Raw genomic sequence first — 72,089 nt, forward strand, 5'->3', positions numbered from 1 at the left:
TCATTTTTTTGTCTTTTCATGTGAAAGGACATATTTAAAAAAATGCTGTTGGTGTGGTTGTGTGGTTGTGCTGATGGGGTAAAACTAAAATGTCCATATACATGTAGATGGAGCCTGATATGGAAACACGCTGTTGTAGGCTTACATAGAACTTTTAAAGGGTCTAAATATATCCTGGGATACTGCAGGACAAAAAGTGACAGACGGTCAGATATCAAGCTTGTAGGACAAAACAAGACTATGTTCATTGTCTTGGAAGTTTACTGTGTGCTCGTGTTGCTGCGTGACACATTTACAGCATTCATCATTAGTAACTGCTTCATCCTGGTCAGGATCACAGAGGTTTAAATTTACAGAAATATGCACAGAACTTTTTTTTTTTCTAAAAGTATAATATTCTAACAAAACGTCAGGGCAAAAATGGGACTTCTTCATGTTGTTTCTTTGTAAAATTTTTGTTTTGTGTTTTTAAATTGTGTTTTAAATTGTTATCTAGCTTCAGGAAGTGCTCATATTCCATCCTTAAATTCATAACCTCTCTTAATCCTTTCTATGTGAAACCTGTGAAATCAGAAAACGTTTTAGGACCCTAAGAACTATTAACCATCCATAAAACCCTTTAAGAGTATAATATTCTAAGTACGAGTCATGGTGAAGTTGTGTTTGGTTACTTTTTTTTTTCCATCTTAAAATGTTTTCCTGTTGATTTTGTCTCATGTTTTAAATGTTTTCTCTTATTTACCGTATTTACCTTCATGGTATACATTTAATTGGTAGATTGTAAAACAGATTGTCTTTTTTTTACTTTCAAAAACTATGGGGGATGCAAACTTTTGCACCCAACACTCTATGCGTATGTGATGTGAGTAAAAAAAAAAAAAAAAGTCCTTTCATTACAACACTTCCTTTTGCGTGTGCTTTCATTCACCTTTCATACTCAAAAGATTTGCTTTATTTAAAAAAGAAGAAGAAGAAGAAGAAAAGGTTGGTTTATTCAGGCGCTGAATATAACCATGCACAGCCTTTCTGGGCCGAAATTCACGCTTCAGCTCCCTCTGATAAAGGGCCGAGCTGGACGAGTCGGCTCTCCGTGAGGGGCCCTATTGAGAACGCGCTCCGTTTCATACACTGCCACTTACAAGTGAATGTTTTCATTAATAGCGCTGAACGCATTAACCCCAGGCACCACCCAATTACTCTGAATCAGAGAGCAATCCGGGCCGGGACGCAATCTCGAAATGTTGTCATGCAATACCCAGGGAGAGATAGAAGGACAGCGAGAGAGAGAGAGAATGAAGGAATGAATGAATTAGAAAAGAGAAAGAGGAGAGGGATTATTTCATTAAATTAACACTCATTACTGTTAGTGAGTGAATTTTATTTATACTTTTGTTCTGAATGCTGGCATTTTCACAGGATACAGAGATTTTCTCATTCAGATATACTTTGGTGGAAACTAAAACCAGACTTGTAAAGTGATTTTGTCTCAGGATGTCGTTCGTTTTCATTCGCTGGGAAAATGTCCTGAATCTCCATTCATATTTAATTACAACCTCCTGACATCGTTACAGAGTAAAGTTACAGAAATGTAGAACTCTGGCTAGAATTACATTAATATATTGTCTAAAACCGAATGATTATCAGGTCTTTTTTTCATAAACGGCCATAAAGCTCCTGTATCATGTGTATCGTGTGTATCATGCCTGTCAGTTTTAACTGTCTGAGGTGTTTTATGGTGTCACAGGATGCTGTGTTGCGTTAAGATGGCTGCTCGGGGAGTTGATAGCGTGGAGGAATTTGAGTTATGTGGACAGGAGGATAGATTATCATGACAGATAACCTTACCTGGGTCAGCTACGGCTGTCTCTATGACCAGGTAAGATGACACCTGGCTCTCATGTCCCAATCGATGTATAACACTGGTTAAAATGTAGCGTGAACGCCAGTGAGGTAAATTCATCAGTTGTAAGGTTACGAAATGAGTCTGGGAAATGAAGGAAAATTATTATTATTTTTTTTTATTATTCGATAGACTGACTCTCACGATGATGTCAGCGTCAACTCAGAAACTATGTTCTCATAAGAAAATAAAATGCTCTGGATAGAAATACAAAACAAACCATGTTTAATATCTTGCTGCATTAAAATCTGTCCATTTTGGTAAATGATTACTTTTTGGGTTATTAAAATGTGTAGACTATTTACTTTAAGCTCCAGTGCATAGTTTTTAAGTCATCTTTTTTGAGTCAGAGAAGAACAAAACATAAAACATGATGTGATGTCCCTGGGTTCAGAAATCCACAGATGTAATAGTAATTCACAGCCAGAGCTGTTTCGATGTGGTGGTGCATCTATGTCATTATGTCCAAAAGACATGTGGACACAATAAAGCACAAACAGGTGAATGTACTGAGATATAATGTTAGCATGCTAGCAAAAGGTACAGAGTGTTTAACAATTTTTTTCCAACTTTATTTGGCTTTAGACCGTCTACAAACTATTTATAATGCATTATACTCATTCTCACCATCATGCCCAGTCCACAAGGACTAAATTCGTAGTTATGATAGGAATAAGGATAGTCTATAGAGAATGTACTGGACAGGAGTTCTCACATTTCTACTTTACTAGACTTTTAACTGTTGAAAAAAAATGTAAAAAATGATAATAGTCACAGAACACCTCAGAATAGAATTATTTGAAAAACAACATTAAATATAGGCACATTGTTTAAAAGTGTACACATTTATATATATATATCTGTGAGTGTGTGTGTGTGTGTGTGTGTGTTTGTGTGTGTGTGCGTGTGTTTTTTTATATTTATTATTTCTGAAATTTTCATCATAGAACCCTTCTTGACATTATTTAAAGGCACAGTGACTTTGATTATTGTGAACTGTGATGTCCACTACACTAATAAAAAAACAAGATCATAGACTTCCTGGTTATGCGTCACACACTCCACTCGGAGAACCGTGGAACATCAACAGCCATAAAATGCTGACATATTGTTTAAATTTAGCTCATAGGCTAGGTGGTGATGGTCACCTGACAGCTTAAACAGTGCTTAGATGGTTTCTTGGCAGTTTGTAGAGTGTCTAGTCTGCAGAGTATCTAAATAAAGTGTTATAGAATTCTTTTCTTTATTATAAAAAGTTCTTATATCTGTACTTGGTTTTGATCAATCATTTAAAATGAAATATTTTATATTCCTGTCAGTCTTTAAAATTGATAGAAGTGCACCTCTGTTCTTTTGATTATGTGAGCATCTGGGGACCAACACAGACGCACACACACACGCACACACACACATACACACGCGTCTCTCACACTGTGTCCATCTGGCCATAAAGCCAAACTGCCCAGTAGCAGCAATGATGTCATCTCTCTCTCTCTCTCTCTCTCTCTCTCAGTCTGTCTGTCTGTCTGTCTGTCTCTCTCTGTTTGTTTATATGAATGTCTGTCTGTCTGTCTGTCTGTCTCTCTCTCGCTCTCACTCTCACCCCAAATCTCTATGTCTGTTTTCTATTTGTCTGTCTCACTGGTAATTTATCTCAGTGTCTGTTTCTCTGTCTGTCTCTCTGTCTGTCTCTCTGTCTGTCTCTCTCTTTCTCCAAGTCTCTATGTCTGTTTCTATCTGTCTATCTATCTATCTATCTATCTATCTGTCCATGTCACTCTCTCCATCTCTCTTTGTTCTCTCTCTCTCTCTCTCACACACACACACACACACACACACACACACATGAACACACAAAAACAACAACAACAACAACAACAACAATAACAAAAACAGGAAAAAAGCACCAGTCATAGTCAAGTAAACAAGTTTACATTTTTATCGCAATATTTTTCTCTTTTTTCCAGTTTTCTCCATTCCACACTTCACCAGCACACTCCATCACTCCCTCAATCCGTCTCTCAGATAAACGAGTGCCTGATCAGATCTATGTGACAGAAATTCAACAACACAATCAAATTGTTTATGCAATGTCTTAGCAGCCTCACACCTCAAACACACCCACACACACACACACACGCACACAGCGGTGGTTGTGAATTCCTGCTGTAACTAACCCTGGTTAGGACTTCATCAATGACCGGTGACATTGAGTATGCTCAAGTCAGCGCAGCTATAAAGCATATGCAGCTCAGTCAATCCCATCTGCTGTTTTTACTACACACAGATTGATTATGTGATAAAGGAGCCGAGCTTTTAATGAGGGTTAATGCCAAAAGGCAGATCCGGTCTGTACGGCGCATGCTATATGCTTCATAAACACAGATAAAACTCCAGAACGCTAGACATTACTCTTGCTCAGAAACTAACAGACAAATGGATTTTTAACTCAGCAGTATATTTTATAGGCTTAAAGGAACTCTACACCCTGAAACACATGAGATATGGTTATATTGAAACATTTGTGATGTGTTTCACTAGCGATTCTGGTGCTAGTTCATTGGTTGGTTGGCGTCTGTCACTGTGACATCACAGGGGGACATTGTTATTGCTAGAGCAGTTACAGTGGTGTCTAATAAGAAGAAAAAATAAATGTTTCTTTTCTCACTCACCATTTTCTAGCGTTCATCATCATATTATTGAGAAATCCAGTGTAGAAGTAGTGGAGATGTTGGTGCAAACACTGGACTCAAAGTTCCACAGTGCAAAGCAGATATATGACACGATTGCATTGAGTTATAGCAAAGACGCAGCTAGTTATAGCAAAGACTCAGCTAGTTATAGCAAAGACGCAGCTAGTTAGCAGTCTACGAGACGTGCCGAGCGTGATGGTGTTGCTGATGGTATTAGCATAAAAGCTGAAGCTTTGGAAGCTGATCAGTTTGAACAGATTGTACAGATGAGGAAGTGAGAGAGCTGGACATACTAAAGAACTAAAGCGACTTCAGTTTGGCTTCAGTACAAATTTAATAGCTGTTGTTAGCTATTTTAACACTATTAACATATTTTTTGGGCTTGTCAATTTTTGTTGCTGTTGTAAAGACAGCTGGACTAAATGCTTAGAAAAATAAGAACCTAGAACGCCTTTTTCCTGGTTGTCTATTTGGGAAAACCCTTAAACCCTTATTATGCGTAGAACCCTACAACTGTGGCCCTGATTTATGAAAAGTTTATTGCAGCTGAAAGAGGGGGTAGACAATACTTGAGGAGTTGTTACTACTGTATACGTAAGTATTATTTTGCATATTTATACTGTACTTGAGTGGTATGAAAAATTGACTATTTGTACTCTTACTTACAAGAAATGAAAAACTTACATTTTTGTTTAGACCTTTAGACCAAAATGCGTATTACAAATCTCAAGTCCTTTCTTCTCTCATCTAGTCAATGACTGTACACTATACATCAATCGAATGGGCTCAGTTTAGCATCCAATCATTTCAGTTTAGCATCCAGTCATTTCAGCTTAGCATCCAATCATTTCAATTTAGCATCCACTTATTTCAGTTTAGCATCCAATCATTTCAGCTTAGCATCAGTCAACTTTATCAAAAACCTCACGATTCTTGTCAATTCATCATTGGCCATGATCTTCACATGCTATATAATGTAGTTAGTGATATAGCTATCAGTGTGTGTGTGAATATGGATAAGCCACCAGACAACAGTGTGGAACTTGAGGATAAGCGTTCCTGCCCCTACCTCAGTAAAATGTTACGATATAATACTGTAAGCAAAGACTTGTCTTAAACAAGGAGTCTCCTTTGCCTCTCTAGAAGGCATGAACTCCATCTAATTTGAAAAAGCATGTTGAAGTAAGTTTGGCAAAATTTGCTAAAATTAACTGGCTGTATTAGCTTACAGTATTTTAGCCTGTTTTCTTTGCTAATGCCAGCTTAGACTAGTATTGATTCCAGTAGCTAACATAAATTAGCTAGGCAGCAAGTCAAATTCTAGCTAATGGTAAATATTACAGAAACCGAATGATGTTTTCAGGCAAAATGGTGTAGTTGCTACAGAGCAAAAATGATCTTATAACAGTTTTAGATAAGTAATAAAATATACTTTTCACATGAAAACATGACATTAACTTAATTTCATCAGTTAAAAACATTTACTTTTAAATTAATAATACTTGAGTAGCCAGTAGATTTGAAAGTAGCAACTTTTTATTAACGTTTTTGGCTGCGTACTTTCACTTTTAATTGAGTAAGATTTTGACACATTATCTATACTTTCACTTAACTATCATTTTTCTGTACTTTTTCCACCCCTGTCTGTCACTTTGGGAACTGTGATGCAGTAAAACATCTGCAGGACAGGTATTAAATTTGTGGAAGCCTATTTCCGGTAAGTGAAAACAAATGATGATTTTTATTATTATTATTATTATTATTATTATTATTATTATTATTATTATTATTAATAATTAGATGCTTTAACTAGAGTATTCTGTCATAAAATAATCAGAACATTTCTCAGAATGAAGCTTTATATTATGGTGGTTTTAATATTAGATACTTACACACATTTGTGCATCTTCCTATATACGTTATTAACAAAATACTCACACTGTTGTCTACCCTTTTATTCATTTCTTCACATGAACGTGAGGTTTTTCAGTATGCCTCACTGCCTTTAGTCAGTGTTATATTTGAGTTTCAAATTCACTTTACTCTTCCTGGAGTCTTGTTAATATCTGAATTTGTTGTGTCTACTGGCAACATAAAAAAAAAAAAAAAATTCATATTATTTCTTCCCCCAACTTCCCGGTTACACAATTCTTCTTTGTAAATCATCTACAACATGCAAAATTGGATCTTAGTATATCGGGGTTGATTAGAAAGAGATCCAAGCAGAGCCTGTTTTTTTTTTTTTTCTCAAGATAACAACCCTGGACTAAGTAAGAACCCTTGAGAAAAAAAAGGTAATTTTTTTTTTTTTAAGTAACTAAGTATATGAGTAACTTACTGTTACTGATGAATTGATATGAGCACCATAAGGAGCAATAACTATGCATTTAAACGTCTAATGAATGCTGAATCCTGACTGTTAAAATGAAACTTTCCCATCACTGATGGATTGAACATTAACCTGGTGGATGTGGGATATTTTGCATTATTGCCAGGCGTCATGATCACTACCATATCTAAAATCTAAGCAAGATTCTCATCCAGAATCAAGCCGTATTCATTTCATTTTGTCATGAAGCCCAGCAAAACCATCGAATGAGGATGTGCCGTCGTTGTTCAGGTGCGTTAGACCTACGGGACCTCTCTGAACCCATTACGACATACTGGAAAAGACATCTAATGCCTGTATCATGATCTATGCTCTCTTTTTTTCCAAGCCCATTTGGTAATGCTGGAAAAAACAGCAGCTATCGTCGTGAGAGCGCCCTAAACAGTGCTATCGGGACCTACATCTCGCTTCCCACGATTCCGGGGTGACTAAAAGGGGCCAATGCCTATTTACACCACACGCATACATATTCATGTGGACAGGACCTGTCGCCCTCCGTGTTGCTGTTCATCACACTCAGGTTAATTATAAATGTGCAACGCCCCTGAGACCAGTGAAAAGTCTGTCTCTAGAGAGAGAATAGTGAAGTTAAGGTACTGTAAGTGGAACTGCTTTTGAATGATTTCATGATTGGGGTACCATTTAACCTTTGTAACTATTAAAAAAAAACTTTATTATAATTTTTAAAATCATTATTCAACATTGCATCTTAAAAAACATGCATTTACCTGTTCAAAAATCTTTCAAATATTTCTCTGCTGAAAATAGCTGAATTTTGCTCTGAAATGAGTTGGAGATGGAGATTTTTAGCAAAGAATTAGCAAAAGCAAAAAATATTGGTTAACTAGCATCCAAACTAATGGCATGCGGACATCAAGGACGTTCTAATGATTTACTACAAATTTATTTTTCTTTTAATTAATAATTTACTTTCGATCTATAATTCGGGTAACAGGGTTATACTTTCAAAGTGACCTTGTCAATCACACTATCACTGAAAATAAAGATAAAAGAATGCGAGAGCTTTTCTTTACTTTCCGTCTTCCTGTGATATTCAGGAAATTCAACTTCAGGGTGAGGCAACTTCCTGTTGAACATGCGACTTGTAGAATATCCTAAACATTTCATAGAGGTGAATATGTTCATGTTTAAAGTAACACCTAAATTCACACATTAATGCAAATATAATTTGATTTTTAAAGTATTTTACTGATTATTTTTCAAAGTGAAGTGTAGTTGTAGTGGGTTAGGGTTGTAGATTTTGTAGATTTGTGAAGGTTTTAAATTATTTTATCTGAAATATGCAAATAGGTTGTTGTGAAGGACACTTTAGCTGTGTTTAAACTGTATTTTACTTTTACCCTACATACAGATTTGTAAATGTAATATCAATGGGCAAAAAAATGGCACCCCAATCGTGGAATAATTGCAATGATTATTATCCATAAAATAAGTTTTGGATACATACACTTCCGTCCAAATTTGCTGACTAAAACACACAGATTTGACTCTGTTCTATATCAAATTCATATTAGCACAATGCGTAAAAAAAAAAAAGAACTTACAGTAAAGTTGAAACTCATATTTTCTTATGCTGTTTTCTCTCTCTATCTCTCTCTCTCTCTCCGTAAAGGTGATTTTGTGTCCACAAACTCATAGGCCAGGCTATGCACATTACCTGTCAATCATCCGAATGGCAGGTTAAGGGTCCTTCTCTTCACCCAGGTGCCCTCTGTGGTGCCTGTGCAGAAAAGACAAATTCAATAACACTCAGGACACTGGCACAGGCAGCTGGCAGACAATCAAATATGTCGATCCGATCAGCAAACATTCACAAGAGCAACATGGAAGTAAGGCATGAGCAACAGCAGCACGAATGCATTTAAGATGTTTTCAAGTCAAATCGAAACATTGCAGTGTTACAGTAAAGATGATGACACATTTTTGAACATCATATTAACACAGAAGTGTTTCTTTTATTTAATCTAATCTCTATTCGACCAATTTTGGCATCTTTTGAATGGGAAATTACTTTTGTGGAGAAAGTATATGACTATAAAGTTGAGTGCAAAAGTTTGCACCCCTTCTTTGTTTCTGAGTTTTAAAAAACTGACATGTATTGCTATTTTACAATTTATCTGCAGTAAATAGAAATCTAAATTGAAAGATTTGAACATATCCTGCAACAAGAAAGAATTTTCTGACACAAAGAGGATCCTATATACAATATTAAAACAGATACAGTATGTTAAGAAGAAAGTTCGTAATCTGCCACATACTGTACGTAGAAGAAAATTGTCACGAAAGCTGCTCATATACATATATATTATATTAATATCACATTCACAAATTTTGTGCTGATATAATTTAGGTTCGGTAATATTTTCTATGAAGGCCATGTATATAATGAACTATGCACTTCATAACCTTCATAATGTTATAATGCATTCATAAGGTGCATTGTTTTATGTATGGAAATTCATTACACTTTATAGCAGTGTTTATTACTTACTGAGTTACTAATTGTTACTGTAAAAATAATGCATTATAAATAGTTAAATAACATGAATCATTTCAGTTTGACTAGTCTGTTTTTCATTGTTTATATCTCTGTGTCTATTAATAACTGTAGTCTAGTCAGCTGTTGTATAGTTGATTATTTCAGGATTTTATAAAAAGTGAAATTTTGGGCTTGATTCAGTTGCAGAAAATGTAATAGTGTAAATGTTGTAGGTTTAATAATCATTTAAAAAAATGTCTCACTTTACTTAGAGTTCACAAATACAGCTTATAACTCAGTAATTTACATTAATAGCACTGTTATGTGATATTTACAAATGCATGCTACAACAGGTAGACCCACAATAGGTCTCAGTGTGTCTTTAACTAAAAATAATACAGTACGCAAACTGGATTTAACAAGCTTTAACACTGACGATGTGTTATTACACTACTATATGTTAGTACACTACTTACATTAACAATTCATAATGCATGATAAACACTGCAATAAAATGCAATGCACATTTAGAAATAATTCTAAAAAGATGCATAATTCTTTTTAAATATAACATGCATTTATTTATAGATCATCACTGAAAGTGTTACCCTTGTATCTTTTTCAATATTTAAGAATTTCATTATTTAAGAGAAAAAGCCATGTTTTGGCATTTACTCTTATTACACACTCTGTAGTGTACACTAGAGCTGCACATTTCTTTGGTCCGATCTGCTCATGTATTGGCGTCTTTGGTCTTCCAGTTCGAGTTAAGTCAGAATAGCAATAAGGAAATGCAATCTGGCAGATGACATTAAGAGAGTGCCCATGTATCTCCGCATCCCTGAACCCAGCGGTAGACAGTGCAGGCTAAGGTTACTAGCCGTAATTCTGATGGTGAAAGGGACACAATCAACCTACTTAATCTCCCAGGCTTCCTTTAAAGACGAAGAAAACCGATCTGGCCTCCATTCTGCCTCACCAAACCACACAACGGTACACGGTGGATTCATCTTAAAATGAAAGTACACATTAAATTACACTCCGGACGCAAAGCACAGATGGCCTGAATGCAACCTTGTCCTCTTTTGTTCAGGCTAATAAAAAGAAGGAAAAGGAGCACTGGATCTGTTTTTTTTTTGTTTTGTTTTCATAACAGCCCAGCCTCCCCTGACCCAACTACTCCTAGACTCTGAGAGTAAAACTCCCGAGCCCCTAAAAATTTAAGTCATTAGCATCTTAAAGGGCCTAAATACCCATCCCACAATAAAGGCCCAGTGAAAAAGACACCCTGCAATTTCACTAGTGATGAACCTGATCCCGAAGCGGCCAGACTCCTGTGAGAAAGGGACGAGACCTTACTGTACGGCCGCGCCGATTGCACGCAGGCATTGTGGAGGCATTGCAAGCATGAGTGCTTTATTAAAGTGTGGGCCGAAAAGTCTGCCTTCTGCCGCCAGCGCTCGCAGGACCCCACATTAAGACACCCACCTGTTCTGAGAAGGACAATGGAGCCCGAAACGCAATATCAGGCCGCGGCTCGGTCTGCGCCAGGGACAAAAGCCGAAGGAGTGGATGGAGAAGAAAGATAAATGACCCATGCGCTTGGATGGAAGCCAGGTCTCTGGGCCACTTAAATAAGGCATGTAAAGGGTATCTGTGGAGCCGGAGCAGGCTGGGACAGAGGAGAGGCGAGAAGTCAAACTCCGAGAGTCAGAGAGAGAGAGAGAGAGAGAGAGAGAGAGAGACAGAGAGGCAGGTTTTAATGAATTAGTTTTGGGTGGGTGACTTTTTCCATGTTGACTTATTACTCTGCCATGTACGCACACACACATACACACACACTGTTTGCTCTTGCAATCTGGAGGCCTTCTTGCAACCAGCTGTGCACATGTCGTTATGACTGGGACTCTTCCTCAGGAAAACAAAAGAATATGAACAGACAGTTAAGAGACAGAACCCATGGGAGAATGACATTTCTGCATCATAGAAGTATTATAAGAATGAAAAAGAGTTATAAGCATTAACATTCATTCAATTCAACTGACCAGGAAGAAGTATAAGCATAAGTAATTGTTAGCAAAATGCTTTTTGACAACGTAATGGATTTTGACTGCCATGGCTAGTTAGTACAGCTGAGCATCCAAACTCCGCCCCCATGATCTGCTCCACACTTAGTAGATGACGATGGGAAACTAAGCAACAGTGACAGACAAACTGGACAGAAAATAGGCGCAGAACTAAAAAAGGAGACGCAGCACTTCTAGGCTTATGGCAGGCATGAACACACACACGCACACGTATACGTCACCTGACCGTGATTGACATGTGGGCAGGTGTGCTGTTGTGCAGCGGATCAGTGGAGCAGCGCTCCCATTGTTCCCTGTATTGCTTTGATCGCACCGACACGGAGCAAAAACACAGCTGGGAGCCACAGCCAGCCTCCAGGCTACAACCACTATCGACTGTGTGTGTGTGTGTGTGTGTGTGTGTGTGTGTGTGTGTGGGAGGGATAGATCAGAGGTGGGTCTGTTAACCTGACGGGTTGCACACCGCTGCTTTACCCCTGAGACAGAGCCCCTGGATCTTGTCAGATCTCATAACAATCTGCCATGATAAACTGCAGCCTGGTGTTGCTTTCCGACGTCACGCTCCTCCGCTGCGTCGCTTATTTTACCTCCTCTACGGAGTGTAGCATGTGAGATGAGATGAAAGGAAGGGAGTGGTTAAAGATAGATCAGTTGGCTGATGATATGAACACTGATTTACAGGAGACAATAAAAAATGTTTGATGTTGATCAGGACTAGATCAGATCTCACAGTGGCAGTCTCACCCCCTAAAAAAAAATAAAAATAACACGTGATGCATCACTGCAAGAATGATTGCCTATTTTTATGCAGAAACCATAAATAATTACAATTTATTTTTAAAACTGTTTATCATTTTCTTACATTCTTGGCTACTTTTATCATTTTTGACAGAAAAGAATATGAAGAAAAAAAAATCTCTCTTCAACAAATTCCTTAAACACTTTTTTACACTATACAGTAAAGTTCATTTAATATCCTGTTTAATTTATTTGCTTATTTTTTTAAATATATGCGCATAATATTATGTCACTTTATTCAATGATGCAGTAAATTTTCACTCTGTCAGGCTTCCAGAAATATTGTAAAATAGCCAAGAATGTAAGAAAAAACATTGAAAGATAATTGGTTTTTATTTATTGTTTTAATAAACTACTAAAAAATGTAAAACATATTTATTTTCTATGATGAATAATGACCTATGGATACTATCAATGTTATAATGCATTCATAAGGCATTACAATTTATAGCAATGCTTATAATGCATTTATAAAGTGTTTATAAATAGTGCATTATGTTAAAAATTCATAATGATACATTTTTTTTCACTTTATTAGAATTATGCTACTTGGATGCCTTTATAAAGAATCAGAAATAACACAAAAAAGGCATTTCAGAATGTAAACGGTTTTTAGAGCTTTCTGATAATAGAAAAATAAGAAGCATGAGTACGAACAGAATGATGAGCCAACTATATTAAATCACGCAGGCTACAAAAGAACATGTTTGATAAAGAGTTGGCTTTTATACATACTTTAAATGACCAGACAACCAATCCAATTTGAGCAAAATGATACATTCTACCAAGAAAGCTAGCTAAATAATTAGCATTACGTGATAAGCAAACCGAGCGCCAACTCCTAGCTAGCTGCTTGCTTGCTAAAATGATGTTGGGCTAGCGTTACATTACTTTATGACTTAGCCTATAATTGTCATCCTTAATTATATAATTATTAGATTATCTCCACTGTAAAACACAGTTCTGCTTTTCCTTCTTGTTCTTCTTGTTTTCTACTTCTTTTTAAGCTTCCAGACAGTTCGAGTTTTCCAAAGGCATCGCAGCAGAAAGATCATCGTTAAATGGTAGAGTGAGCATCACACTGAGCACTCTCTCTCCAAGTTAAGATGATCATAACTTTGCAAAGCTTTTGGGAAACTCAGCCCAGGTAAGTTCTGTTCATTTTAAAAAGTGCAAAATCGATTTACACAATCTAGCCCCACATGCTAGCGAGAAGGGAATTCCTGGTGTAGCATTGTACATTACAAATCAGAGGTTTTGGGGGAATTTTGCACTTGTCATGGACTTAGTGTCAGCCTTCAAGAGACCATCTCAAAACTTGGGCCACAAGCAATTTCCTGCTATGCCTGTGCATGCAACAGTAAAGCTTACCTTAACTCCAACCCTAATATAGAGTATTACAGGTACAGTAGACTTAATTGCACTTGCCTGTGCTTAAAAATGAAAAAGTACAGTATATACAATGAAATGTACAGTATATACTCCGGGGATATAGGAGGATGTACAATATATACTCTGAGGATATAAGAGGATATACAGTATATTCTCCGCGGATATAAGAGGATGTACAGTATATACTCGGAAGATATGAGGATATACAGTATATACTCAGAGGATATAAGAGGATATACAGTATATACTCAGAGGATATAAGAGGATATACAGTATATACTCGGAAGATATGAGGATATACAGTATATACTCAGAGGATATAAGAGGATATACAATATATACTCAGAGGATATAAGAGGATATACAGTATATACTCAGAGGATATAAGAGGATGTACAGTATATACTCGGAAGATATGAGGATATACAGTATATACTCAGAGGATATAAGAGGATATGCCGTATATACTCGGTGGATATAAGAGAATATACAGTATATACTCAGAAGATATGAGGATATACAGTATATACTCTGAGTATATAAGAGGATATACAGTATATACTCAGAGGATATAAGAGGATATGCCGTATATACTCGGTGGATATAAGAGGATATACAGTATATACTCGGAAGATATGAGGATATACAGTATATACTCTGAGTATATAAGAGGATATACAGTATATACTCAGAGGATATAAGAGGATATGCCATATATACTCGGTGGATATAAGAGGATATACAATATATTCTCCGCAGATATAAGAGGATATACAGTATATACTCAGAGGATATAAGATGATATACAGTATATACTCGGATGATATGAGGATATACAGTATATACTCAGAGGATATAAGAGGATATACAGTATATACTCGGTGGATATATGAGGATATACAGTATATTCTCCGCAGATATAAGAGGATATACAGTATATACTCAGAGGATATAAGAGGATATACAGTATATACTCAGAGGATATATGAGGATATACCGTATATACTCAGAGAAAAGACATTAGAGTTTGTTATACAAGTATATGTTGAGAATACGAGTTATTAGAGGATATTTATATCACATTCAAAAAGGAATGGAAATTTTTGTACTGATATCTTTTCTTTTTTTTTGAACCATTAATACACTAGGCCATCTTCACCCTTATACTCTGTCATTTTTATTACCCGTGGTAATAAAAGAACATCTGTGAAACCTAACACACTGAATATCATGTTGCTGTTAATTATGTTTTTTCCTTGGTGAATAGTTTAGTTATAATGTACAGTCCTTTGCATAATGCAGCCAGACAGACTAGATGATAATGATGCTATCTTGGGCTCTGTGAAGCTCTAGGCAGTGAAGCTTCTCTTCCACCTCAGTAGAAAGCCATCTCTTAAGGTGACATCATTCAGGGCCATTAAGCTCCAACACAAACAGTGTGTCCGAGAAGCCCACAAAACCCCTCCTGATCGATAACAGACAACGCTCGCACTCTCAAATGACAAATAAGAGCAATGAGTTTGCTAAATAAGAGCAGCAGGTTAAGGTGTCTGAAAGAGAAAGTCATAAAGTGAAGAAAGAGGAGGATGAGTTGCAGCAATTTGTAATTGTGTTCTTTTTAATACAATGTGTCTGTGTGTGTGTGTGTGTGTGTGTGTGTGTGTGTGTGTGTGTGTGTGTGTGAGGAGAGTAAGTGAAGTGATTGGCATTTGATCCAGCTCTACTCTCCTGGTATGATCTTGCTGTGGGGTAAAAAGCCACCCTTGTGTATACACGCACACACACACACACACACACAGGGCCCTACCACCTGAGATTCCTCTGTTTCTGTGATTCTCCACAACTCAATCAATACACGAACCACAATCCTACTGGGAAAACACACGCACACACGCACACACAGGCACACACACATACACATACACACACACACACACCTGGGATCACTGTCACTGATTACACTGCATCTGGAGCTTGAACAAACGCTCAAGCTATTTTCTGTTTCTGTTGCCTTCTCTCTCTCCCTCTCTCTCTCTCTCTCTCTCTATGAATGACAGAACTAAATGGTATTACGTATTCGGAAAAAGAGAAGTCACATTCCGCTGATGATCCTAAGAAAAATAAGCTCAAAATATAGGCTCCGTAACCCATTCACTGTAGTGACAATTGTATAAATAATCTTTATCTCTATCATGCATATGTTTTTTTGCCAAAAGGGAATTAGATAGTGTTGGTACAGTGCAGCCACTTTATCCTTCCAAAAGGGACAATAACAACTCAAACATTAAACATTAACTTCTTTTTCCCCTCACGGTGCATGATTAGGAGACATATCATGTGTTCACAATTTGCATTGCACTGGCGGCTTGACTGTTTTGAGTAACTGTTCTGTGACATTAAAAGGACATACATCATCCCCTTCAAAAAAGAAGGGAAAAAAAGAAAGAAAAAAAGGCATGAACATACTATACACTTAAGCTATACCAATGAAAGAGAGTGGCATCAGTTATGAAGTAAAGTTCCCTTTAAAATAAATACCATAACCTCTGTATGTACACTGTAACCTTGGAAAAATAGTACATTGACTTTTTATAAAATAATTCAATTAATTATGTGATATTTCATTGTTATTCCAGACCAGAATGTTTTAGGACATTCTTCTTCCTCTTCTTCTTTTTCTTCTTCCTATTATTATTATTATTATTGTTATTATTATTATTATTACATATTTTGAAAAACATTATTTCTGTACCTTTATTATATTTTACTGATGAAAGTGCATGTATTCTAATTAATTAGATTTTAATTAGATTTTTGACTAGAGTAGTGGTCTTTAAGGTCCAATTATGTATCTTAAATTATTTTTTAAAGGTTTACACGTACACAACATGTTGGTATCTTTATTTCTGAGAGTGTATATAACTACTATTAAACATTTATATGGAAGATATATTCTCATGAAATGCTACTTTCCTCATATAGACTTATATTAGACTGATTATTTTGTGTATATACTTGTAAATTCTCCTACAGTACTCATTTGAGGACAGTTGGGTATCACTTTATTCCCTGAATACAACTTCCTGTTTAATGGGATGCATAATGCAGCTTTTGTGGAAACAGTAGCATTTGTATATAGCTAATAAATAACTTCAATAATAAATGAAAATATGTCTACCTCAAATGCAACTTTCCTTATATAAAGGACTTAACTTTTTCCCTCATGTTGTGTATACATTATTTTAAAAATAAAAGTAGGGTATCACTTTATTCCCCAAACTACTTCCTGATTAAAGGTACTTATAATATTTCATACAGGTTCAATAATAATAATAATAATAATAATAATAATAATAATAATAGTAGTAATAATAACAACGCCCAACTATGTTGAATAAAAATAATATACAGTTTGATTTAATTTCGCAAATTTGTGTCTGATCTCATTTCCCAAATGAAAATAGCACGCGCAGCTCAGGTGTTTTTTTTTTTTTTTTTTAATTCACGGGTCCAGATGGAGAGAGACAGAGAGATAGATGGAGAGAGAAAGAGAGAGAGAGAGAGAGAGAGAGAGAGAGAGAGACTGGGGAAGAGGGGGAAATCAGGGATCACTGCAAGGATCATTTAATGTGTACATGGTGTAAATATTGGGGGAGTTTAGGGGAGTGAAGGAGCCGGGGGGCGGTGGGTGAGGGGGGAAGGGGGGGGGGGCAGGGGGGCGGAGCCTGGGCCCGGCTTAACGGAGTCCGCGCTGCCGGAAGTGCAACGAGGTGTTAAATTAAAGGCAGCTGGTGGGAAAAGAAAAAAAAGCGAGATAAAAGAGAAAGCATCGCTTCAGATGAAAGAGCTGAATATCCGTCATCCGTGGGTGACACTTGTCTTTTTTCTGGCCTGATTTAATCTGTAACCTGCTTACTGCATTTCATAACACGTGACTGCAGCTCCTTCATATTGTCTTTTATGATGTTTTGATTATTATTAATTCATGGCTTCATGTGTGGAGGTGTGTGTGTGGTGTAGTGATTGTGAAGCCAAAGGGCGATTTTCTAAAAAAAAATGGATAACAAATTATTTTCGGTACCACCTTCCGCCACGGAGAAGAAATTTAAAATGTTCATATAATAATGATAATAATAGCCATTTCAACATATGTTGAGATATCCTGGTCCTTTTATAATCCACACTGGTCTAAAGAGGGCATAAAGTTTTGGAGAGAGGGAAAGAAAAAAGTAATTAAGTAAGATCAATTTCCTTGCAGACAGCCCCGAGGGATAAAACATTTTATTTCGCAATTTTAGTAAAATTATAGCCTGATATTAACCTAAGGTCACAGATCATAAGTCTGTATGTAGCTCAGTAAGCTGAAGATGATCTTAAATTTCGTTTAAGCTTTAAGGAAAGGAAAGGAAAGAAAAAAAAAACATCATTACTCACCCTAGACAAGGAAATATATAAAAAGTTTCCCCTTTAACGAGATAGGCAGGTCTGATCAATCGCAGCCATCCACACAAACGCAGAGAGACAGGAGCTGGCGAGCCGATCGATGCTTTAATTAAAGATTCAGAGGCCTGACAACCGGCCCAATGATGAACTGAAATCGGACTTGCGCTGCGCTATGGTTTTTAATGGCCATAGGCTGTCCAGTTCTCACTAAATTGCATTTCCATCCAAACAGATCATGGGGTGAGAGTCGATGCTAATGCAGCCTGCTTTAGAGAACACTAAAGGTGCGCCACATTAAACCCGGTGCATTCAAGCGCCAACCAGAAAACGTGAACGTGTAGACAAACAGCACTATAGTCTAATAATCAATCTAAGAAACGAAATAGTTGTGCTCATTAAAAAAGAAGAAGGAGAAGAAGAAGAAAAGAAGAGAAGCGCTCACACACATTGTTTCTTTTGAAAAAAAAAAAAAAGAAAACAAAATCAGATGTATTTGATTATTAGAGTAAGGAATAACAGTAGTTAGTTAGCAGGTATTAAACTGTAGAGAAACTGGACCCTTGAAAGATTTTCCACCTTTCCAAGAAAGTGCATGTAACAGTCCAACGGTTTTCAAACCTAATATACATCTTTATATTTATATAAAAAAAACACTATGCTTTGCCCCCTGGCCAAGTGGATCTCTTTTGAGCAATAGTATGTACATTTCTGTTGTTGTTGATGGGACAGGTTTTTTTCTGTTCCTCATCAGACATATATGTATACATGGAACACAGCAAGCCTTTTGAGATTAATGAAGATTTGGAAAACCAGCTCATGTTTACTTCAACAAGTGTAACGGACAGAATGCATTTAATTTCTTTCTCAGGTATAAACCATGTAGACCTTCCTTTGTGTTTGCTCATGTAACAATTAAGCTATTCAAAGCTTTGTAGTGTATAGCAACAAGAAATAAAGGAAATAAAACTAAACAAAAATAGTGAGAAAGTGAAAAACCACAATACAATAAACACTGAAAACAAGGATTAATTTCTAAAAACAGCTGAGATGTCGTTATGCTTGCTTTGTTTTTACTTAAATAAAAGTTTGATAATAGACCTATCTTGTGTGTCCTGATGAAAAAAAAAATCATAGGCTATTTTTTAACGAGGGGGAAAAGTTAATACACAGCTGGTAAACCATCTAGCACAGATCAGTGTACATTATTTACAATCTTTTGCTTTTGCGTATTCAAGCTCTAATGCATCACAAACATGAACAGTTTTGTTATACATACTACAGATAGAAATAATTTAATACTAACGTAAAAGGTTATCTATCCAGAAATGCTAAAAGTTCCAAAAGCACACTTTTACACAATCACACAGCTCCGTTCTGGTGGTAAAACAGAACAAAAAACGTAAGTAATTGTTAATGTTTCCACTTCGATTTTCGAGCAAGGTTATAATCACTAATAAATAAGCTTTGTAAAACATTAACATGTTGTACATTGTACAAAAAAGCAAGTTCTCGTCTGTAACTAAAGTCTCATTCTTTTTCTTGCACTTGTTCTCCTGTTGTGCATGTCTGAGTACATGTCTTGCAAGTGTTTGTGTTCGTGTGTATCAGCTTGTACCATAGAAGCGCTGCTTTGTCCTTTAGTTAGTGACAATCTCCTTGTTGTCCTCCATAAAACGAGTGAAGCGGAAGTGAGTGCCGTTTTCCGTGTTGGCCATTTTCTCGAGGCCAGCTAGTGCTGCATTGGATTCTGAGTTATGCAGCTTGTCCATGCTGCCTGTCAGGCCACCGATGGGAGAACTGCCCCCGTTACCCACGCTTCCAGACAGAGACGGCGGCAAGCCTCCATTCTGGATCACAGATATCTCATTGGTCTTCATAGCCAGGCCATTGGAGAAGGCGGCGGCATACTGATTCCAGAAGCTAGCTGGGTCTCCGTTGCCTACCCTGCTGGATAAGTCTTTCTGAAAGAGCTCAGGGAACTTGACTGGGTTTGTGCCCAGGAAGGCCATAGGGCCATCTACAGAGAGTCTGCGTCCTCGTCTCGCTGGGGCACTGTTCCACATGTGAGTACCCATATGCACCTAAACACACACACACCAGTAGAGAAAGAAAATGTTCAGTACTTTTTACAGATTTGTCCTCACATAAACATTGAGTGCATGACATGATGCAATGGAAAAATAAAATATAACTAATTTGCTAGTATTTAGAATAGCCTCTCAGAAAGCAGCCACTGAGGTCTAGCTTTTAGGGTAAGACAAATACATTTTATAAACACTCCACTACTCTAGAAGCAGGTCAGGCCTCTTGAGAACAAGTCACGTCTTAGATAAATTGCAGTGTCCTCTCCTATTGCACTGGCCACTACTAAATGTGGCATACACCCCTGATTTGCTCTTCAAACATGTGATTTAAACCTGATATACAAGGTATAATAACCTGATCTGATACTTTTCAAGTGCTACATACTGCATGGTTAACAAACACATGATACCAATTTGAATTTTTTTCCACAGCAATGCTATTTTTGCTTCATTCTTCTGAGCCTGTGGCTTAAACAACTCAAAGAATTTGAAAAAGTAAAGGATACGCCTCAAATTTGCAATAAGTTTACCATATTATTCTAAGGTAGGAAATTATTAGGCTTTAGCATGATTCAGTTTGTAAAAGTGGGCATGAAAATTGCTTTTGAAAGACAAATAAATAAATATTTGATGAAAGGCCTTTACTAATGAAGTAAGCTGTGAAATGCAGTTTCAGGTCCTTTACTTCTCTTAATGAATACACTATAATTACTGATTTATTAGGAGGGGAAATTTGTATCTAGTTAGAGATTTACATTGCTTCCTGAAAATTAAGCTGCTGATGTGTCAGGTTTCCTCGATTCTTTACAGGCGACTGGTGCGATCACACATGCCCACATAACCACCCACCCCCCCACCCCCCCTCACCGACCCGAGTTCCTGTTTATCTGTGAGTGGGGGCCCTTTCCCTTCATGATCAAAGGGAATCTCACGTTTTTCAGAAGATAGATTCTGGAAAAATACTGAGCATGCAGCAGCTCAGGGTGGTTGCTGCTGGTAACTGTAGTTAAAGCCTGTTAAGTGAAGCGTTCCTGGCTGTGCTCCATCAGTCACACTCTCAGGTTTCTGCCCAATATTCATATTAATGGGTGACTCAACCTTTCCACTTGTACACCTTTATTTCAGCACAGCCGAGGTGTTCTTTCTGTTTACCTTTTTCATTAGTGCACAACGACAGTGTCTTAATAATCGAACGTTTTAGAACAGTTACACCTCCAGTAATAAACATAAAGACATCTTTTCTAAAACTTTAGAGACCAGGTCCATATTGTTTCCAACAGACTAAGTGGACAAAGGGTCCAGCAAAGCATTATATTTATTATTTACGTGATTTACTAGAGAAGTGATTACCTTGAGATTTCCTTTAGTGGTGAATGCACGTCCACAGATGGTGCAAGCAAAGGGCTTCTCCCCAGTGTGGGTCCTCTCATGGATCTGTAGGGCACTAGAAGAGGAGAACATCTTCCCACATGTGTTGCAGTAGTGCTGCTTGGGCGTCCGTCTTGGAGGTGCAGCTGAAAGCACTGGAGATGTAGAAGCAGAAGAGGTCACCATGCTTGAGGGAAGGTCTTTACTGTCATGTTGAGGAGCATGGAGGAAACCGTTTTCAGCCTTAATCAAGGAGGGCAACGATCCAACAGAAATCAGAGATGGAGTAGGGCTGGATGCCAGGCTGGTGCTGGGCTCAAAGAGCTGGGAGGGCAGATCTCTCATTTGGTGGGTCAGCATGTGTTGCTTTAGATTACCCTTGGTGGAGAAGCCCCGGTTGCAGGCTGTGCAAATGAAAGGTCTTTCTTTGGTATGGCTTCGGTAATGGATGTCCAAGGCACTCTGACAGGCAAATGTCTTTCCACAAATGTCACATGACGTGTTCTTAGAAGGGCCTCGCTCACGAAAGGGGAAAAGCATGCCCAGAGGGTCTTTAGAGGGGTTCATGGAGGTTAGGTCAAGAGCCCCTAGACCTGAGGAATGGGATTGCATGAGGCCTGCACTTATGTGCTCCAGTGATAGTGCCCTCTGCTGACGATCCTCCAGACTGGGGGATTTGCGGTGCTGGGGAGCACCACTAGAAGGTGATGGAGCTTGCATGGAGGAGGTAGATTCAGAGGCAGCTGGACTTCCTGCACTTTGGCTCTCCACATCACCTCCTGGTGAGGAGGAATCATTAGTGAAGTGATCACCTTCAACTGAGCCGTTTTCTGTCATTTTAGCCCTGTTTAACTGTGAATCTTCTATCAGCCCCTGGGGTGAGTTCTTATCCTGATGGTCAACAGCTGATTGCTCCAGTGGCACAGGTGACGAACACAGGCTGTCCTGGGATGCATCAACAGATTTGGGTGTGTCTGGAACACTGCTATCTGGACCATCTTCCATTCCCTCCATGTTGTCATCTGAGAAGTTATCTAAGTCGTCAAAGTTTCTCTCTTCAAATGAGCCAGCGTCAGAGCCCATAGACTCTGGGTAGTTGTCATGGAGAGGGGTGTTGGGAATCTGGCCGCCCATGTGCATGCGGATGTGCTGCTGCAAGACAACAGCATTAGTGAACTTCTTCTGGCAGATAGGACAAGAGTGCTGCACCCTCAGAGGTGGCATGGCACGATGGACGCTGTAGTGGGTCTTCAGGTTGCCCTTAGTGGTAAAGGCACGACCACAGATTTTGCACTTAAAGGGCCGTTCCCCAGTATGGGTACGATAGTGCATTTTCAGTGCACTCTGACAGCTGAGAACTCTGTGGCAGATGACACACTCATTAGGGTCTGTCACTTTCCTGTCAATATTTTCTACTAATTGCTGCAGTTTTGAAGTCTCTGAACCTTGCAAGGGATCAAGGAGTCCTCCAAATGGGAACTTAGCCTTAAACTGCTCTGACATCAGGGGCATCAGTGGGTTGGTAGACATAGGAGGGCTGTTAGAAGTAGTGTACTCTATCTTGCTCTCTCCCACAGAGCTTGTGTTTGTTGTGAAGCTAGAAGGCTGGCTGCTTTCTTCAGTTTTCCCATTTGAGGTAGGCAAGGTTGCAACATCACCTTCTTCTGACACACCATCACTGCTTTTTGTGGAAGGCTCTGCTGGACCTGAGTCACTCTTAGCAGAATGGGAAGGGCTTGTAATGGCCACGGAATGATTTTCCTCTTTCTTGATGAACGGGGGTAAGCTTGGTATAGTGGGTGGGAGCAACATGCCAACTGATGAGCTCAGAGTAGATAAAACAGGCTTACTATCTAGCCAACTAGTGACTGGCTTCTCTGGTGCCATTGACATGCCATATGGAATTCCAGTGCTGGTTGGAATATTGTCCAAATGCTCTGGTACTGGGTATGGGTTCATCTGGATGTGAGGATACTTCTCTTTATGACGTTGAAAATGAACCTTCAAGTTGCCACGAGTCGAAAAGCGGTTGCCACAGATGTTGCATTTGTATGGCCTCTCTCCTGTATGCGAACGCAAATGGATCTGCAAGGCACTGTCACTCCCAAACACCTTGGCACAAAACCTGCACTTATGTTTGAAGAATGCCTCCTCTGAGCTGCTCTTAGGTTCAAAGGAAGATACACTGGGTTGCTTGCTTTTCCTTTGCTGGGCTAATGCAGCAAGTGAACTGAGATCCTCCACTGTGGTTCCAACACTTGGAAGAGCACTGGAGAACATTGGATTTCCTGGTGGGGGCTGAGGTAGAAGTGAGTTAGCCACAGGATTCAGCAGACTTCCAATCCCAAAGGATGGTGTAGATGACTTTGCCAGTGAAGGGGTTCCTAGCTGGGAATGGAGACTTCCAGCATATCCAGCCCTCTTGTCTGATGTTTGTGTATTCACCACAGCTGTGCCAAGTGCTCCCAGACTCTGAGATGTCTCTCCCATTCCAGAGTTGCTTTGAGGTAGCTGTGCTGCACTAGCTATCTGCTTCAGGCTACTAATGCTAGCAGACTGGCTGGCTAGACTCTGTGCTAGCCCTGCTGCAGCTGCTAGCTGCTGGGACAGGTGAGAGCTGAGTGTGGTTAGTGGGTTGGTGGATGAAGCCAGAGTCCCAGGGGAAGAATTTGGTGGCACCTGTAGCTCAGGAGACTGGGATGCCAACAATAGAATTTGATGACGAATCTGCTCTATTAGCTGCAACTGGTGAATCTGCTGCTGTTGCAGGGCTAGAAGTTGCTCCATAAGAGCGGGCACTGCAATCCTCTGGCCTCCTGCTGATCTTGTCTCCTGAGAGAACTGGGCCACCGCCACTTTGGTGCTCTGGAGATTTTCAATAATAACATTGCTGTTCATCACAGAGAAGTTTCCCAGTTCTGTCAGATTATCAAGCTGAGGTAGTGAGGCTGAGATAGCAGAGCTGCCCAGATTGGATCCAGTACTACCCCTACCGCCATGGCTTCCTTCGCTGCTGCCGTTGATGGGGCTGCTTTCCTCCATGTGTCCACTTCCATCGTCATGGCTAACAGAGATTGCAGACACGTCCATATCCATGGCTTCTTCTTTATCCAGTGAGTTATGGTCTAAAAGGTCAGCACACTCCACTTGATCTGTGTTATTAGTCGTGTCATTCGCCTGCTCGTCAGGATTATGGGGAGAAGAGCCTGGAGAGAAGGTTCCGGAAGGAGACACAGGATTCTCATTCACTATCAGAACTAATTGATTCTTAGTGCAATTCTTCTGGTGTTGTTCAAGATCCGACAGTTCAAAGAACTCTGCACAGCATCTGCCACAGACATGGGCACCCGAATCCTTGCAAGGGGGGTCATCCAGCCTGGGCTCTGTGTCCCCTGAAAAGAAAAGCGAAAGGGAGGACACAGAGAGGGAGAGAGAGAGAAAGAGAGAGAGAGAGAGAGAGAGAGAGAGAACAAGGGGATTAGTGATTAGAAATGTTTTGCAGCTGAAGAAGCAGCTTTATCTCTTCAATTCTTTTGTGGTTAATCTTCTGTTAATCAGTTTAACATTTATCCTGTTTATACGTTTAAAAAAAATTACCAAAGGAACAATAAAGCCCAAGCACATTTGATTTGAAAAAAAAAAAAAAAGACTACTCCACAGATGAGCTATGTGGAACAGGACAAATGAAGAACTGAGATTAATAACACTTAAAAATATTGCTGAAAAGTGATTTCTAAAAGATGTGTGAATTGTATCTGAATTCCCTCAATCCTACCAGCTTAGGTAATCATTTTCTTCAGACAATCCATCAAAACATAAAATACTATGAACTGAGGACATTGGGGCCTAATGAAATTTCATAGAGAGACATTGATTTCCAATATTTCATACTCCTCAAAGCTTACATGTCCACTAGGCGCAAGTCAACCATTTGAAGGACTTATTAGACTTTCAATTTGCTGTCAACTTTGCTCATTTTCAACCAGCCCTGTGCTTCTTAGACAGGTTATCCCTGTCACTAAACTAATTTGTATCCAGGCAGCCTGCAATCAGGGCCTGACAGGCACAAGCGAGTCCATCGGCATTTGGTATCGCCTTGCTGTACTCATTGCAAGCCACTAAAGACGCTAACATAGGCCAGAATGAGATGTTACAAAAATGCATACTTCACCCCTTACAGGGATGCACTTTCACTTGTTTTACTAGAAATGAAAGTCAGTGCAATAAAAATACAACAAAAATATAAATTATTTCGTTTTAGTAAAAGTGCATGGTGTGCGGTGTTTTAAGTTTAGTGAAAGATTACGACTGTGTAGCTGCGGAAGTCTGACACAATCTTTTGTGCTTCTCTGTATTCTTCTGAATGTAGCCAACTCATGAGCGAATATGTAAGAAATGTAAAAATTAAAGTGCAGAAAAAGTACCACTGCACTCAGCGAGACACAGGATTCTAGTGAAATTGCAATTTTAAAAAAATGTAATATTAAAAATAATTTATTTTTATGCAAAAATGACAAACAGGTTTTGTTTATTTTTAAAACAAGACACGCATTTTTTAAAAAAGCAGTGAAAAATACTTTTCTGATACTTTTCTGGCCCGCGCTCACCCCCTATGAGACTGTGGCCTCCCTTCAGACTTCCATCTTTCTCCCTCTCTCTCTCTTTCTCATCCAACCCGTTCTTTGTATCCTTCAAAAAAAATCTTGCTGTTTTACATACAAGTTGATTTACAAATTGCAATTTTCTATGAATCCCTTTCATTGTGAGGCTTTGCCCTCTACATTTTCATCAGTGTGGGGATTCATTTGCAAATGAAACCCCTGCAGAAGTGTGTCCCGGCCCTGCCGGGAGACAGGACGGCTCCCCATTGTTCCCCAGCATGGGAGCGTCGGAGCAGGACCGAGGGGGCGAGGGTCTAGCCCGCTCATCACGGCAGTTTCTAGAACAGATCCTCTTTAATTCACGGATTATCCTCCCTCAGTGTTTCTCTGTGCTGGAACATCAGATAACGCAAAAGTTGCCATGACACCAAAGCCGTGCCTCACACCACCTCCGTGCCCACCAGACGGGAAAAGTCAACTTTATGATGAAAAGTTTTTAATATTATAACAGAAAAGGTTTAGGTGTGGCTAATGAGGAGAAAAAAGGGGGTTTCATTTAGTCAAGGGGGAGGGGAGGAGATTAAACAGGAATAGCAAATGGTTTATGGTAAAGCTTTTGAGTTAATCTGTGTGCATTACTTTAAGTGCAAGTCTCAAAAGCAGCTACATATCGTTTAGTAAATGTGAGCGGTGTACAAAGAAAATCATATTAATATTGTGAATAAATATGCTGGTTTCCTTAGTTCGGTTTTATTCTGAATGCATAATCTATGCAACAAGTTGCAATGATGATTTAGTAAATAAAATAAATTTGCGTAAAACTAATGCACGACCATTTCTAAGTTTGTCACATATAATAATTGTGCAGAACATAAAACACTGCCTTGCTTTTTATATTTTAAAAAATATGTATCATTGATAAAAATAGCTGATGAAATATATTTCTGAATAAGCAGATTTATTTATGCCAGCATTAGTATGGATAAAGCATTTGGCTTTTGGAAACATCAAAAAAATATATCACATTTCTACTGCATTAAAAAATGGCTATGACATCACCAAACTTTCACTTAAATGTTAGTACAAAAAGCATATTTAGAATAATCATTCTAAAGTGTTCTGCATTTACAGAGATTTCTGCACAAATGTGTTGCTTCTATACAACTCACAAAAATTCACAAACAGAAAACACTGAATGAATTAATGAAATTATAATTAAATGATTGAATATCCTCATTACTGTCTAAGTTCTATCTCAGAGAAATATGAAGCAGCAGATAGACTTCACCATGCATGCTTACAGAAGCGAAGAGATACTCTGAAAAAAGCTTGCGGCAGGTTCGAGATGGGAGTCGAGTGGAGGATTAGTGCGTCAAGCTGAAATGAAGCCCTAGTTCTAATGAGAGCCCAGCTTCACAGAGCTGTGGATTTGGGTTCTCAACATGCTACAGAGATCCATCGAACACATGCTCTGAGCAAACCGAGACAATCAGGAAATAGCCGAGAAACAGAGAGAGTAGATTAGAAATAAAAAAAAGTGAATAAGAAGTAAGAAATGCAGTATTGCCTACGTTGTTTTGCTCTTCTTCCAGCGTCAGACTACTTTCGAAGAGCGACTTACTGTTCACCTCTTCATTTCTCTCTGGCTCTGTCCTTCCCACCCTTCTCCCATCCCTCCCATGCCCCCTCTCTCTTTTTCAGCCTTTAGGAAACGTCTCTATGAACACTAGATGGGGTAAAGCTCTTCTTCTCTGGTCAGCTTTGCTTGGCCTGTGTATTAGGGACATGCTTTAAAACAGGAGGGGTGTGAGAGGGGACTTAACAAAGCAAAGCCGGGCCCTCAAGGCCACTTCCAAAACTTCTGCTATAGAAATCACAGCAAAAAAAAGGACAAGCAACCAAATCCCTGTATATTCAGTGCTATTTGTTTCTGTGTGTGGTGTTATAAGCCGGGGTGAGCTCTCGCCGTATCTGAGTCTCTCGTTGGGTGGGAACTATGTTTGCTGGGGTGAAAAGGGAAAACAGCGACATTCATACCCCCCTCCCAGTAAAGCAGCAGTTCCTGCTATGCTCTCTTTAAGCAGGCTCTCTGGGGGTCAGTGATGCAGTACACGAGGACACGCTGTGACCTGATCTCTCCTCACCTCATCACAGAGGGAGGCTGGCAAAGGTTAAAACAGCTTCACATCCCACCCTCAGTGATGGGCCAACAGGGACAGGGAACTCGCCTTCCACTTCTCCGCCATACCGTTCTCAGTGTAGCCTCCATGACTGGGTCTGACAAGACTCAGGCCTCCATTTTCCACCCAAACTTTATCAAAGCGTGTTTTATATAATGGGAATGGAAAGAAGTTTGTAAGTGGGGCTTAAGTAAAGCAAAATTAGGTGCATCATGTGCAGGGAAGCCAACAGGTTATGCATTTTGACTTGCAAAATGCTCTGCTTGGTCATCTGACACGGAATAACAAACGTTGCCATTCATTTCTTTATTTAATTAAAGGAGCACAATTCTGCTCTTGACGTTATTTTCTCGAAATTCTGGACAAACTGCAGCTTTGACTCGTCTTCGCACGCAAATCCCAAAATATCTCTTGGGCTTAAGATGTGTTCTTACTTTACTAATTCGTCAGATTTGGATGCTACATCTTGCACTGAAAAAAACGAACAAAAAAAAAAAAACGACTTACAAAGTTGGTTCTGTAATAATAATAATAATAATAATAATAATAATAATAATAATAATAATAATGCTTTGAGAGCCTTAAAGGTGAATTAATAATAATAAAAATATTCATAGAAAAGCGCTATGTGTGTGTGTGTGTCTGTGTGTGTGTGTGTGCGTGTGTGTGTGTGTGTGTGTGTGTGTGTGCGTGCGCGCGCGCTCTGTCAATTCTTTAAACTTAGTTTTAAAAGAAGAGGAATAAATGTTGCGCTAAACGGACATTTCATTTCATGGAGAAAAAAAAGAAAGAATCAACTAGTGTCATAAATGTGTATGTGTATGGAAAATGTTTTACTGTATACAAAAATCTGTGCTTTATCACTGCAGTTTGCGCAGATAATGGAAAGTGGATCGGAGAAAAATAAAACTTAGGAGGTGCAAAATAGCAAGAATTGCATCACTTCTTCCTGCGGAGTTGTCTTATTTTAAAGTGAGAGAAAAAAAAAAAGGCATATCGGAAGATTTGAGGAAATCATCTGAGAGCATTGAGAGGACAGTGTCCAAAGGAAAAGCTTTTCAACTTTCCCTCAGCCTGTAGGAGAACTTTCTCTCTCTCTCTCTCTCTCTCTCTCTCTCTTTCTCCTTCTTTTTTTGGCATTTCACCATACGTACCATTTGGAAGCAATAGGGAAAATCGAATAAAAAAAGCCCAATTGCGTAGAAAATTACTCGAGCTTCGATACTAGAAACTAAACCCTTATCGCATCAAAGCCTCCTTTCAAAATCAGCAAAACGCAACCTGATCTCAAACGCCGAAAAGTGGACAGAGATGGACCTATTCCGCAGATAACACTTTTAAGCCAGAAATAGGCCACTTTATGGAAGAAATGTTAATGCGCACTAAACGCTGTTTTAGACCTCAAATGAGCCTCGTGCATGCTTTGAAGTGCGCAGTTTAAAATAACTTAAGATTATCCTAAAGACAAGAAAGTCTAATTATTATCATCTTTACAGAAAAAAAGGGGGTGGCGGGAGACACAACCTGCCTCAGTTCAAAAGAAATATAATAATAATCATAATAATCATAATAATAATAATAATAATCGCAAAATAAGCTCTTGAAATTATTAAAAGGAACACTTGCATGTGTGTGTATTGTATTTAATTCTCATGTTGATGATTAGGCTCCTTGTGTCCTACATTCCCAGTAAATACACTGGAATAGCCCTGACCCTGTCTGCACGCGACTTTACGCACATTTTAATACGCAAAAAGCGCGTTTTTTAAAGTCTTGCCGAGAAAATTGCACAAAGTAAGACTTTATTTCAGCCTGGCATTTTTGTGTGCTGATTTTCTGATTTTTCCAGACACTCTACATCCTGAGATGAAATCTAGAATTTTTTTTTTTAAAAAAATAGGCAACTCTTTGTACAACAAAAAGTAATAATCAAAACATTTACTGATATCTTTAAGGTATAGAGTGGACGTATTTGACAATAAAGTCAAAATAATCATAATCACATCTTTTTGGATGTAGTGTCAAAAATCTCATGAACAAATCTGAACAGTCTGCTTTAAAAATGTTGTACTTTTGACGTTTTCTGCATTTAAAATCCAAAAAAAAAACCAGACAAAATTGTTCACTTTGCATTTTGGACCGTGTGCACACACGAGGAGGAATGAAACTAATGAAACTAATAAATAAGTGACTCACGAGGAAGTTTGTGACAAAATTAGGCCTAAAGTCAAGTCGTAAAAAACAACAACAAGAAAGAAAAAAAAAGAAAAGAGAAACGCGTGTATGAGTTTCCGCAGTGCTGGTCGCATTGAGTGCTCCACGAGCGCGGAACGGAGGATGAGAGAGGGGAAGAAAAAAGACTCCAAACGTCTGGGGATCGTAACAAAACGGGGAAATGTTCCTCTAACCGGTGCGTGAAGATGGAAAGAAAGAAAACCGTTCTCAGCATCGACTTAGTAAAATCTTTATTCTGAAAACAAGACGACGCAACTTTTTATGTTAAAATACAAGCGATGGAGAAGATAGAAAAGTTAAGGCTTGTCTTTTTTTTTTTTTTTTAAATAAATTTATTTAAAACGCACAGCCATTCTGATATCCTGATAAACGACAGAATATTTAGTTATGATCACGTATTACATAATAAAACACACTATTCGACTGGATGAAAATGTTATAATAATAAAAAAAATAAATTAAAAATAAAAAAAACTTTTTGGCTGTTTATGAGTACTTATGAAGAAGCCTGTTTTAAACTTTTTGAGAGTTTTTACAAATCAAGTCTATTAAGGAAATAGAATATATAGGCTATAATAAAGCTCTTATGTACACATAGACATAGAGATGCTCGAATAAAGCAGTTTTTGAGTTCAGAACACTTCCTGTTCTTTAAACATCCTTTCTATCTATTCCTACTGTGAAAGCTATAGAAAGAAAGTGCGCTCAGAGTGCGGAGAAGGAAAGAAAAAAAAAAAACAAATGTAGAGGAAGAAAGGGAGAGATTAGGGATTAGTAGTTTTGGAGAGCTTGGAAAGCTTGGCATCTCCGGGACTCACCATCGTGCTCGCTCACTGCCGGCTGCGGCTCGGACTGGAAATGCTGCGGCTTCGCTTGCTTCCTCCGCGACATGCTGTCTCACGCATGGGCCACTCAAAAAACAATCGCTCCAAAAAACTTCCCAGAAATCACGGCCACGGAGCCCATCCAGCGCGCATGTGTCCCGTTATGATTATCAATAATGCCTCACAATTAATCATACGGAGAAGGAAAGGGGGAGAGAGAGAAGGGGAGAGAGAGAGAGAGAGAGAGAGAGAGAGAGAGGGGTGGGGGGGATAGAGGGGGAGGGATGGGTGTGTTTGAAAGGCGATTGGCACCTCGCCAGCCTCCCCCTATTCAAATGAAGTCTCTTTAATCAATTAGCCGCTGATTTGCTGGGGACTCTTGTCTCTCCGGCTGCTCCCACCCAATGAGTCGATTCGAGTGTGGAAGAAAGGCTGGATTTTTCTCTCTCTCTCTTTTTTTTTTGCCCCAACTCTCTTCAGATGCAGTTTAACCCTTTTTTTTTTTTTTTTTTTTTTTTTTTGAAGTAACCAGCTGGTGAACACGTTAAAAGCTTTATCTCAACACTGCAGGAATGTCAATTTCTGGCCCATGTGTAGCAAACAAGTTGCGTCTTCTGGCGCTCGGGTTTGCGCACGCGTTCAAGTTTCACTTCAGTTCAAGTGTCCCGTGCGGCGACAGCAAAGCAGCAGCAACACATCCGCGCTCCTTTTTTTCTCTTGCTTTAGCTTTAATTTCTCACGTTTTCTCCTCCTTTCTAAATCAGCATACAGTCCTGGTGCATGAACTCGCCGCTTGTACCTAAACTCGCTTGATCCTCAAGGCGCGGAGTGAGTGAGAGAGAGAGGGAGAGAGAGAGAGAGAGAAAAAAAAACAGTAGGTCGGTAAATGGGTTTGCGTGCGTCACGGTGTCGGGAGTCCGGAGATCGTGTCGAATATCCTCAAATCAGACCGGGTCGATTATCGTCGAGCGGGGATGAGTAACGCGTTTTCATCACGCGTCGCGTTCAGCCAACAAACAAACTTTAAGGGCCCTTGTAGGGACTGTGAGAAATCATGAGCCCGGCCCATCTGCTGTCTGATTGGTCAGTGCTGTGCTCCATCATACGCAGCTCTCTCTCTCTCTCTCTCTCTCTCTGTGTCGTGCGCTCCCCCGACTCTCCACCTCTCTCTCTCTCTCTCTCTCTCTCTCTCTCTCTCACACACACACACACACACAGTGCCTCGCGTCTGTACCTTGTGCTTGTGCGCTTCTCCACAACTGTTTGAATGCGTGCCATCTAGGGCAAAATGATATCAGAAAGCTTTTTTTTTTTTTTTTTTTTAAATCGGTTTTTCTTTCAACCCGTGCCCGGAGAGTCTCTGATGCAACAGCGAGCCGCTTATTGAATGTCACAGAGAGCGAAGGTGAAATGGTTTCACTGCAAAAAAAAAAAAAAAAAAAAAAATCAAATGTGTTGCCATTATTAATTATCCCACTTTATTTCCCCTAAAAATACCTCCTGTGATCCAAAACCCCTATTTTACTTAGCTTTGTTTTTTTTTTTCGCGACAGAAAGAAATGTTTAAATCTCTGTAAACAAGCACCTGATTTGCATAGTTTTATTACCAAATTTTTAAAAATGAAAAAAAAAAATTTTTTGTCAATCCGTTTATGTTTGATTTGAAAAGTCTAGTTTCCGGCTTTTATATCCAGATGTTCAACCCGACAAATTCAAATGACACCTATTCAGATCTAGGTTATATATCTAAATGAAAATAATTATGATTATCTGAAATATCAGGGCGCATCTTATTTTATGTGCACTCTTAAAGAGTGCAGAGAAGCTCTAAGATAATAATAATAATAATAATAATAATAATAATAATAATAATAATAATAATAATAATGATGATGATGATGATGATGATGAGTCTGGGGCACAGGATTGATTGCATTAATGCAGGAAGAGTTTTAGGGATGAGAGGTGGCTGTACAGCGGGTGATTTATGTCCAGGACAAGACAAACGAAGCCATCAGTCCGGCTGATTTTGAGAAATGAAGATAATAATGTTACTATAGGTGATGCCTGGGATGCCATTATTTTTCTCTGAATATTTAACGAGGTGCTGCGGGGCGAGATGGAGCAGGTCTTCCAGAGAGTCAGCTCTCTGTACTGAGGGCGTCTCTTTTTTTACTTATTAATGAAAGAAAAGAGGAATAAAGACACAGGGGGAGAAGCTGCGGAAACAGACGGACTTTTTGTCTGGCGCAAGCTGACGCACAGAGCAGAAATCAATATCCTACTTACCCTTAACACACCCCTGATTAGGCTGCTTTAAGGTCATTTCACTTTTATATATATTGCAGATTATTATTATGTTTAATTTAGACTCATCAACACTCATCAAATGGGTTAAAATGCTTAAAATATTTATCTGTAACATAAACATACGGTTCAAGTAATTAAATAAATAAATAAATAATAATAATAATCATAAAGCAAGAATGTTGTGCGTATTATCATGCTTTCAGTATTTTCTACACATCATTAGGGTGTGTGACTTGGCTGTAAAACTTATTATTCTCGCTTATTTTTATTTTTTCTTCTCACAAAAGCCAGGATGAGTGTGGAGATGAGCCCATCTCTCATCCATCCCTCCGATGCTGCGCTCACGGAAACGCTCCGACCTGCAGCTCCGCCGAGCGCGAGACATTCTCAATGAAATTCCCGAGCTCGTGAAAAGAAATGTGGACCCCAGGCTGGGGCTGAGTTGCAGGTGTGTGTGTGTGTGTGTGTGTGTGGGTGTGGGTGGGTGGGTGGATGAGGGTGATGAGGGTGGCGAGTAAAAACAAAACACTGGCTTCCAACTCGTGTCGTCGAGGGATCCATGTGTGTGTAGAACTATTTTTGAAGTGAGTTAAAAAAAAAATATTGCTCACTTAAATATGATGTAAACATATTTAATTTATGCATGTAAAAATGTATTTTTATTAAATTATATATTTAATCAGACTATTTATTTATTTATTTATGAAACTATCAATGCGCATTTTCACATTTATCTATTTATTTATTTATTTATTTATTTCTCACCGGTCGCAAGCAAAGTGAGAGCGAGCAGTAACTCTGGATGCGCGCTCTCGTCGCGTCATCTATACAAAGCGGGAGCGCGCACGCCCATCATTCACTATCATCACCGACCGTCCGATAATTGATCTTTCCAACAATAAATAAATAAACAAATAACCAAGGGGCGTTTGAGCGCATAATTGAAAAGCCTAAGCAATAGCCATGGACACTATAGATCATCTCTCTCTCTCTCTCTCTCTCTCTCTCTCTCATAAAGAGCGCTTTTTTTTGGTGTCCCCGCATTCAACACGTAGCTTCCGCTAAAGAGCCGCGCTGCGGAGAGAATTACAAACAGTTGGATCACACTTGCAAACACTCAGAAAGAGAGGGACATTTGGAAGGGGTTTAATAAGTTGCGTTTGAAGGTTGTGTGCTTGGGGAGGAGGCTTGAAGTCTTTGCATTGTGTAAATAATGCTGGAGTTTCAGGATGATGAAAGCTGGTGTTGCAGCGAGGGCAATGATGTGTACGTTCTTTCATCAGTGTGTTAATTCTACAGATGTGTATAGCAACGTGATGCAGTGTGCTTCACACTCAGAATGTAAAGAATCTCAAAGAGCTGCAATGAACACACTGATTATAAAGTGACACTTGGGCCTAAGAGTAGGAAACTTTACACCACAATCTGGAATTAAACCAAAATGTGATTTTATTTTGTACAAAACTCAAATCTAGACAATCCTAAGTTCATCCCTTGTGAATGCAACTATCCACACTAGGACTGGACATTGCGATGACATATATATATATATATATATATATATATATAAAACATCAATATTGTGATAGAATATGTCATGATACACTTCAGTGAGATATCAGGAGTATTGTGATATCCTTCATAACTTTCTTTTAAGATAATCTTTAAAATAATGATGAAATGAACAGACTTCGGAAGAAGCTCATGGATGTTAATTATATTTTTGGACTGAATTTGTACAGATTTTCCCCTTCCATTTCAATTCATTTTAATAGACATTAAATAATCAATCTCAGTTTACACAGGTTCTTTTTTTTTAAATTCAGCACTACTGTTTTGCTGGCAGGATGTTAAACCTAAATATTAACAATACATATCATGTATTGTTTATTGCATCAATTATGATGTATATATGATGTAATATCTTTATAATATGGCTCCATTCCTACTGTAAACAGCTGCAAGACTCAAAATCTGTAACTCTACCCCTACCCTCCCCTGTCAAAAAATAATAAAATAAAATAATAAAACAGTCGAATTATTTTCATAATTCAAAAAAAAAAGAATTACATCAAGGAGACATAAGCTAAACATTGTTTTCATGCAATTAAAAACAAATAAATATAACCAAAAACAGTAATCAATTAAATTCTGCCATAAAATTTTTGGGGAAAAAACCTTCTGATTACTCAAATGGCCAAGACTAAAAGAGGAAAAATAGTTTCTGGTGTCACAAGGTGCCTTTTGGCGAGTGCTGTTGTGTGAGAGATGAGCGGCATTAAAATGCAGTACCTGGCCTGGCAGAGAAAGCTCTCCATTAATTAAGAGATCAGAGTGGAACTATTGTTCTCCAAAACACACACACACACACACACACACACACACACACACACACATGCTTTTTACCCCACTCTGTGTGTCTCATTGTGGTCGTGACACGGATGCTGCCACATCACTCGATATCAGTGGGGCGTGTTTGTTTTTGCAATCTCTCAGCTGGAGCTGGTCGGCGTCAAAGAGATCAAGCTAACGTTTGGAGCTCGTACAAAAAAAAAAAAAAAAAAAAAAAAGTGCCACTGAACTGTGAGAGAGTCATCTGTCCACAGCTTTCTCTTTTTCTTGCACACACTTTCCCAGCATGCTCTAGCCGGAGTGTGTGAGCGCGTCACACACACAAACCTGTGTTTATCTCTGAAATGCTGTTTACGTATTTATGGAGAAAAGAGATTTGCAAGGCGGATAAAGAACAGCCTAGAGTACGAAGAGTACGAAGAGTACGAAGGAAAAGATCAGCGGTCTAACCGTGGAATTAGAAATCCCAAAACCACGGACCACAGCTAGCCTGTAGTATAATGAAGAATAAACTACCACCACTCTGGACTTCTTCTTAAAGTGCAACACTACTGAAATGTTTGAAAAATGTAACATAAAACGTGATCTGATTATAATTTTATCACTTAGCACGATCATGTGCGAGTCTATATTTCCATATATTTCCTATACTTCCAGCGTATATCCTAAAAACAAGCTATGAGTTGATGTTAGACTTTAAGTCATTTGCCATGATATCATCATGAACTAGGGGTGTGGCTTACTTGATGGACAAGCTATCAAAGTGTAATACTGTTCTTAACAATACAGCACAAACACGCTATCTTCTATCTGCTAGCAAACAAAATCCTGCGTCAATAATGTATTGATTTAGGGGGCAAGGCACCAAATTGTACTCTCTGAAAGACTTTCACCTGTTCTGCCATTTAATTTTAGAACATTCATGATTTTTTTGCATTTTCTGTAGGCTCTTATTCTCATAAATCCACCTTTTTAACACATTTAAGTTATTTTAAGTTATTTTCTGAATGTTACAGTTCTGTGCTTTTTGGTCTGTAAAGTTTTCTTAGTGTTCTGAGCATTTTTGTTCAACATATTCAGCATTTGTAATATAATTTTACTAGTCGTAGGAACACTATGTGCAACAGTAACATTTCCAAAATGTTTGTTTTTGCGTAACTAGGAAATGTTATAACATTTCCTAATAACATCATGACGCAAACTATTATTGCAGCAAATGTTTTTGGAATGTTTATTTTGGGAACTTTACAACCTAACTTTCTCAGAATTCAATTCAATTCAATTTTATTTGTATAGCGCTTTTAACAATGAACATTGTCTCAAAGCAGCTTTACAGAACATAAGAAACAAAAAGCATGCAAACAGAAACAAAAACATGCAAACAGTCCTAGATGTTAGACAAAATTATCCCTAGTGAGCAAGTCTGAGGCGACTGAGGCGACTTAGAACTTGTCGAATACTTACTGAACGTTTTCATAATGTTAGCTGGGCAGTTGATTCACTTGCGTAGTCAGATTATGTGTGCAGCAGCTGGTAATTAGCTAATACATGCTATGAGTCAATGCTGTTCCTCCATGCTGGCTAATTTCTAGCATTGCATGTGTTAGCTTGCTAACTCATGTTTAAAAGCCAGCAGAGAAAGTGAATCATTATCTGCTTATTTGTGAAAGAGCGGTTTGTCTCTTAAGGACAAGTCACAAGACAATGAATAGCAACTTAAGTTCGCATTTAATTTGGTATTTAAAAAAAATATTTGTGTTAATTCAATGAGCTCTCCTATAAAGAAGCACAGTCATAGTTTGAAGGAAAAGCTGACTGAGCACTCATCTGCTACACTTACAGCTCATTTCCAGTTTGTTCATCATTTTATCCATACATAAATTCCTTCTTGAAGATGAGCCACGTCTCTGATTAAGATACATCTTTTCTGATGTCCTCTCTGCTGAAAAATAAACTTTTTTGTGGACTTTGAAGGGATGATACTATTATGTGATTAATTACTAGTGTCCTATTGATGTATCTGATATGGGCCTTCATGGCATTCAAGTTTTTTTTTTGAGTGTATGTACAGCCCAAAGCATAAATTTCAGCGTGATACATTGTGATTACATCAAACTGTCAGACAGTGGCGCTGGACTTAATATTGCTCTGAGCCGATATTGCCCAAGAAACGCACGTAAGTTCAAGAAAGTTCAGAATCATGCAAAATGTAGACACGCCTCTATGTTCTGCAAACTCCGCCCTTCGCAACTGTCTGAGTAGCGTGTAAGTCTATAGTTATACCTGAAATCTGAATACCAATGTGCACAATTTCAGTACTAATTTTTCACCCTGAGCTCCGAGTACAGCTGAATGTGCTCAGATTCGAGACGCACTATCACGCTGTGATGTCTGTGTTACAGCTTGTCATCTTCTCGATCATCACTGCTAAACCGACAGCTGACTGACGTTATTAAATGACCTGTGTTTCCAGGATCAATACAACACCAGTACTTAGGTTATGAATATCATTTAACAAACTCCCAAAGCTAGTAACAGCCCTGATATTCCCCTACATAGATATAAAGGTTCATAACTTCAATATGTATTCCTAACCTCTTTAAATATAAATGTTTATCTGTAGGTTCATATGATCCAGAAATGATACTCTGATCACATACAATAAATATGTATCTGTTTCCTTTCTAGTCCTCTCTGGATTGTGTACACATGGTGTTCTTTTGATTAGACTTTGATGAAGTACAATCATAGTTAGCTTAAAGCCCGGGATAAAAACGTAGCACAGAGGCACTAAAATGGCATCTGGCTTGTCTAAATCAAATCCACATCACTCTTTATGGCATTGACGGATGATATTTGGAGTAGCAGCTCCTCCGTTTGTTCACCACTGAGGCGAGAGGGAGGAATTATTCCAATACACGTCACTTAGCGAATGAGCGAAGTCAAGTCAAAAGTCTAAAATCAACCAAAAAAAAAAAACCCCACACACATCTTGAAGAAATCCTGGCCATCAAAAAACAATGATACTGTTTATATATTTGTAAGAAAGCAAAACTTAAAATTATATGTTAAATGCTGCACACCCACAGCATGAATTCTCAGCCGTCAACTCGGACTACACAAATCCTCTTTTGAAAACATGCTACATGATTACTGGAACCACGGTAATATATAGAAAGAGAGGAAAAAACTAGCCAGGAGGCTTAACAAAGACTCAACCACAGAGAGAACAAAAAAGAAGAAAGGCAGACAAACACACACACACACACACACACACACACACACGTTAAGATGCTGCTCACCCACCATAAATATCTCACCGGAGTTCAAACACATCTGGTGTTTTATTTCTGAGGACTGAAAGCAGGAGATATTTGTCAGGGGAGGGCAACACACACATACACACAGACACACACACATACACACACACACACACACACACACAATGACTTAGGTGCTAACTTCTATGTCTACAACAACATTGTCTCACAGTTTCAGAACAATTCACTCAATTGATATGAACTTCATGTAAAAATAGTTGCATGGGTCGTTCACTGATTTGGATGCCACTTAATCCTTATAGTGCTTGTAATAAAACTTAAAAGCAAAACAAAAATGAATTTACCTGTTAAAAATGTGTTAATCCATCTCAGACAACAAAATGTCAAGTTCTACAATGTTTCTTTGTTGACGATGGGGGCAGTTTGCTCTTAAATGAATAACAGGGTTGAGTTTTTAGCACAGAATTAGCATACATACAAAAAGTTGTATGCTAGCCATGGATGTTTTTCTTCCATTGTTGAGCATCAAAAACTTAAATACAAACTAAAATATGCAGGTAGGAAAAGTTGTGAGTGTGGAATTGAAGAAAAATCGGACTACTGCGGGATCTGCATCACGTACGGACATAGAGAATGAAAAGTTGGCGGTCACTTGTTCCTAGCTAGTGTGAACGTAGGATTAGGGTTAAGTGAGGGATTAGCATTTGTACTTTTTTTAACAACTTAATAAATTTGGACAAATTGCTTATGATATGGTTGTTTTCTTCTCCTTGTCAAATTAGCAAGCAAACATTTATCATTTCAAAATATTATACTACAAAATGTAACAATAAGATTACAAATTTTACAATTGCTTTTTAAATAAAACTGGTATTAATACAGTAAAATAGCAATATAATGTGTGTTAAAACTGGTAAAACAGGTACCATTTTTACAAAGACAGTAAAACACACACATACAAAAACACAAATTCAGATGTTTTATCTTTATGAGGACCTGCCATTGACATACTGATTACTGTAGCCAATTAACACGAGGCCTACACCTGAATCTAACCACAACTGAATCTAACTACACCTGAATCTAACCACATCTTAACCTCAGTAACCAAAGGAAAATATTTTAGGTATTTTAATTTTTCTTTAATAACATTGTAGTTTTTGTGAGGACCATGTGATTGTGAGGACGCTGGACACTTTTAGTCCCCACAAAAAACCTAAAGGTAGACATGGTGTTACTGTGTTTGATAGTTCAATGTTAGAGGGACAAGACTGAACACAGCCTTGTGGGAAATACTGGTCTGCCTCCAGGGGTAGGAGAGAGAAGTCTGGAGAGAGAGAGAGAGAGAGAGAGAGAGGTGAACGAGAGAGTGATATTATAGATTTGAATGAGTTTTCATGCAACAGAATATGACAGCTCTGTCTTAAAAGTTACATACAAGCTTGCATATTTGTAATTCTGTGCTTCCGGGAACATTTTGAGTTTTGAAATCTCTTTCGGTTTACAGTGTGTGTGTGTGTGTGTGTGTGTGTGTACTGATGATATGATGTTATTATCATTTGCTTAACCAACCGAAATTTCACAGGAAGCTACTGTTCATTGAGACACAGTCGAGTGAGAGTCAGAGAGACAAAGTGAACATTTTAAAACCTTTACACACTCAGTCCACACACTGAAAACTCGAACTTTTCATTTTTATTTGTTCTTTTAAACAAACAAAAACACACATTAGGTGGATGTGGTGTTTTTGGCGGTTTGAATCCACCACTGTCTGGAAGGAGAAAAGAGGAAGGAAAGATATGTGGAGCCACATTTGAAAAAGCAGCGCACGCCGTCTCATTCGCTTTGTAAAACACACAGACACACACACATGGAGGGAAAGGAATAACATCAGCATGAGGGAAAAAACTACACGAGGAACGCTGATCCTGAGTCAGATATTTTCACACTTTCCTGAATTAAATGCACGTGTTCAAAAATAACACTGTTCCAAAAGCAGCACTTTTGTGATTTGTTGTGTATGAGCTTGTGTCACAGACTTCCTGTCTTCCTCACGTGCCAGTCAGGTGTGTGTGTGTGTGTGTGTGTGTGTGTGAACACTCATAGAGGAAAATTCATTTCACAGTGCCAATATGCAGACTTGCACAAACGTTGAGTCAGACATTGTGCGTTCACACAAACATGCATGCATACACAGTTATTCAGGCAGGAATGACCACACACAGGCACACACACATATACACACAGGTTCCTTTTCAGAGCAGTTTGCTGTTTTTATGACTTCCTTTACCATCAGCGAGCCCCTCCTTGTTTTTCACCTCCCTCCCCTTTTCCACCGCGAGAAGCTACAGGGAGCAGATGAAGATTGCCGGCCTATTATCCCCCTCCTCTCTGTCTTGTTGATATTCACAGTAGGAGATCTGGCAACTTGCTGCGTCTCACGCCAAGTCCCAGCCAAGTGTGGTCCAGAGAGAGTAAACACACACACACACACACACACACATCCCATCGGAGATGCCATCCAATTCAGCCTCGTTCAAATCGCCACCGGTGCCGGATGCTAAACAGAAGAGCCTCAATGAGCTTCATGGACCAAAACTCTATGAAGAAAAGTGACGCTCTTTTTCCACTGCACACTCGTTTAAAAATGTTTAAGGTTCTAGTTTCTAACTGGAACCTTTTGTTAATTTGAAACCCTTTGTTATAGGATTTTACATAGATCCTTTAAAGATTCCCCTAGAGTTACACACTTTAGGGTTCTAAAGTGACACTTTAGGATGCTTTATTTTGTAAGAATATTAAAGTACAGAAAGACAGCAACACACACAAACACAATTTGCAATTTTTGTACATTTCTTTCTTAAATTGCTGCTAAAATACTGTAATCAAAATACTACACTGACCACCTGTATTTTTGCTGCAAACTAGTAGGTTATGTTTACTCCTATTTGTCCTGTTTTGCACTGTACTGTCTTGCGCTGTTTGCACACGTGGCACACATGCACTTTATGTAGTCCTGTGTAGGTCTGTGTAGTCTTTAGTTAGTTCTGTGTAGACTCATGTAGCTCTGTGTTGTTTTATGTAGCACCACCGTCCTGGAGGAACGTTGTTTCTTTTCACTGTGTACTGTACTAGCTGTATATGTTTGAAATGACACACACACACACACACACATTCTTCTGTCTTTGTGAAGACCTGCCATTAACATAATGATTACTGTAACTCATTAATGTGATGCCTAAACCTAAATTTAATCCTAACCTTAACCTCACTAAGCAAAAGGAAAGATTTAGCCTATTTTTTGTAGGGACCAGATGAAGGACATTGGACACTTTTGGTTCCCACAAAACTGGCAAGTCAGTGGTGTTAGTGTTAAAACAGTTTCAAATACAGTACAGTACAGAAACTTTTAGCATCAGAAAACTGGCTCTCTGGTTCAGTACCACAGGTTCCTGCTCAGGATCGGCACCAAAAGGACTTAATGGTACTCTGAAATGTGACTACACTGAAAAAGGGGGGAAAATGTTCCATCTAGCTAAAAACCATAGGGGTGGTTGGTTCGTTTCTCTAGGGAAATCCTTTAATGTTCTATAGGACCAGCATAAACAGGAACTAATGGCACCCTGAAATGTGGCTCCACTTGTTCCCTCTAACATTCCCTCTAGCTCCCTCAAAGATTATTCAGTTCATCCCTAAAGGGAAATCCTTAAAGTTTCTTTTGTAGAACCTTACAACACAGAGTTACCTTTCAGAAGTGACTCCAAATATATAGAACCCCTTAAGAAAGCTAGAACTGTTAACCAACCAATCAAAAAGCATTTGAGAAACCTTATTTTTCGTTAGAATAAATCGCTCAGGATACTGGCTCTTGGTGCTGGTTGTCAAGTCAAAAGCAAGATTTTGCCTTTTTTTATTTTTCAACCTGCACAAATGGTTACGTTTCTTTCCTTAAAATGAATGATGAATGATGGGTGATGAGGAACTAAAAAAGGAACTAAATGAAATCATTCTCTTGTACCTTTATGACATATCTCACTGGGAAATATGAATATAATGTATTCTTAAAACTCAATAACCCTTATAGTAGAACCTTGGGGATCACCATTGTGAATAAATGAGATTTAAAATGGTTAAAAGTACAAAATGAAATTATGAGTCAAGGGTTACTCTTATGCTATGTTCGAATGAAACTCGTAACTCGACTAGAAAAAAAAAAAAAGAAAATGCCCTGTCAACTTGGAATTCCTAGTGGGAAAGCCAGGAAAGTGTGGTCAATCCCAAGTTCACCACATGACATCATATCAACATGGCCGCTCACACCATCAACAATAAACAAAGCAGCATCAATGCTCTTTCCTCGCTTTGTAGCTCAGATGCACATAGGTCCAAAACAGAGGTAAGAAAGATTTTAATACATTTTATTGTTTACTGTACTTAGAATTGCTGTGTGTCATAATTATCAGGCAGTCATTTTTACTGTCATCACTCTGAATGTTTCACCTTGTCTCTCAGGTTGGTGGAAATGAACTGGATGTCGTATCTCTTGGTTCCAATTTGTTCATGTTTCTGAATTTATGAAAAAAACATCTCACTTTCTGAAGAGCTGCAGGTTTAGTAGGATATTTAGGATTAGTAACCCTTCAGATAAACACTTACTTTGCTGGTATAATCATGTAGATATATACACATGAATACACCAATACACACACACACACACACACACACACATATCCACACAGCGGCACTGACACACACACACCCATGCTGTAATTCTATTCTTAACTAAACAGTCCTTTGAATGTCCATGTGTAAATTACCATTATCTATCTTAAAACACCTACACAGTCAAAAAAATCACACACACTCACACACACACATGCAGTAACCTGTACTTAAAGGCTGTTATGCTCGCAGCAGTGAAGAAGCCCATATGGAGTTTTGGCTGCAGCCCCCCGGTGAGACTGTACTGTAATTATCCCAGGTGCGATTTTTCCCTCTCCTCTCCTTCCATTAACCTCCTCATTATCATCCTAATCAATGGGGCTGCTCCCCTACCTTCAGCCATGACGCTTACACACACACACACACACACACACACACACACACACACACACATATGCGCGTAGAGTAAGACTAGTCCATGGCAGCGAATAATGCTAATGCCAAATGGAGTAGCAGAACCAGTTCTCAACAAATCGAATGAAAAGACAGGTAGGAAAGAAACTGACTGAAATTACAAGGTGAAGAATAATAACCTCTTAGAGCTTCACTGTCGCTTTGACGTCAAGAAAATATGCCATCAATTCAAGTAGGACTACTTTCACAGTAATTTGGTACAATTTGCTTTATTCAGTACACACACACACACTGCACTAGAAAAAAATGTTTGCATCCTATGATGAGTCATAATGATTTAAATGTATACCCATTTGCACATGCAGGCACAAAATATTAAAAAAGCAGAATGATTTTTATATATTTACTATATATTGTGTATGCTATATTGCTACTGAATTCCAATGTTGGTGGTATGATGGTGCAGCACCAGTGTCTCCGGGTTCGAACCTGAGCTTAGCTTTCTGTTGGTGAGGAGTTTTCCATTTTTTTCCATGTCCGTCTGGGCTTCCTCCGGGTTCTCCGGTTTCCTCCGACCTCCCAAAACTTCCTAGTATTTGGATTGGCTAAGATAAATCACCCCTGGGGCAGTCGTGGCCTAATGGATAGAGAGTCGGACTTGCAACCCGAAGGTGAACCTGAAGGTTGTGGGTTCGAGTCTTGGGTCCGGCAGGGATTGTGGGTGGGGGGAGTGAATGACTAGCGCTCTCTCCCACCCTCAATACCACGACTGAGGTGAGACCCTTGAGCAAGGCACCGAACCCCCAACTGCTCCCCGGGCACCGCAGCAAAAAAGGCTGCCCACTGCTCCGGGTGTGTGTTCACGGTGTGTGTGTGATCACTACTGTGTGTGTGCACTTGGATGGGTTAAATGCAGAGCACAAATTCCGAGTATGGATCACCATACTTGGCCACAAGTCACTTCACTAACCTACTACTACACTAACTAACTAATAAGTGTGTTATTTAGATTTCGATTTCTAACCCCCTAGGTGTGGATGAGTGTGTTCGCGATGCTCTGTGAAGGGCTAGCATCCCACCCTGGGTATATTCCTGCCTCACATCCAGTGTTCCTGGACTAGATCCACCATGATCCTGAGCAGGATAAAGAGCTTACTGAAGATGAGTGAATGAATGATATTCCAATGTTGCACAAAGTCTCTGTGTAGGATTTTGTTATTTTATTTGTTATAATTCATCGTCTTCTTTGTTATCAGCTGCAAAATAAGAATTGTGCAAAATAAGAATTCCTTTGTACAAGAAAGCTTGCACAGATCTTGAATCTTGTTGAAATTATCAATAATCCATATTGGCGGAAATGGAGAGCAATGTGTGAACGAATGCAAGATGACAAGCATGAAAGCAAACAGATATTCCATTGAAGAGTTCCTCCTGATTTAAAGAGCTCCTGATTGGGCAGCAAACTCATATTAAGAGCTTATTGATCACTGCGCTGTTTCATCAGCAATCAATGCATTGATTAGAAGAGGATGAACCCAATATGTCAGAGAGGGAGAGGAAAGACAGTCTTGCTTTCATCCTCAGTGTTTGGGTGCGTACATAGCTAATATGGAAAAGAAGCCTGACCTCATCCTTGATTAGGTAGTAATATGGATATCTGATATATAATCGCCATATATGAAGTGTATAGCATATGGCTTATGGCTAATGAATTACCTATATATGGAAGTATAACATAACATATATGAAAACAATTTTGACATAGGTACACCATACATCACCATCTGCAAACTCAGAATTTAATTGTTGAATTTTTAGGATAAAATTAAAAATCAGATCCTTACGATAAGTTACTGTGTTAATATACAGTTATGTGCTGTTATTAGATATTTCACACAGGTACAAATGTGCTCAAATAGCACCATGGAGCTGTAATCATGGAGCTGAAACACTGTCACAATTTTACAAAAATACACAATTTTACAAAAAAAAAAAAAAAAAAATTATGCATACAGTAAGGGCATTGACATTTAAGTATGCACAGAATAAAATGTGTATATAAGAGTCACTGACAGAGATGCAAAAATATCATTTACTAGACCAATTGATTAATATAAAGTGACTATATGGCTGCAAATGTTTATATACACAAAATACACACCGAATATTTCATTACTGCTGAAATGTTGAAAAAATTCCCCTTCACGCTCACAAAAAATGGAACGTTCAACATTGACTAATGAAATTAATCACTCGCATAAATGGGGCCAATTATGGACAATTAAAGTCAATGGAGGTTATGAGTCGCAGCTCATGTTCGGCAATTAGGAGCGAAGCGCTCCTTTTATCCACTACTGCATGCTAATCGCTCATTACTATGCACTAATTATGATGAATATAATTACCTCGAGAGTTCTCATTGGTCATTAGTGGCAGGTTTAGAAAAGGCAAAGCAAATTTGTCCTTCCATTCATTTCTTAATAAGGTTAACATATTAATTATTCAATTACACAATGTAAGGTCTATTACTTATAACCTTTGGAGCCAGGAGAAGATTGATTGTGTTGATAATGACAAATGTGATTTATCTGCTCCGAGGCTATTAAAACAGAATGAAAGTCTTGGAGGTCAATGCACAAGTCCACATTTGGGACAACTAACAGCTATAATATTGCTTTTATATCTAGTATATTTTATATTTAAATGCAATTTCTTAACTTACCAAAAAACAAATAACTGTGTGGGGAAATGATTCATTTAGCCGGTGTGGTTTGGCTTCAAATGTCCTCTTAGAGTTACGTTTCCCTGCAAATGAGTACAAAAATCTTTATCCTATGATGGAATATTTCTATCCTGATGGGCGTGGACTCTTCTAGGATGACCCCGCCCCCATTCGGAGGGCATGAGGACTCACTGATAAGAATGAAAATCATATACTATGGCCTTTACACTCAGCACATCTTAACCTGTGGAAGATTTTGGAGTTATGTGTTAGACAGTGCTTTCCATCATCATCATCATCATCATCATCACAACAGCAGTTGAGGGAATATCTTTTAGAAGAATGGTGTTTATGTCTCCAGTACAGTTCCAGAGACTTGTATTAAATTAGAGCTGTTCTGGAGGCTTGCAGTGACCCAACAACTTATTTCATTTATGTTGTTTTTATTTCCTTGGTCCAACACTATACTAACACACTTTATGTTCTTCTTTTCCCCCTTAATTTGTCACCCATTTTTATATGTTCTAATGTAGCTGTGGTCAGTGAAACATGAGCCATTGGGAAAACTTTCTGATGGAATCCTTTAACAATAAGTGACTTACTAAGACTAATGTGATAAGACTATGAGACTAGACATGTTTTATTTAATCAGAGGTGCTGCAGTCACAAGGAACAGTTCACACACTCACCCACACACACACAAAAGAGAAAGAAAATATAGACAACTCATACCCAGTTCTCTTCTCTAAAATATACAAAACAGTGCTGTAAAGTATGGGATGTTTCGTCTTATTCAGTGTCACCAACTTCTTTGTGGAGTTTCATTTGTTTAATGTATATATATATGATTAGCCCAGGTTAGAGTAGTAAATTCAAATTTTTATATATGAAAAAGCATTCCACATATTTTGAGTATATTTATTTAGAATAAACTGACACCACCACTACCTATTATTATTATTATTATTATTATTATTGTTATTATTGTTATTATTATTTTTGGTGTAGTTGTTGTTGATGTAGTACACGTCTCAATAAGTGCTGGGATGTGGGGGATAGAAACTACTTCAATATGTCACAATATAGTCCAAAGTTCCCTTATGAATTAGTTTACAGGCTTATATTCCATAAACCTTGGAATATATTAGACTCACAGTTAAAAACAAAACACACAACACACAGCAAAGTGTTTTCTTGTGGATGGCTTAATGCAAACAAATGAGATTACAATATGTTCACAAATTTAAGAGGGAGAAAAAAGCTTTAAGTGCCACATGGAGTTTAAAAATAAGCTGGGATTATTGGAAGAGATGGTAATTGGATTGGGACGGCTGCGCAAACGTCTTCTCACGGCACATGTGATCCATAAAGCCTCGCCTCAGCTCCTTCTCATTTGGAGATGGGTTAAAGCATCAGATGGTAAAATAGGTCTTCTGAGGCGGGTATATTGAGTCGCTGATCGTGAGTTTGTGGAGTAATAATGTGATATTAATGTGAAATAAAGTTGCTGTGCTTGTCATCATGTAGCCTATATTTTGAAATAAGCTATATTTCTATAATAGTGGTTTTGCAATCTGCATGTGTGTGTGTGTGTGTGTGTGTGTGTGTGTGTGTATTTGTGACTTATAAATGAGTTCAAAGACTCTGCCTTCAGAACCAGTGCATGATAAATTCATATTTAATCTGAAACTCCACTGCACATTTTAATAATAATAATAATAATAATAATAATAATAATAATAACTCAGAGCCCATGTTTAAGCTATACATGTCATCTTTATGTATTGTGAAATCATATCAAAGTCTTATAGTATTATATTTTCTCGCCATTGCGCTAAAAGCTAGAGAAAAAAAAAAAGGATGAGGAGAAATAAGAAAATGTTGATCATTAGTCATGGGATGCTTTATCATTCTAATTTGAATAATGATTCACAGAGGGTGTGTGCAGACATGCAGACATATCTTACAGCAAACAAATGGGGAAAGAGAGCGAGAGAGAAAGAGAGAGAGAGAAAGAGAGAGAGAGAGAGAGAGGTGAAGCAAGGTTTTTAAAGAAAGACTGAGGGGGGCTCAGGCTGCAATTTCTCTTTGTTATCAAGTGAAATGACTCTGCAAATATGACAATAAATCACGTCGGGAATCAATCTGCATGGAAGCGACTGGGACGCGCTGATAATGCATCAATCAATATTTAATGTTTGGACTTTAATTAATCCAGAGCAGAAAAGCATTCTTTAAGTGACAGAGAGGAAGGAGGGGGGGAGAGAGAGAAGTGCACGCTGAGCACTTTAACGATAGAGCTCTTCTGTCACACAGCCTCTCTCCAGCAGCAAAGCTCATCACCACACCACTTTTCTTTTGTCTTTTAATTCCAGTCGTTTAGTCTTTTCTGTCTGGTGCTGAAATGTGGGTGAGATGTGGGCTGAACTCCTGCTGAACATCAAACTTCCAAGAGCAAGAGAGAACTGATCAGGCCATGTGTATATATTATTGTATCTAATGTGTAAGTGGTATAGTCAGAGCTGCAGTGTTTTAATGATCAGAACTCTGAGTATCAGCCGAGACCTGATCTGATCCGATCCTGACGTCCTCACAGTAACCGAGTCGACTCTCTGCAACCATCTTTTTCATAGTTATGTAAAATATCAGAGGTGTCATAGCGGGGTGATTTAAAAGTGTGTTCAGTACAAGATCTATGTCATGTTAGCAACATCATGTGTTTATGGCATAAAAATGTCTCTAGATTGGAAAATATGATCCTGAATGATGCAGTTTTTTTAGGCCAGTGTCAGCCCTGATACTATGAAAATGAGTGAAATGAAATCCTTAGTTTTTTTTTTCTTTAATTTTTGTTATATTTTGCAGTTTTTATTGCAAATGAGTGTCAGGGTTTTTTTTATTGCAAAGTTTATCAGGTTTCCGGTAGCAGTATAAAGGGCTATTGAGAGCAATGGGCCATTTTTACTTTTGATGTACGGTTTCTCTAATGTATGTTGCACTTTTAAGGTTTTTATTTGACTCCCCCTTGTAATATGTAACACTGTATTGGTACATGACTAAATTAATATTAAAAGTATTAATAAAAAATGGTATTCATAATTTTCTTTCTTAACAGTAACACATTATTAAGAATTATATGTTCTTGTAAGAACAACAACAATAATTTTGTTTATTTTTTTAATATTGGACTTCACTTTGAGCTCGAAATCTCAAAGTACTTTAAGTACACTGTAATAAGGAAACATTAAAATCTTCAGTCACTACTGAATTGGACATTTGTTAGAATTTGTTAGAATTTCTATAAATTAAGAAAAGTACTTTTTAAAAAAGATAAAAAGACCCCAGAAGTTAAATAATATTATAAAAGAAATAACCAAAATGCCTAAAATACCTAAAACATATATATGATATTTAAGGGTATTGTTCATGTACTAGGCATTAAAATAATAAAAGTACTATTATTTGCAATTGTAAAGAAATATCATGTATTAATTAAAAAAATAACAATAGTAATTAAAACAATATAAAATGCTTGATGTAGTGTAGGTTATATCAGTATAAACAAACAAACAAACAAATAAATAAAGCTCTAGTTAAACATCTAGTATGAATTAGTGTACAGCTTATTGTTCTTGTTCATATATGTTCATATATGTGCATATATACATGCATACATACATACATACACACACACACACACATACAGTATATATATATATAGGTATGTACATAGGTATATTCCATATGTGCTTAGATATGTTTATGGTATATAGTCTACATTGAAATGCCAGTCTATATATAACATGAAACAAACTAGATTTCTCTCTAGATAGCCCTCTGTTTCTCTCTCTCTCTCTCTCTCTCTCTCTTTCTCACACACACACACACACACACACACACACACACATTTACATCCCAGAGGTACTAATTACTGTATGTGAGCAGGAGAAAGGCTGGAGCGCAGGAGAGCACAGGGGATGTGTGACATTTGGCATTTGGATACCTTCAGTACGTGAGCGCATGGTAATTGAGCTCGGGACCCAGTGGGGTGTTTAAAACCCTGATCCTCAAACGCCCACTAATGATAACTAGAAACAGGAACAAAGCAGTGCACCCAGGGCACGCATGACAGTCTTTTTATTGCTCTGCTCCTCTTCCTCGCTGTCTTATTCTTTCCCTCTTTCCTTCTCTCTCTCTCTCTCTCTCTCTCTCTCTCTCTCTCATCCTCCCCTCCTCCTCCTCCGCCTCCTCCTCCTCTCTCCTCCAACTCCTCCTCCTCCTCCTCCTCTCTCTCTCTCTCTCTCTCTCTCTCTCTCTCTCTGATGGGGATTTGTTTAAGAGGCTCTCGAGGCGGGATAAGTAGATTACCTGAGGGAGTTTTGATATTCTGCACTGTGCACAATGACGACGGTGGGGTGACATTCCTCCTCTTATTGCTCTCTTCATCACAAACACACACACACACAGATCAACATTCAGCACACTGTATGTAGATACAGTCAGAGCAGAAGTGTAGCATTTAGTTTAAAACTGGTTAAATTGTGAAATGTTTTCAGATAGGTAGAGAATTATTGTTATTGTTACCATTTACACCATAACTTCACTTACATTCTGAAATGTTTAATTCATCTTATACCACAGCAGTTTGCCAGTGATTACAATGCTCTATTTTTATCCATTTTTTTATCCATTTATAATTGTGTTACATCCACGAAACACATTAGTTCTTGTTACTTCTTCTTTTATAGCAGCTACAAACATTCATTCCCTCACCAACCTCTCTTTTTTCTGAGACAGATGCAATTTGTCTTGTTACCAAGAAACCAGAAAGTTCAGAAGACTTTCCCGTGGTGGAAAACGTCTCCTTACAAAAACCCTCTTCATATCAGTGATTACACAAATTTCTCTGTAAGCTATTACTATAGAAATGATAACATAGTAGAACAAATGCATTACTATAAACCTTGCAGCTGGTACTACTGTCAGAGCTGCTGTTATAGAAAATTGATCAACACCTTCTGACCAATCAGAATCAAGAATTCAGCAGTGCTGTGGTTTAAATGTTAAATGAAATTACTAAGAGAAGAAAGGCCATTTCACTAGAAAACTAATTACACACTTAGCTAGCTAGATAGACAACCTATTAAGTTAGCATCACTTGTTGGTTTATATGTAGGATTATTTGATAGTCTTCAAACCCCATTATGTAAATGTTAAATATGAATAGCATTAAAATTTTGATAATAGACAAATTGAAGCTTGAGTGCAAATTAAGTTCACGATTTTTTTCAGGAAAATTGAGTTGAGTTATGCATACAGTGAAAAAAAAACTGTATCTGTGCACTTGAAAACCTTATAAGAATTACTACGTTAGTGTTGAATATGTGACAGTTGTGTTATTTATTACATCACAAAATGCACGAGCCAATCAGATTTAATATGCAAATATAAGCCATGAAACATACTGCTTGTCTGAAGGTTTTATACCAGTTTACTATGAAAAGGGGTGTGGCCTGAGGGATTAAGGGCGTGTTGAGTTTGCATATACATTGAATTTGGATTTCTTGATAAGGATAAATGTGTAGGCATGTTTCTACCTTTTTTTTTTTTTTTTTTACTGATTTTAGAAACATTTTGTTGTTTTAAAAAAGTTATAAAATTGTCGATTGTTTATAGTGTTTAAATCCCTCATAACTTGTTCTGATGGGTGTTAAAGGAAAGAAAAAAAGGGTAAAAAAAGCATCGTGTGTGTTTCCGATTTCTCTGTGTGTGTCCAGGGTGTGAGGCAGACCTCGGGGGCCTCATACCTACGCGATAACACAACACACATGTTTCACACTCTGTCAATCCACTCACCCATTACATCTCTTGCATTCATCTAATTATCCACTAAACAATATCACAAACATACTTTCCACATTTGAGAAAGACAAAAGCATTTGCATGATGGCCGTAACAGACACTGTTCATAGATTTCAGCTCAAATTTCAATTAAAATGAACTAAAATTACAGTCAAGTGCAAAATTTTGTGCATCCCAGGATGAATGAGAAAGCAAAAGGCAATGTAATTTTGATAAAGAAGGCATCTAGTGTGTCAGGTTTCACACATGTTCACAAGTAACAAAAATGATCCAATGACCATTTGATCATGTGAATTATATGTGATCACATGGAAAAAAAGGTGCATGCTTTGCTTTGAAAGTCACATAGGAGGTCAAGTAAACATGTGTGTCATGATGTGAATAATGGAAAGAATTATTTATGTCAGAAAATCCCAACTAAGAAAAAACACAAACCATGATCTACATGTGAAAGATGAAATAAAATAAAATGTGTAAAAAAAAAATCACACATGAAAATAAAATTTAATTGTGAACAAAATCACATGACACTAATGGACTCATTAAAAAGTCATATAAGAAAAAAAATCAGGGGAAAATAAATGAAGCACTGTGTGAAAAAAATCAAAAAGTTAAAATGAAAGCATATGCACTACATGTTAAACGTCATATGACATTACATATGCCAAAAGTATGAAAAATAAAAATGAAGTGTGTAAATCTCACATGTGAAATGCAACTTTTTTGTAAGGGAGTGTATGTTAATTCATAAACAATGAAAAAGAATGAAAGGATATCTGTTCAAAAGCACTGCCTGTATCCTGTATCATATAGCCTGAACAATATTCATTCCTTATTCTTATTATCAGCAACTTTGAATGTTTTCAATTGCTTTCTTGTTGCACTATTGATCCACATTCAATTAAATTCCATTCATTTTTTTCACCCACAAACTATGGGGGGTGCTAACTTTTGCATTCATCTGTAAAAAATGAATGCATTCTAGCTGTACTTTATGTATCTCATTTTTATGAGTCACACAGTGGTCAGATTTCAGTGCTGGAACACACTGTCTTTATGGCAACACCGCGATTGCACAAGCTCGCAGGATGTTTCATGCTTTTGCTTTTGAAATATAAAATGTTCTCTAATGACACAACTTGATGTAAGGTACGAAATATGGCGACATATTTGAAGGGTAATTATGACAGATTTTAACTGACACTTCCTGTGGGTAAGACGTTGCTCAGTGTGTGTACGGACATGTTCAAGCATTTTTGCCTTTGCGTGTATGTGTGTATGTGTGTGCGGTGCAAATGATGGAGTGTTATTTCCTTTTTAACAGGAAACAAGACTTTGCAAACGTTTGTCCTTAATGCTTGCATGGAAATTTCCATATTCGATACATAACCTTCCATTACAGGTTGATCTGTGAGCAAACAGACAACAGACACTGCATCAGCTGCAGTGAAACAGTAAACTGTTTACCAGATTATGAGCCAAACATGAACATACTGTATTAGGATGCAATGCACACACACACACACACACACACACACACACACACAGCAACCATATTTGGAATATAACTAAATATGAATACATTATTCTGCATAAACAGATAATACCTTCTAAAAAGATACAAATATTCATATTATGTATATTTGCTTTATTTGTTATATTTTTTTAAACTTTTTTTATGGAAGCTTGCCAGAAACGTTCACAGGGCGTCTGCTTAAGATTAGAGGTCTGCATAGTGACTGGGATCCTGCAAAAAAAATAAAAATCACACGGGTTTAGGCCATGCCCACTTTGGGTTTACAGATACAGAGAGTGTCACTTCACCATATCATCATAACATTATATCGTCATATTTACTGATGATTTCAAGTAAATCTCTTTTACCCTCTTCCACCATCATGGCCTCTTCACCCCTTTCCCTCTTGTTTTACTCCTCCAGCTACTACACAATGCATGCACTGTACAAGCCTCGGTGTCATGGCTGCCAGTTTCACATATCCAATTTGTCACCCTCATTAAAATCGCAGCTAAAACAAGCGGCCCTTAGAGAGGCTCCCTGTTACGAACTGACAGATTTATGCAGTGATATTAGTTATGTTGTAGTAGCCCAGGCTAACAGTGAGAAATGAATGAAGGTTGAGTGTGAAATGCTCGCTGAAATAGAGAGAGAGAGAGAGAGAGAGAGAGAGAGATGGACATGAGACGTCTGCGCTCATAAATAGGCAGACGGAGAGATTAAGATGTAGCAGATCATGCTTGACAGCGCTTAACTCGCCACTTACATATGGCAGCATGTGGAAGTATGTTGTCAAACTGGGCATGCCAGACGCCTCAGTGCATGCTTGTGTGTGTGTGTGTGTGTGTGTGTGTGTGTGTGTGATACGAAGCAGTGTAGCAGTGCAACAAACAGTGAGCATTACATTTCAATCCGTAAATGTATATTTATGGATTGTATGTATATATCTATATCTATATCTATCTATCTATCTATCTATATATCTATATATATATATATATATATATATATATATATATATATATATATATATACACACACACATATTCATGATGGATGATTAATTAAACATGATGCATGATTAAATTCTTTAAAGAAGAAAATTCATCATTACTTATACCATCATCACTGAACCTACCGTATTGTTGTATTGTACACTTTCAACAAAATGCTTCTTTCGTTTGCGTCTCTAATGGAGAACTTAATAGAACCATAAAAAAGAGGGTCTCCGATCCTCCAGCACTGATCGATTGATCCCACCATCTCTCTTCTTTGTATTGTCTGAGCGCTTATTACTATATTACCTCCCCAACAGAGTTTCTGGACTGATGGTATTCTTAGTTTGTGACCTAGTGATCCAGTATCAGGAAGTATTTATTGATAGAGACGGCAAAGCTCTTTTGTGAGTCGCTCTGGATAAGGGCATCTGCCAAATGCCATAAATATGAATGTAAATGTAATGTAATAATCCCTATTACCATTGAGGAAGTTGAGTGTAGTTACTGAGTATATGAAAAATAAATACCAAATACATTTAATTGTCATTTCAGTTCTAAGAAGATATGAAACAGTATTAATAGAATTTGAAACAAATCTCTGTAAGACAGTACGTTCATGATTGATAAAATTACAACACCACAACTTTAACACCACCACCACCACCATCAACAACGACAATAATAACAATAATAATTATAGTTATAATAATAATGTCGGTGTTCATGCTACTATATACATAACCTTAAATATAAAAACCCTTGGAAATGTAAGTTATTAGCTTCCTAAATATGCTTTATCTTTGAGGAATAGAAGTCATAGAACCATCTTTTTTCTCCTAAGAATGTAATCATCCTTCTCAAGACTTCTCAAGACTTTGTTTACTGCTGACTCTGCAAGCAGCCATTTTGACTTGATGTCACTTGCTGAACTCGGGGTTGATGGGATCCATCCCGAGTTCCTAAGTAAGAGTTGAGAGGCCATCGGGTTTATCCTAGTGGAAGAGTGGAAATTACGAGTTACAAAATACGAGATACAAAATTTCAATAACGCAACTTTCTTGTTTGTGTGTCTTGTGCCAAACAAGGACATCTAAACATTTAGATCCGAACAAGAGGGTCACTTCAGGTAAAGGGGGGAGAGAAAGAGAGAGAGACAGAGAGAGGGAGAAAGAGAATGGAGCTAGAGTAGAGATCGGCAATGATACGGCAATTAAGTTTACATAAGAAAACAAACTGAGAAGTGACTGAGAAAGAGAGAGAGAGAGAGAGAGAGAGATAGAGAGAGAGAGAAAGGGAGAGATTGGACAGGAATGAAAGAATAATGATGTCATCCATTTATCAGCCACTTGATTAATTCATCTATCATCTCAGATGCTGAATTCTTTACTGTGGTTTTGTAAACCCGTCCAACTCATATACAACCTGATTACATTTACACTCTTAATGCTGTGATTTATGTGTATGTGTGCTTGTGTTTGTGTAAATTTGGGTCAAGTTGCTTCAGGAATGAAATGTTGTTCAGCCTTTTTTTTCAGTGTGAGTGTTTGCAAGAGAGGAATTACTGCTTTAGTAAACACTTCCTTTAATACCTCTGTATTTAATGCTTTTGTTTTCTCCCCTGAAGAAAATGTGTATTTTCTTGGCGAGCATCTTTAAGCAGATGGAAGATGTGATTTAATCCGACTTACTTTAGATTGAACCAGCAGATTAGAATTGGAGTTTTTTTTTCTCTAAATAATCATTCTCTGGTTGAAGTAAAAGCGTCATGTTAATGTGAAAGAAACACGCTTACAGTATTTGTCCACCATAAGTCTGATTAACAGTAAGTCTGGTTGTAAACATGTTGTTTCGTGTGTGTGTGTGTGTGTTAGGCTCATCCATTACCAAAACATGTCTAAAATTAAAAGGTTAATATATTTAAATCTATGCTGTATAATCTTTGAAAATACAGAGCTGACAGTTACGTATAGTAACAACACTTCTTTTGAAAATATTTAGTTAAAGGCTGAATACTAAGAGATGTGTCACTTATTTTATGAACAATACGTAAGGTATGTTTTATTGTGTTGTATACAGTGTTGGAAAGAGTGCAAAGTAAAAGTAGCAATCAAGAAAATTACTCATGGAAGAGTAAATAATGCATGTTGTGGAAAAGTACTTGGCTTTACAGTTTAATTTGTTGGCATGTCTACAATTGACACAATTAATCCAAAAATGCTCTAGTTTCTATTCTATATTATAGTTTTTCTTTCTTTTTTAATATAATAACCAAAAACTGGGCCAGATAATGGTGAAATGTTCCACTTAACTAATTTCTTTAGTATGTTTTGTCTCTATTATATGAATTTTAGTGTCCATTACACTGATTTTAGATATTTCCACATTGCCGCAAGTATACTACAGACAATAGTAGCCAAGTGGCATCTTGAGTTTAATACAGAACATTCATCCAGCTCAAAAGAATCTGCCTAGCTTACTTAGCTATCTAACTCAACTGTACATGTTTCCGCAGGTTGGATGTTGAGCTGTGGAATTCCAATATCTCCATGAGTTCTGGCTCACCTAATTTACAGATCATTATCACATCATACTATCCTTTGAAGTATTTAAAACTGAAGATAAATTGGGTCAGGTATGTTCATCTCTCTCCACTGTCTTAGACATTGCTGCTGAGTGTGCAGAAACTGAAGTGTAGACACTTTGATTGGGTCTCGAGATTTAAAAAAACAAACAAACAAAAAAAAGATTAAAATATAAGTGTAGCAAGTTTGTTACTTTCCAACGCTGGTTATACAATAGTTACAGATATGACAGCTTAAGTTTTACATTTACTTAATAAAAAAAAAAAAAGTTGAATCAATATGACCACTGGTGCATGTATAATCAACATATCATCATTTAATATCAACAAAATTTGTAATATGATGAAGTATTTACCCAATGATTTCTCTTGAAATTGTTTATTTTCTAGCACATTTTGGGGTTAGCATGCTACAATGAAAAACACACCTTTCTTATATGGCATTATTTAACAGTTTAAAAACTACAATTTAGAATAATGTTCAGACTGAAACCTCAAACAGTGGGTTATTCGGATGGTTTAAGGTTTTATACTCTAGTTTTAAGCTAAAACATCACTTATTGGAAACTTTCATAAAATGTAAAACCCTTATGGTTTCTTGTAGAAGAACAAACCAAAGAAGACTTAATAGTGCATTAGTAAACATGGCCTCACACTTAAAATTCATAAAAATTTGCATGAATAAATTGGTTTTAATACATTATTGTTTCTATGCTAATAGCTAGTTCACAGAGACTTGAATGGTGGACACTCCATATAATTTAAGCCTAGTAATAAACACACTAAACACGTGTTATTTAACAAAGAAAACTATATAATCATTGATACTGAAGCTTTCTGTAAATGTTTATTTAACGCTTATGGAAGGAGTCTCCGCTGTCAGTGCAAGTTTTCCTGATACACATAAATGTCCAGAACAGAAAAGTTTCCAGTTTGCAGTTTCTCAGAAGAGTGAAAAAAATAGAGATTGGTCAGGGAATGAAGGTTTACAGCTGCTATAACATACCTGGTAACTTGTAACTTGTTTCATGGACGCTAAATGTAACTATAATGTATGAAATTCAATTTTAAAAATGATAAACATTATCAAATTGCTGTGGTATAAGAGGAATAAAGCATGCTGTTATAGGAAAATAATCCATTTCAGGTTGGTAACAGTAACTCCTCTTCATCACACCATGCTATCTTTGATTATTTTCCTATAACCGCATGCACCATATTGTTTTACTCCTGAAGCTATCCTTGAGACACTAAAAACTGTGAAGAATATTTACAGCAATTTTTCACTATTTTCTCCAGCAGTTGTCATTTAAAATCACAAAATGTACGTTACGCAAATTACGTTTCTAATAGAAGGTCCTCACAGGGATAGCAAGACAAAAGTGTGTGAGTGTGTGTGTGTGTGTGTGTGTGTGTGTGTGGTAATAATTTACACTGTATGCCAGCTTATCACTGAGCAGCTTTGAGCAGAATTATACAAAGAAGCAGCTTGTATCTAATTGTATGCCGGCTGATTCAACCCCATATGACAAACAAATGAGTAATTCTAGCCGTTATTCAATTCAGAGGCACACAAAGCTCTTCTGCGGGGCTTTGACCCAGAACAATAGGTAATAAAGGAATCTCGGGGTCTCTCACTGCCCTGCTTATTGTTCTTATTAAAGCCCTTCCTCTCAGACTCCGAGACAATCACACACTCACACTCATTTACTAATTGATGGTAAAAGCATCCACGCAGAGGCAAAACTAATGTGTGTGTGTGTGTGTGTGTGTGTGAGTGTGTGTGTGTTTGTGTGTGTGTGTGTATGTGTGTGTGTGTGTGTGTGTGTGTGTGTGTGAACTATAGTACATCTTATCAGCACTGATCTCCCTGAATCTCTGCCAGTCATCTCCAAATCCCGACAAATACTCAGGTGAAGCAGTTACTACAATACTCCCCCTCTCTTAGCTGATCTTATCTTAGAGGATGTTGACAATGAAAACAGATGCTTGGTACCTTGTTTCAAGCTTAACACCCCCAGCACACACACACACACGCGCACACACACACACACACACACACTCATAACTCTGCCCTTGAGGTGAAGGCCTTTGCCCCGTCTCCCCACTGAATGTTTTGATGTTATCTTTAAGTCTGTCCTCTCCACTCAGGCTTTGTGGTGAACATGGCCATGTGCAGGTTAGTGTCACACACGCACACACACGCACACACAAACCCATCTCTTTAAAATGAAAATAGCATAGAGCAAAATGATTTTATTCTATCCTGATTGGTAAAAATTTTGAAACTCATGTTTTGCAGAAAAAAATAAAACTCACATTGAATGTGTCTTTCATTTTTTACACTCATTTTGCCCATTCTCGCTGACTGTAGGTTGATAGATAGATAGATAGATAGATAGATAGATAGATAGATATAGATAGAACAGCACAAATAATAGGGTGGCAATAATTTTGAAAGCATTTTTACTGAAAGCAGTACCAGAAAATAGTTATTAAAATATGTGTGCTGCTAACACTTCTTTCATTTTATACACACATTGTTTCCCCATTGTTGAGAAGGGTGCCAATAATTTTGGAGTTGTCTTTAGATGAATAGATATAAATCATCATATGATTTAAAATTATTACAGACATTACAATGAAGTTAAAATTGCATTACTATATATACATAAATATATATATATATATATATATATATATATATATATATATATATATATATATATATATATATATAGTTAAAATAAATAATGTTTAATAAATTAACCCAAGAGAGAGAGAGACAGAGGGGGAGAGAGAGACGGAGGGAGGGAGGGATGAAGACAGGAAGTTCAGGTCCGGACAAGATTAAAAAGCATATGTTAAAAGTCATTAGTGTGTGACTGAGCTGCACCGGGGGGAGGAGAAGACTCTCTGATTTATGCCAGGGCACTAAGCACTCTCCGGACAGAGAGTTAATAATGTATTAATTTTTAAAGAGATTTTTTTTTCTTTTACAGATAAAAAATCTCCATCTGGCTTGGTGTTAAATAGGACAGTGTGAGAGTAGAGTCCAGATTTCTTATCATGCACACGGCATTAGTGCTCTGCAATCAATGCTTTTCCTACACATGCTTCACTTTATCCAGACTTCTGTACTGAAAACCATTCACTTCAAAGGAATAAACCATGTGATGGTACAAAAGGGGCAGGGGCGGGGGCGGGGAGGGGGGTAAAAATGCAAAGTACTTGTGAAGTTTTAGAGTATAGACATTACACCAAGTTAAAGTTGTTCCATGAATATGATTTAAGTGATAACATGAAATAGCTTGTTTCGTGGAAGTTCTGCAACTAAGAGTAACTCAGCTTCACCACACCACTCTGATGTTGATTATTTTCCTATAACAGCACAACACGGAATGTTTTACTCCTTACCTCTCAGGCTAGAACACAGCACTTATCTTCATCCAGGCATTATGATTTACGGCATTGAATTTAGGGCTGAATGTTATATAGTTGAGTGCAAAGGTTTACATACCTTTAGGACAAATTTATTTTAGAGAAAAAAGTATTTTACACTTAGTAGATATTTAGTTTGAAGTTCATTAAGGACCAAAAGTCATCAAATAGTGTGTTTTATGATAATAATAGTGAAAAATTATAAAGATATCAGTTCAAACGTTTGCATCTTTCTTTATGAATGTGAGATTAATATCCTCTGATCTTTATATACTTTAAGGATCTGTGCAACCTGTGAAATTTTGCTACAGTGGTGGAAAATCACAACCCACCATGAAGTTATGAAGCCAAAAAATTATTTTAACTGCACTCCAGTGTCCAAAAAAAAAAAAAAAGATTATTTGATCATGTAAGTAAAACCTCCCCATGTTCGTCGTCACTATATTCCACTTTCCTGCTTTCTCTCTGGCCCTCAGTCATAGTGTTGTTTATTACTAACATGATGTCATGCCCTGAATATCAAAGTCTTCCTCCTCAGTAAATCCACGATTACAGGTCAGATAGACCCTGCTGTAAAATAAGCCAAATATTATTCCAACTGCGAGATCTTGCGATTGTAAATTAGGAGTCAGTGACCGGTGTTGTGTTATGAGGAGTGAGCTACAGGCTCGTGACACGACAGAGTAATTACACACCAAGCATGGAGCGTGGGCGAGCATTCGGCACGGCCGGGAAGCGGAGAGGAACGGAGTCAGATGAAGAAAGGGAGGGGAAAAGTATTTAGTGCTTCTTTTGGGTCATGGTAACCTGAGTGTAATCATTGCCCCTTTCTCTGAGAGAGAGAGAGAGAGAGAGAGAGAGAGAGAAAGAGAGAGAGAAAGAGAGAGACCAGCTGCAGCTAAATGTCCACAAGCTGTGCTATGACAAAGCTGAAATCGTACAGGCTTTTCAAATCTGTAGCACAAAAAAGTCCACTTTCCTTCCCTCGATGTCATTCTTCTGAGTGCATGTGTTTTTATCTTTTTAGCAGTACATACACATCTTCAATACAATTTTGAGTCATATTTATAGTAAGAATCATTTACACTACATTAGACCAAAGTGCTGTTGAAAGCTCAAATCTGATTGATCAGAAGGTGGTGATTAATCTTCTGTAACAGCAGCTCTGCAGATCAAATCAAATGTTTATATTAATGCACTCGTTCTAATACATTATCATTTCTATAGTAACAAATGACACAGGGACTAAAAATACACATACACATTAAAATCATGTGCAAATGTTTTATGTATGATATATATATATATATATATATATATATATATATATATATATATATATATATATATATATATTTATGTATCATGTATGGAATGAGTTTCCAGTGTCAGCGCTTTGTAACAGTCTCGAGATTTTCGGATACGGTAAAGTCTCCAGGGCAGAGGAGGTTACGGTTTCTCAGTAACATGCCGAGCTGCGTTTTTTTTCTCTTATTAACCTCAAGAGAGAGAAAAAAAGAGAGGCTGGTGAGGGAACGACTGTTTATAACTGCTAATGTAAGTGATAACATTAGTAATCCTAATAACATTTCTCATTAGTCTTAGATTTTGTGAATAATCTGCCATCAGGTCTCTGTGAATGAGCTGTTACTATAGAAACCATAATGTACCGTATAGGTGCTTTTCATTCGCTTTGTTTACATCCAGGTCACCAGGGGCATCCAACATTTTGTGGGTCAATCAATAGATAGAGTTCGAGTAAAAGTTCCATGTAATAGTTGACTTTTTTGTCATTGCACATAGATTATGCCTCTTTGATGCTACTTTCTTGTAGCTCAGCACAAAGTTTGGGGTAGATTGGGCAGACATTATTATCAAATAATAATAATCATGAAAAAAAACTATATATATATTAAATGAGATATAAACGCTGACCTGTTATAAAGTGATCTGAACAAACTTTGGAATACGATTTTTAAGGGCTCAATTCCTTTCCTTGCTGTATGTGCAATCCACAGCATCCGTCTCTGTCTACTCAGTTCCTCTGTTCTATCACTTTCTGTGAGTCGGATGGCTGGTACAGACAAAAACATTCTTTTAACTTTATCATCTGTCCCATTTCTGCACCCACTGACAACATAGCGATGAACCATAATGCCTGATGACAGTTTTTAGACCGTTTTTTTTTTTAAATATCATTGATTGTTTACACATCGTTAATCCTATCATTTTACCTACAAAATGGTGCTGTGCTATGTTTCATAGGAAACGTGATATCATTTGAAAACTATCAATTAGAATGTGTTAATATAAAACTGTGATTTGAAATACTGTCAGAGCTGAAGTTATAGAAAATTAATCAACACCTTTTGTCCAATGAGAATTGCAAATTTTCTCAATTTTCTCCAAAACAGATAATATGTTACCTGCTAAACCTACATGCATTCCTCCGTCTTATACATTCTGTATTTTTACATATTAGTTTCAGTAGAGTGACTGAATCATATGCTTCAGGGTGAATAACTGAATAAGCCCAGAGTTTGAGGGATTAACATCCGGGATTTGGTAACATTACTGGGATGCATTATGTCTGCCTCTGTATTCTGTGTGTATCCTTGAGGTTAGTGAATCACACCTCTCTCTTTCTATCTGATATGATGAGTGCGATAGCTGCTTATACACGCAGGGGTTAATACATGCAGAAACTTTATGGGGTGAGAACAACATAGCTGTGCTTTTGTCATGCTGATTGAGGCATGTCTGTGTGCCGTAGGCCTTTTTGTTTTTTGTCTCTGATGTCTCTTATGTCCTTCACGGTCTTTTATACGGGAAAAAAACCTGCTTCTCTTGCTTTAATAGTATCAATAACGGAGATCTTAAAAGTCAGCAGTGACTCTCTCTATCAGTTAAGATGGCGTTTGTGCAACTTGGGGATACTTTAGCGAAAGTGCACGCTGACTTTTTGACTCTTATGAAGCAGCGTGGCACTAAAGTGGACTTAACTTCGTTTGACTCAGGACATAAAAGACGATATATTATGGCAAAATACAGCTGGCCGCGGACCTAAAAGGACCATTAGCGAGGGGGCTAGTAATTGTGAAAAGATAAGGGGGAGAAAGAATGAAGGAAAGAAAGAAAGAAGGGAGGAGGTGAAGAGAGGAAAAAACGAGAGGGAGAAAAAAGGGGATGGGGAAAAGGAGGATCAGGGTAGTCTTCAAAGAGATATCAATTTTACCATTAGTTCAATTTGAATCGATCCCCCGAAATACCCCACAATCCCTCCTCGGACGCTAGGAAACAGATGCCAAGAAGCTTTTGTAACATTGCCCCAAACACAAAAGTAAGTACCGGAAGAAATAAAGTGATTGTAGTTAGAGAGAGAGAGAGAGAGAGAGAGAGAGAGAGAGAGAGGCATGCAGCATCTTTGAGTCCTTTGATTGCTATCTTGAGGCTATACAGTGCAATTACTGGCTGGGAACATTAAAGAGGCAGATTACAAGCAGACAGGCTAGACAGGGAGGAACAGACACACACACACACACACACACACCCGCTCACACACTCACACACACCAGGTACTGACAGCCGGACACTGTAACACACACACACACACACATTCTACCTTCAGGGTCATTGTGGTCTCATTTGGAAAGTCATAGTAGAAGAGCTGTAAAAAGTTACACATGGTTAAGGAACGCTAAGGCAAAGAGCGATATGTCTTTTTGCATGTCCTTATATTTATATTTTCCAACATTTGTCAAATTGCTCTTTCTCTGACTAGTTCTGGAAACAAAATGGCATGCCCTGGCTTCAGATAAAGTGAAATTCAAGTATTTTTCCAGTACTTACTTTTATAACTGGGAAAAAAGTTGAAGAACATTGCATCCTGATCCCGAACACTTTGAAACCTCCTTAGAAACTGCACTATCTAGTTATCCTTCCTTAACCATTTCTTACTTTTATTATGTAATTGCATAACTAGTTGTTCAGTTTACTTTAATACTACAATAAATAAACTTTATCTAGTATTAGGTGCTGAGATGAAATCAAGATAGAGAAAATCTTGTCTAAAATTAAAATGGATAACAAAGGAGACTTCCTGTTATGGGGCGGTTCTAGCTAGACGCAATCTAGAGCCTGTCGCAAAAACATTCTGAAAATTACAACATTTAAAACCTCTAATCATGTAATGTTTGGTCACCTTCTGGCTCCCACCAACCAACCAGCTCTCCCACTAACACACGGGCAGAGTGAAGGCTAACACATGCTTCCTCTGAGACACGTGAAGCCAGCCAGCTACATCTTTTTTAAACGGCTGCTCATGTTGGGTCACAGGGCAGAGTAACACACTCAGAGGAAAGCGCTACCCACCCTCTTCCGCATACATGAGCTCGCAGGAGCCTGTGATTGGCTAGTGTCGTTGTGTTTGACATGGGAGAGAGAATAAACCCCACCCTCCCACCTAGTGATCACACCCAATTTTGCTATCTTGGCTTCTTACCAATGTTAGCTTGAAAGCTTTTCTGTTGTGCCACTCAGGATCTGAACATTTTCCTAAATTAACTCGCGTTACATACAAAATGGCTACTACAAAACCACTCAGAAGGAAACTCCTAAGAAGCCTCAACTTACATTAGCATTAGGTTGACCTGTGGCTAGCAATAGTAATGAATGTGGCTAGCAATAATAATGAATTCCACAAGCCATCCAAATGATGAACGATGTCTATACATTTAGATTTGATAAAATGAATAACAACAAAAGACATTAAAGACCCAATTCCAAGTTAGCTTGGCTTTATTTGATTTTATGTAATTATAAAAAAAGTTACATTGTTAGAGAACTTGCTACGATGACCTTCCAGATGGTGGTAGATGAACAGTTATTTTCACTTGCTAAGATAGAATATTTGGCTGAGAAAAATATAAACATTAAACTATAGAAAATTAGACTTACAATGCAAAATGAAAACTTATGAACTTATAACAATTTTAATTGTATAAACTATTTTTTCAAAATTCTTTCAACCTTGAAAAATGAAATCAAGCATTTTTATGACTTTGTACGAAAGCTGCAAGCTTTGCAAGGTTTGATGACATACAGTGAAATATGCTTGAAATGATATGAACACGCACACACACACACACACACACACACACACACACACACACTTGGGCCATCCATTCCCACATGCCCCTACATGCTAAGCAGGCGAAGGGACACTGGATATATAGATAGAGGGATGGATGTGGGGGTCGAGAGGAAGCACGGAAGAGAGCGAGGGAGTGGAGGAAGGGAAGGGAGGTGAGAGGAAAGGAGGGGAGGGGAGGGCCACTCATTTGTTTCCAGTTTTCCCGCAGCTCTAGGGCTGGCAGTGCTTCTTCTTCTCTGTGATTTACTGCTTCTACCGACATGACCACATCTAAAGCTTCAATAATTAGAGGCCTCTAAAAGTGGCCAGTTAAGGTCTAGAGTAATGAATTTTTTTGGCCTGGAAACATCCCTGTGTATGTGTGTGTATGTGTGTGTATGTGTGTGTGTGTGTGTGTGTGTGTCTGAGAGTGTAATGAGTGGGTTACTGTGTGTGTTTGTTTAAAACAAGGTGTAACATGGAGCTCCTCTTGTTTTCATAAGCTTTGATTCCAGAGCATCATGCCGGCCTGGCGAGCGGCTCTTTACAAGGTTGTTTCCTCCACCGAGATCCTTGTTGTGGTGATTAAATATATCCCCAGAGCAAGGCATCAATTACGGGGCTCACAACACCGACGACGGAGAGCCAAGCCTGGCTGAGCAGCTCCACACCGGGGCCAGATATGAGCCTCCGGGGAACAGGAGAGCAGAGTCAGTACAATAGATGTGTGTTTGTTTAACCTCTGCAATTTGTTCAGATTAAAATGACTTAAAAGTACATAAATACAATATTAACAAATGACTTTTTACAACATTAACCTTTACTGCTCATTTTCTCATGAACACCCACTTACACACACACACACAAACACACACACACATCATATTTAGCCTACATTACAGACAGCACATATTGTATTTCAAGCTGAAAATAACCAGTCTGTCTAAATGACAAAAATAATTCATTTTAAAAATATAATGCAAAAATGAAATTATGTGGAAATAAGTGCAAATAACGTCCAATATGTTCAATTACACAGTGTCTACATCAGCTAAAATGACCAAGAACCAGTTTAAGAAGATAAGAAACTCTGAGAAATCCATTTTAATCAAATATATTGGGTAATTAATATTCATTTTATATGTGTACTGAAATAAAATGTTGCCCTTACAGTTTATTCTTCTTCAGTAAACGTCTCTACGCAATGTCTTTTAAAAACAACCTTAAACTGTTTCTAAGATAATGGAAGTGTTACAAAGATTTGTTGTTGTTGTTGTTGTTACAGAAAACACACCCATAAACACCAGGGGTGGGAATCGATTTCGATTCAGGGCTCTACGACGCGATTATTAAATGCTTCTCAATGCATTTTGATTCTATACATGATGGCTTGTTGGTCAAAAGCTGTACCTCAGCATCAGGGTGCAGATCTTTTGTGACAAAGCTCACAATCACCTGGAAACTCGCTTTGGCTTTTTGGATTTTTCTGTAAGCTTACCCACTTGCTCAAAACTCCAAAAAAAAAAAAATTAAATTAAAAAAAAAAAAAAAAATATATATATATATATATATATATATATATATATATATATATATATATATATATATATATATATAATGTTTAAATTATTTAATTATTAATTATGTTTAAAGACCTGCTTTAATTATTTTTGCAGCTTTTCAGTGAAAATACAAATAATGTTAAAAATGTGATCATGGAGATCTATGCATTGATTCAGAGCCATGTAAAGAGAGAATCAAGATACATCTAAGAATCATTTATATTCTCACCCCTACTATGAGCCACAGACTGCCCTTGACTCCAGAAACTGAGATGACTGAGATGATAAAAGTCATGCATCACCATCATCACCATCATCATCATCATCATCATCATCGTCATCATTAAGAAATCGCTGTTATCTTTCTGACTTCTCAGCCAGAACTCAGATTCATTCATCTTCAGCTCCTCTGTGACTCTCGACGTTGTTTGTGTTCAGCTGCTGACCACAGCATGAACTCGTTGATGAGTTCATGTCCAACACCATCTCAGGTTTCCCCTGGGAACGGAAGTCCCTGATGACCTCGTCGCCGGTGGTCTCCGGCAGATGAACGCACTGCAGGAATGGCAGGTATGTTCTAATGGAATTGGGCAAGTTTGCTAATGACATACTGAACACGCTTCATTAACACCACAGACACCTGCTTCTGTTCACAGGTCACTTTTGGGGCAGAGAGAGCAAAAACAAAGGAAAAAATAAACACTTTTTTAAAAATTTACTTACATATAAGTAATTAATATTCAACTGCAGCACTATGTATAGTTACAGCACTAGAACATTAACTGCTAATGCCAAATTAGCAGTATGATTAGTCAGCAAACTTAGCTAGTGATATTAGCAATCCCAGCTACTATTAGCTTGAAAATTAGCAGTCTGGATGGCCTGGAAACCAAATGAAATCCGCTGAGACACCAGTCCGGCCAAAATCTCAAATAAATATCTAGCGTTATGGCAGGAATTAGCTAACAATTAGCTAAAAATTATCACCAGCTATGATGGTAAGCTGTAGCTCTATGAACAGCATCTGTATAGCTAAGCTAGTGGGTTAGATAGTTTGTTACAGACTAGTTTAAGTTAATTTCATAGGCTGGTTTTAATAACTTAAACTTTACTAACTCATTTAAACAACTTTACTAGCTAAAGTGGCATTATCAAGTGTTAGCTACTGAGATGAACTCAAACTAGCCAGCTAAAACTGCTAGCTATGTTACTACCTGGAAGAGTTGTACAAAATATTTTATCGACAATCAGCTTTTAGTGACAATCAATCCAGCAAGGTGGATAAAATTTGAGAGAAAGTTTATTTGTTTAATTTCATGTAAATTAAATTACAAGACGTATTACAGGGATAGCTAATGCTAACTTTCCAGTTGCTTTGTAAGACTTTTTACAAATTTCTTTAATTTCTTATTCAGAAAATAATATTGTGGTGTAATATCTTCAAATATTTTACATTTGTATTTGGAAATGTAATGAATACTGACAGGATTTTATAGTGATTTTTTAAAAATACATGACTGTTATGAAGGTCTTAACATTCATTTGTATAGTCTTACAGATTCCTATGTTAAACAGTATGTGTATTTATAAACTAGGTTTTACAGATTGAAATAGTAACACCACTTTGCAATTACCGCGTCTGTCATATATATTGTGAACGAGTCATTTGGCTTTTCAGATCAATGCCAAGACAAAACTGGAAATCAAACTCAACAAGAGGAAAACAGCAGAGCAAAACTATAAGCTCTATAATGGTGTTTCATTAAAACATATTGAACTACAAATAGCTGCTGCTTTCTCGTGAAGCTCTGAGCTACTATTTTTTTTTCCCATGATTTTTTCCTCTACTATGACCTTCAGTCTGCTTCTGCTACTCAAAACACAATCATACAAATGTCTTTGTATATAAATCAACAGATGGACCAGAGAGATTATTAGATTAGATGGAGAAATAGTTGAGAGAATAGTGATGTTACTCAAACACATACACAATTTACGTCTCTCTACTCTGTGAACTACATGAGAGGGGATGATTAAACTTCTGAGTCACAGAGCTGAGAATCTGCCACAAAAATGACCTTTGACCCCAAGCCTGAGCCAGTTTTAATTTGGTTGCTTATAACCCCATTCAGACCTGGAATGGACTTCTCTCTCCAAGTGCACAGCATTGCGCTCTTAGAAAAAAGGTTTTATCTACTCAAGTAACATAATTTGTTTTAATTTCTTAAAATATTCTCTAAGGTTATATTCCCACAGTCCAAACAAGCATTCGTGCTAGTTTGTGTGCTCATATTGTATCATAAGAAACTTGAATGATAATGTAATAAAAATAAATAAATAAATAAATAAATAAATAAACAAACCTTACTTTTTTTCTTTTTTTTAACTTTAAGCTCCTTGAACACACAGTAAGGACAACACTAAAATATATTATATTCACTACATATGCTTACTACATAGAGGCATTCTATAACCTGCAATGTGCACTAGATAGTAAGTGGAACCCCATTTGGGATTCAACCACAGAAAGAAAGAAAGAAAGAAAGAAAGAAAGAACGAAAGAAAGAAAGAAAGAAAGAAAGAGCCTTCATATTCAGTACATGTGCTCACTAAACAGAGTCATTTTATAACCTACAAAGTACACTATATACTAAATGGAACTCCATTTGGAATTCAGCCAGAGAGAGAGAGAGAGAGAGAGAGAGAGAGAGAGAGAGAGAGAGAGAGAGAGAGACTAAAGGTCGTAACTCGTATTTTCTGAGCTCCAATTATGAAAAACCAAAGAAACCGACCCTCAACTCCAAATTCCTACTTGGGAACTTGGGACGTTCTTCTCAACCCTAAGTTCAGCAAGTGAAGTCAAATCAACATGGCTGCTCATAGATGAGTTATATAGTTATATAGATACTGACTATACAGTTTGCTGTTTTGAGGAGGTAAATATACAGAGTTAGCTGGCTAGCTTGTTGCAGTGATGAATATGGAGGTTTCTTCCACCATGTATCCCAAATGCATGGAGGTTGAAAATGATGCAATATCCACTTCCCATTTGTGAGGTAAGTTGAATGCTGGGCTGTAGCTCGAATCAAGTGCCCTTGCTTCTATTCTTCACTACTGAGGGCTTATTTTGTTCTGGAGGAAGCAAACATGGCTGCAGCAGTCTGTAGAAAAGTGTGTTGTGTTATGTGTATAGAGTCTGAATTCAGATTTCCTAGAGGAAAGTATGCATTGTGTTTGCTTGAACTGTAGAAGATTCGTCTTGTTTAATATTGATTACACTGAAAAACCACCTGTTCCTTGTCCTCTGTCATCTAAAGCCTCTCTAATCGTTGACAAATAACCATGTATCCTTCAAAAATGACTTGATAAACACACACACCGGTTTCTTTTATGCATCTGCCGTCATACACTAGCTGAATGTGAATGTGTTTCATTATGTATCTCTACCTGTACATGTGTGTATTTCTTTTTTATGGCCCTCTGTTTGAGTGAGATGAGTGACAGCTAGCCATCTGTCCTTCTTCCATCCATCGTTGAATCTTTCACTGTCTTCTAGAGTGTGTGAGGCAGCGAAAGCAGCAGCTCAGGAATTTGTATGTGTGTGTGCCTAACAAAGTGGGTATGTGTGTATTGTTTATAATAATAAACCATCTGGACAAAGATGTTTGTGCAGAATTTATATTGAACAGCTGAAAAAGCAGAGCTTCTGAACACTGACGGAGTGACTGGTGATGCAATGGACCACACTGACAGAACTGAGAGA

At 37.8% G+C, this 72,089-nt stretch overlaps 1 protein-coding gene across 2 annotated transcripts; it reads right to left on the bottom strand.

Moving 5' to 3' along the window:
• Positions 1–18,998: 18,998 nt before the first annotated feature.
• On the bottom strand, positions 18,999–32,590 carry sall1a (spalt-like transcription factor 1a). Of its 2 annotated transcripts, none has more exons than XM_034299615.2 (3): positions 31,489–32,590; positions 21,637–25,046; positions 18,999–20,283 (listed from the first exon to the last, which is right to left on the bottom strand). In XM_034299615.2, the coding sequence occupies exons 1-3, from the start codon at positions 31,559–31,561 to the stop codon at positions 19,840–19,842; spliced, it is 3,927 nt and encodes a 1,308-aa protein (XP_034155506.2). In that variant the 5' UTR covers positions 31,562–32,590; the 3' UTR covers positions 18,999–19,839. The 2 variants fall into 2 exon arrangements, with proteins under 2 accessions (XP_034155506.2, XP_053085440.1); XM_053229465.1 differs by lacking the exon at positions 31,489–32,590 and adding an exon at positions 26,262–27,776.
• Positions 32,591–72,089: the final 39,499 nt, after the last annotated feature.

This window comes from Pangasianodon hypophthalmus, chromosome 25 (assembly GCF_027358585.1).
Source record: "Pangasianodon hypophthalmus isolate fPanHyp1 chromosome 25, fPanHyp1.pri, whole genome shotgun sequence".
Lineage (NCBI taxonomy): Eukaryota > Metazoa > Chordata > Actinopteri > Siluriformes > Pangasiidae > Pangasianodon > Pangasianodon hypophthalmus.

Bases quoted from the DNA above. Each gene is read 5' to 3' on its own strand.
- sall1a (XM_053229465.1), bottom strand. From the start codon at position 26,415: ATGAAAGGGATTCATAGAAAATTGCAATTTGTAAATCAACTTGTATGT. The intron at 25,047-26,261 runs GTGAGCGCGGGC...TTTTCTTTTCAG, and splicing joins AGGCCACAGTCTCATAGGGG to GGGACACAGAGCCCAGGCTG. The intron at 20,284-21,636 runs GTAATCACTTCT...GTGTGTGTTTAG, and splicing joins CCACTAAAGGAAATCTCAAG to GTGCATATGGGTACTCACAT.